The following is a 72,089-nucleotide window of genomic DNA, read 5'->3' on the forward strand; positions in this document are numbered from 1 at the left end:
AACTGGCCAAAGGGGTATTCCATACCATATGATGTCATGCCCAGTATATAAACTGGGGGAGTTGGCCTGAGGTGGATCGCTGCTCAGGAAATAACTGGGCATCGGTTGGCGAGTGGCGAACAACTGCATTGTGCATCACTTATTTTGTATATTCCAATCCTTTTTATTATTATTGTCATTATTATTATTATTATTATTATTATTTTCTTCCTTTCTGTTCTATTAAACTGTTCTTATCTCAACCCATGAGTTTTACTTGTTTTTTTGCGATTCTTTCCCCCATCCCACTGGGTGGGGGGGAGTGAGTGAGTGGCTGTGTGGTGCTTAGGTGCTGGCTGGGGTTAAACCACAACAACAGGTAAGCATTATTTGTTTCCCAGCCAGGTATTTCCCATTGCTGACAAGAATGCACTGACTTCCATCATGTGTACTACTGCCTGTTGGCTACAGCACATATCTCCACTAGCTGTGCAAGTGCTGGTGCCCCACAAATCACGATTTCGTGAGGTACTTTTTTAAAATTTACTTATAATATTTCTCATTGCTTATGTTATGTATTCTTCTAGGCCTGTTTACACAAAAGCTGTTTACATTTACAACAAACAATCCTCTACCCAATTCCATGTAAGCTTTTCCCCTATGGGTACAGTCTTCTTATTTTCCACTCAACTCCAAGCCTGGAATTGTCAATTTCTCACTGCTCTGAGGCCTTCATCTATCAGCTAGAATTTGGGATGATCAGCTTTATTCTTCTGTGTAGACATAAATTTCTATCTAGTTACCAGCACTAGCTGAATTTAGGTTCATGCCCAAACAGCCACAGATGACTACACAAGAGTGTCAGAGCGCCACAAAAATTTAAAAAAACTGTCTTGATTTGGCATTTTACATATATATTTTAACCTAAAGCCCATTGCACATATATAAAGTATCCTCAGATGTTTTCAGAAAAATGCATTTTCAGTTTCTTCTGTCTTTATGACTTTTTATAGGAGTGAATAATTCTAATTTTATAGTAATTACAGCAAACTATAGTCCCACAATAACGTAAGGGATCCTTACTGTAAGAACCAGAACATGTATTTTGTCAAATCATTCTAAGAACAGATTATTCAAAGAACAAAGAAGCCTAAGCAAATATTTCCCTAAAAACAACTCCCAAATTTTAAATGGCCGTTGCTCTCCCCCCTTCACCCTCGGCTCCCGCTTCCTCCCCCGCCCCCAGGAAGGGGTCCCGGGCCGTCAGTCGCGGGGAGAGGGGCAGCGGCAGGGGCAGCGGCAGGGACAGGGCCCGCAGCCGCCCAGCCCCGCACCGGGCAGGGAGAGGCGGGCGGCGCCGCCCGGAACGCTGCCGCCGCCGGAACGGACGGGCGGGGCGAGCAGTCGCTTCCGGGGGAGCGGGATCAGGGACGGAGCTTCCGGCGGGGGAGAGGGGCGCCGCGCCGCGCTGCGCCGCGCCGTCGTCGTCTCCGTCTCCGTCTCCGTCTCCGTCTCCGCCTGACAGAGGGCCCGGTGGGGGCCGCCGCTCGGCCTGTGGGCCCGGCCCGGCATCATGGCGATCCCCATGGTGCCTATGGAGACGCAGCTACAGAGCATCTTCGAGGAGGTGGTGGTGAGTCCGTCCCCGGAGCGCCTCCGCGGGGGCGGGGGGGAGCGTTGTGAGCGGGCCGGCCCGGGGCCGGGGCTTGTCGGGGGCCCCGCGGCCTTCCGCGCTCCCCCGGGGAGGGGTCGGGGGAGGCGTCCTGAAGAAGATAAAAGACAGCGGAGAAAGAAGTTTTTGATTTTCCTGGCGCACTTTGTGCGTTGAACCCCCGGGGGTGTGAAACGTCGCCGTCCGCCTCGGCGGTAGTTCGTTCGTGCTGTCACCCCCGACCCTGGAGGTCGGTGGAGGGGAGGAGGCTTCTCAGGGCTGAAATCCTTCCTCTGCTGAGTTTCAGTAAGGAGGCTGACAGAGAGGAGGACTGGGCGTAAAACGGGGAGGCAGATTGCTTACCCCAAACCGAATTATAGTGTGCTGAGTTCACTGTGGAAGCAGTTTAAGGAGACATTTCAAAGGAGACTATGAGAAGAGGAATGTCTTGAGGAGACATTCTTCTTCAGCCAACATAACAGCGTGAGCGAATCGTGGAAATACACCAGCACAGTGATACCTGCAAAATGAAGCATAGTTCGGTAGGTCATTAGACTAAAATAGACTAGAATAGACTATTTCAGTTGGAAAGGACCTATGACGACCATCTAGTTCAACTGCTGGGCCACTTCAGGGCCAAAAGTTAAAGCATGTTCATTAAGGGCATTGTCCAAACACCTCTTAAACACTGACAGGCCTGGGGCATCTACCACCTCTCTAGGAAGCCTGTTCCAGTGTTTGACCACCCTCTCGGTAAAGAAATGCTTCCTAATATCCAGTCGGAACCTCCCCTGCTGCAGCTGTGAACCATTCCCATGTTTCCTATCTCTGGATCCCAGGGAGAAGAGATCAGCACCTCCCCCTCCACTTCCCCCCCTCAGGAAGCTGTAGAGAACAATGAGGTCGCCCCTCAGCCTCCCTGTCTCCAAACTAGACAAACCCAGAGACCTCAGCCACCCCTCATAGGACATTCCTTCCAGCCCTTTTACCAGCTTTGTTGCCCTCCTCTGGACACATTCAAGGACCTTCACATCCTTCTTAAATTGTGGGGCCCAGAACTGCACACAGTACTCGAGGTGAGGCCGCACCAATGCTGAATACAGTTGGATAATCACCTCTTCTGACCAGCTGGTTATACTGTGTTTGATGCAGGATGCAGTTTGGTCCCTTGGCTTCCAGGGCACACTGCTGGCTCATATTGAGCCTACTGCTGACCAGCACCACCAGATCCCTTTTTGCAGGCCTGCTCTCTAGCCACTCCTCTCCCAGTTTATACTTGTGCCTGGCGTTACTCCATGTTAGGTGCAGGATCCAACTTGTTAAATTTCATCCCATTAATCATTGCCCAGTGTTGCAATCTGGATCCCTCTGCAAGGTATCTTGTCCGTCAAGAGAGTCAACAGCACCTCCCAGTTTGGTGTCATCAGCGAACTTGCTAACGGTGCATTCAACTCCTGCATCCAGGTCGTTGATAAATATATTGAACAGGACTGGTCCTAGAATTGAACCCTGAGGAGCACTCCTGGTGACTGGTCGCCAGCCAGATGCAGCCCCATTCACTGCAACCCTTTGAGCTCTGCCCTTCAGCCAGTTCTTCACCTAGCACACTGTGAACCCACTCATCCCACAGTTGGACAACTTGTCCAGAAGGATGGTGTGAGGGACAGTATCAAAAGCCTTATAAAATCCAGAAAAACTATATCCACTGCCTTCCCTTTGTCTACTAGCCAGGTGACCTTATTGTAGAAGGATATCAGATTAGTTAAACAGGACTTTCCCTTTGTGAACCCAAGTCATTGGGTCATTAAGTCATTGTTTTGTAGAGCACAAATGAATGAGTTTCTTGGTTGATATGAGCACTTCATGGTCAGGAACATGGGGGTGACAGTAGCTGATAGGGGCCTGAACAGGAGCCTGACTGATGTTTCTGACAGAAGAGGCTGGTCAAATTGTCTGAACTGGAAAGAATATGTAGGTCTCACAGAAAAGTGTAATTGAAAATGATGTCTGTATGATGAATTTCAGTAGAGGGAAGGTTGGGTTTTTCTTTCTGTTTTAAGTTTGCATTATAAAATGCATGATGTACTTTTCTTGGAATGATGTTAAGTTGCTCATAGCATATTAATTGTCCATACCCAATTGATTTCTCATTTTGGCACTGTCAATTCATATTATGTTTTCACCTGTTTAACATTGTGATTTGACTGTGTTGTCACATTGCCTGTTTTTAAGCAATGTTATTTGCTTGAAATTTTTATGGAACAAAATAAAAGGCCCTTACAAAATTTCATTGCATTTTTGAAGCCATAACTGAGAAAATAGCAAGTTGTTACTTTCACTGCTGCTGTTACCGACTTGGAGGACAGCAGCAAAACTTACCTAAGTTTCTGTGCAGAACAGATGAGTATCGGTTTCTCTTTTGCTTCTTGAGAAAGCTATGAATGGCATTGATAGGCTGTATGATTCTAGGCTGTATGATTGAAAAGGATCACCAGAAAGTTTATTTTGTTACATGCTCTTATTTCTACAATATAAAAATACATAGTGGTCAGTTATAGATCACATCTGAGTATAATATGAAATTCTTAGAGAAGGTAGAAAAAGTCGTAAGATAGTATTTTCCAGAATCTCTTTGCTGATGTATTAGAATAATGATGTAGAAACATTTCAGCAAAAGGGAGTTTAAAAAAAAAAGGGGGGGGATGTTTTAGAGGAGATAAATTGGATATTCATAGATAGTCTTGCACCTAGTACAAGACCGTATAATCATTCAATGGAATTTAAAAAGCAATGAATCTAAACTCAGATGAGAAAGTAACTGTATATAATTGATTTGTGTAACTGAGTGTCATGGAACATAAGTGGGACAAAAGTTTAATGGGATTCAAAAATACTATTTTTTTGAAAGTATGAAGAAAGAGCTGCAATAACAGAATTGAACAATTTCTGCAACTTTGGGAAGTAAATTAATCTCTAGGTGTTTAGAAGAAAAAAAAAAAACATAACAAAGAGCCTTAATCTGGATCTACAAGTTATGTTGTTTATATGAAAACAAAGCAATCTCAACTTTGAAAGAGTCTAGTATAGCAGAAGAAATACATCTTTCTCTGATACAGTCCCATAACAGTAGGATTTACTCTTTTCTTCAGAAAAAGAGTAAAAAGAGCTTCATCCTGGTGGTGTGATACTCATAGAAAACCTTTTCACAATAGCTCACTTAGGGTTTTTCTCTTACAGAAAACAGAAGTAATTGAAGAAGCTTTTCCTGGGTAAGTGTAATGTTAGTTTATTTGTGCAAGTCTTTCCATATAAATGTATTTTTCTCTTTGTGCTCTTTCATTGGGTACTGCTAATAACTAACATTCTTGTTTGCATTAGTATGTTTATGGACACTCCTGAAGATGAGAGGACCAAACTGATCAGCTGCCTGGGTGCTTTTAGGCAGTTCTGGAGCAGTCTTTCTCAGGTTAGCATTTAATTTGTTGCTTACATGTACTTTATGTAGTTTTTAATATAGTGATACCTTGTCTAGTAGACAAACAGTTAAGCTATAAGGTCTGTGTCCAGTCATTCAGAATCTGCTTTCAGATACAGTGCGGTAAAGAGTATAAGAAGACTTTGCAAGAAAAAAGATTAGTTTTGACATTTATAAGATGATATACTTGTTCAGCAGAGGTTGGCATGCAGTGCAAGTGAAGATAAGCAAATGGAAGTATAACAGTAAAGAAACAAAAAAAGGTAATTTGTTACAGGATTTCTGGTAGAAATCAATAAGTAGGAAAAAAAAAAAGAGATAGATGTTTATGTTCAAAAATTACCTTCCAAAAGTTAGATACCTCTAGGCACTCTTCTGTAATTGGAGACCTGGTCATCTTTGTTTTCACTGAATTTTATTATAAATGTGAAAAGGGAAGAATAATACAGAACAGTTCTATTTTAGTCTATTCTGTGCTAACTTACATGTGAAAAACAAAGTTGACTATAGAAATCAGTGTTTCAGCTAGGAGGTGTTTCTAGTACTGGACAACTGGAGAACTTCTGTTAGGCAACTGGACTTCTTCAAAATAAGATCAAAAGACTTGTAGGAGAAACTATATGTTGGACAACTGGACAACTTCTACCATTTATAATCTTGTTTTTGTGTTAGTTTCATTTCTTCATGGTAGGATACTATATGAATTTTACAGTTTGTTTCACTACCTGTAAATATATTCTTTCTCCCCTCTACTGCTTTTTCAGGAATCCCATGAGCAGTGTGTCCAGTGGATTGTAAGATTCATTCATAGCCAACATAGTCCTAAAAGAATTTCTTTTCTTTATGACTGTTTAGCAATGGCAGTAGAAACTGGACTTTTGCCACCCAGGTAAGCTATGTCGGAATGAATCCTTAAATAGGATACATGGAAGTTGTAATATTGGAGGGTATTTTATGATGATGTTTTAAACTAATTAATTGCTGGAGAACACGAGCTTATTATCTGTCATTCATTCTTGCATTGTCTCCTTCTGCTAGGATGGTTTGTGAATCTCTGATCAACTCTGATACACTTGAATGGGAAAGGACACAGTTGTGGGCATTAACATTTAAATTGGTCCGGAAGATTATTGGAGGTGTAGACTACAAGGTATCTTCCACCCATTCCTTTCTTTGTGCTATGACACGTTATTTTCTGGCTTTGTTTTTATGATTTATGTCAGAGACATCCAGTGTTTCAAAGTCTTCTTTGATTATGAAAGAAAAAAAATAATTCAGTGTGACCACTTTTAATGCTTTTTTCATAGTTGAGCTTTACCTTAATAGATAATTCTGTATGGACAATGTAGGTCTTCCTGCTCTTTTCTCTTTTACACAGTCATCTTTCATCCCTCTTTCAGTTACAAGCTAAATAACGCTAATGCAGTTGCAGAAGTGGTACACATGGGAAAGTAATGCTATCAAGCATTAAGGCTGAAGTTCTGTCATCTGCTCTGACCCTTGTTGCTACGTAGGAAAGAGGTCCTGAAAGCTGAGTCTTTGGCAGGGTACGCTCTAACAGAAGGAGTAGGAAACCATGCATCTCTTGCAGAGAATCACCTCACCAGCGTTGGTGAGCATGTTAGAGCAAAAACCACAAAATACAACAGTGTACTTTGGTCAGCCTGCACAAGCCATTGTAGGTTGGATGCCTCTGGATGCACATCAAAATTTCAACAGTTACTTTCTCGTCTGGGGTATCCTAAGTTTGAGAAGTTCCATAAGGAGTTTAATGTCATTAGCATTCACATTCTTAGTAGTGGTATCCCTTCTGACACTTAGCATCAAACAACTAGTTTGTCTGTCAAAATATTGTCTGACCATATTGATTGTGTCATCTTTCTGCCAGAAATAAAGAATATCTGGGAATTTTAATTTTGTGTGGTTTCTTTTAGGGTGTGCGCGACCTATTGAAAGTGATCCTAGAGAAAATCTTAACAGTTCCGAACACTGTGAGCTCAGCTGTTGTACAGCAGCTTTTAGCAGCAAGAGAGGTAACTATCTGAATTCTATATGCTATCACTATAGAGCAAGATAGGCCTCATTCTTTTGTTATTAGTGAGTTTCTAATAGCTGGGATGGCTCTCTTTGACAGTTGGTACAGTTCAACAGCAAAGACTTACTCTGTGCTCTAATCCTTTTCTGTGATTGCATTTTACACGGTATACAAAGAGCTTTTGGGGATAGTGCTTATTGTAGATAAGCACTAAAATCTCTAACAGGAGAGTCAGGCCCATGTTTGACTTGCCTAAGGTAAGATGTATGAGATATAATATTGAGATTAATTTATTTATTTTTTTGTTAGTGAATAAAAATAATAATTATTTTCAGTACTTTGGAGGCAGACATAGAGGCATAGTTTTACTTAGGCTTAAACAGTCAAGTTAGACTTGTACAATTAAAAACAGGTTTTAAACTAATATAGTAGTATCAGAATACAACTTCAGAAAAAGTATTTTAATTCTTCTGTCTATTTTCATGGGCTGCCTCAGACTAGCAGACAGACTACACCTTTGTTTACCTTATCCAAAGTCTTTTACACTGATGTATTTTTTTATTTATAGGTGGTAGCCTACATTTTGGAAAGAAATGCATGTTTGTTACCTGCCTACTTTGCAGTTACAGAAATCAGAAAACTATATCCTGAAGGAAAACTTCCCCATTGGGTAATGATATGATATCAAATCATGTAATCTGGAGTTTTGTTCCACACAAAACAAAACTACTTTTATTTTTCAAAAACAAAGTTTAAATGAAGATTTAAAATCTTCTATTCAACAGTAAGCTCTGTGTTTAGGCATGTAAATTAAGATACAGGCTTGTTGTGATTGCAGCAGCAGCTCCCTGCTTTTTTGCATGAAATTGATGACATAGTTTGACCTATGGCCTGATGTTCGAAACTCTCGAAGCACTGAATGGGTTTTGTTGAATACATTTGGAAATGCAGGTCATGCTTATCTACCAGTTTGTGCTTTCTCTGTGGCTTCAAGATAAGAAAAATCACTTTAAATAGCTGACCAGTGTTTTCTTTCTGTTTAAATTCAGTTATGCAAATATATTTGGGGCTGTGGTACAATGAAAATGGTCACTGTTTCCAATCAGAATATAATGTTGATCCAGTTTTTAATTTTGTATTCTGTTAAAATAACTAGGTGTCAAGAAAAGGATAAAATCCTTACTCCCTTGAATTAATGGGAAAACTGTTCCTGACTTCTTTTGAGCCAAGATTTAATCCAGAGTGTACTAATCTAGGTCTTTTGTCTTTGAGGAATTGTTATTCAGAGGCAGACAGATTTGTTAAGAACAGGAATTCTAAAGCTTGTCTTAAATCATCTGTTACTAAATGGTGTGCACTGAAATAATATAGCATACATAGGAGAAAGAGTTACTATGTAAACTCTTACTTGAGTGCAAACTGAGTGCTTCCTGCCCCTTCTTTATAAGGTCACGTTTTTCCTTTTGTGGTTTTAGGTTCTCAATGATTTTTCCTACTCACTGAAATGTGTATGAAGCTAGTTATTTTAGTAGATTCCTGTATATTTTATTAAAATGTATAAACTATTTTTAAGTCTTAAATATTCCTTATCAGTATGTGGAACTTAAACCCTTAACTTATTTTTTTTCTCCTCTTCTCACCCAGTTACTAGGTAACTTAGTATCGGATTTTGTGGATACTTTCAGACCTACAGCAAGAATAAATTCTATTTGTGGTAAGAGAACGACTTCATGAATGACTTCAAAATAAATTAATTTATTTTGAACTGTTTTGTTTCTTATAACCTTTTGGGGCATATATTCATGTAAGCAAAATGATTCAGAGCTTATGTTTCATGTAGTATCTTTCCTCTTGTCAGTTTGTTCTTAGACTTGCTTCTCTTCAGTTTTTGCTTTGAAGGGGAAAATTCATATTGATGAGATCAAAATAATTTTTTGCTACAAGCTGGTAGTGGAAGCGTACTACTTGTTACATGGCCATATAGTTTCTAACTACAGTAGACATTTAGAAAATCATAGGTTTTCTATGCTCAAGGATTTTGAGTTAATACAGATCCACTGGTTTGTTAGTCATGGAGTGTTTCTTGGCTTCAATTTCCATTGGGGTTTTTGTAGCTGCTCAGCCGTATCCCTATTGTTGCAGGCTTCTGTGTGAACATTTCCTAGCTTAGGTGAGCACTGGCTGTCCCTTTCTGTGAAAGAAAAACTCACCTTCATTTATTGCTAGAAATATGAAGATTAAAATTTGGCTGTTTTAATTGTGATGCCTGTTGCATTTTTCTTCAAAAAGATAAAATGTCTTCTGTTTGCTTTGAGAATTAAGTAGCTTAATAACAACTGCATTATTTCTTAGGTTTGAGCAAGGTTTATTGCAACTGAGCTTCTTCAGTGCAAAGATTAAGAATGCAAATTCTTCTGTACCGCTCCAAAGCATTTTGTGTTTCAGAAGTGTGTAGTTATTCTATTGAAAGTGTGGTATAGCTTTTATGCATGTAACTCACAGGGATCATACACAAATTTTTACAAGTCTTGTATGGGTAAATGACATATAGATATGGTTGAAGGGAAGAAATAAATATTTATTTACTTCCTATTTTATCTGATAGCAGTATGGCCAATCTGGACAATAGAAGTCATGGAATTTGAACCGACAGTGAGATCTAGGTCAAAGTTGAGGCACCTAAATTTACATGCTGGTATACAGGTGCGCTAGGGGCTCAGTTCAGAAGCCCATGTTTAAGCAACTGAAATAAATCCCAGGCATCTAATCTACACTGACTAACAAGTGTAAATTTACCCTACAAAAAACTCTTCATGTGTGATCAGCTGAATCACATTGGCCTACACTGACTGTAATTGGAGTACAGATGCTTGTAATTGACTAGTTTACTGAACAGAAGCCTGTCCACAGTTTGTCTTGCAGGGTGAATGAAGGAAAAATCAAAGGACTAGATTATATACTTACATTAGTAATACCATTTTCTACGTGAAAAGGGTCAGCGTACCAACATTAAATCCCTAGGTTAAGCAATGGCAATGGAACAGTCTTTTGGTAACCTAAAAGGGCACTTTTAGATTAATATTTGCAAATACTTTTATTTTTGGGGTACCTAATCTGAATAAATGGGGATTTTACTCCTTAGATATTTTAGTAGTTGAAAATTAGTTGGAAAAATAAAATCAGCCTGAAGCAATCCTATGGTTTAAAGCTTTAAAAAGCTTTAAACAGTGGAAATTTAAGGAGAGTATAAATGTGGCTGAGGCCAGTTTTTGCATCAGAATGATTAAACAGTAGGCCAGTTTCGCTGCTTTAGAATTTATGTTTCATTGCATGTAGGTCGCTGTAGTCTTCTTCCTGTGGTAAATAACTCAGGTGCCATGTGTAACTCATGGAAGCTGGATCCTACAACCCTTCGTTTTCCTTTGAAAGGTCTCTTACCATATGATAAGGTATGCCTTATTAAGTTTCTTAAACATGTTATATTCAATACATACGAAGCTTTTATATCATTGGGGGAAAAAAATAATTTCAACTGTGAATGTTCGATTGTTCCCGCTAGGTTAACATAGAAGACGTAGATATTTTCACCGTGTTATATATTTCAGTGATTTCAAGCTATATGCGGAGGACCTTTAAAGTAGTGTGTGGTATAACTGCTGCCCAGGATGCAGAAGGATGTGAGATGTTTAATGTGCTTTGTGGGTGTGTGCCTGTGAGAGAGCAAGTGAGAGCAGAGAGTTGATGGAAAATTAGTTTAGCAGTGGGGAGATGAAAGAGAATGGGAAGGTAGTTTCTTCTCTTTCTGTGCTCTTTGTTATTCCATAGGATAGATAATTTTACAATTCAAGCTTAAATATAGGTAGTTTATTTAAACTTAAAACTCTGAGTGTGAAATAGTGGTGTACTGAAAGAATTTATAAACTGTAAAGGATCAGGACAAAAATCCAGGTTGTCCGGCATCCCATTCCCTGTATCCTAGGTGTCTAAGGAAGGATATAAAGATAATATATCTAATGACATATATGGTGTTCATACTCTACATCCATTATCATTTTGGGTATTTCCTGAGACAGACTTGGTTTCTGTATGTTTAGTAAACCTGCCTCTTCCAAATATTTGTTCAGTCTCCTCTTGTGCCTGTGTAAGCTTTCAGCATCCTCAACATCCCTTTGTCAAGGAGTTCCACTTTTCAACTTCATGTTACATGAGTTAATTGGCTCCTTCTGTTTGTTTTGAACCTAGCTTCAGATAACATTTTTCTTTAAAGTGGTTCAGCTATCGGAAGATACAGTGAGCAGTTGTTCCATATCTGCTTTCTTCACACTACTTATGATTTTTATGGATCTTGGTCATGTGGTTCCTCAGTTGTCTTACCTGGCTTCCTTTAAGTTTTCGACAGTCTTTCAGTATTTCAAGGCTGTTTCAAAAAGTGTGCCATCCTTTTATTAGATGAAGAATGTTCTTCTACTTGTTCCCCTTAAAATCTGTTACTGCTTAAGAGCTGTGATTATTTCCTCCTTTCTTTTGGGTATCACAGAGCAAACAGATTTGCCAGATAATACATATCTGCATAAATTAAACATTCCTTCTTACATTGTTTAACTCGGTTAAATGTAAACTCGATATTAAACATAATCTTGAGGCAATACATGTTTGTGTGTGATTGCTTTTCTTTTTTTCAAGGATCTGTTTGAGCCACAGACTGCTTTGTTGAGATATGTGCTGGAACAACCGTATTCAAGGGATATGGTCTGCAATATGCTAGGTCTGAATAAGCAGGTACTGTACTATGCTGTAACACGTGATTTAATTCTGCATAGAATCTGCACTATTCTTTTTCTCTTTTCTTTGCTATAGCTAACTAAGCAAAACAGTTTAGGTCCAGAGAGTGATTTTTTTTTTTTTTTTTTTTTCTTATGAGATCATATTAGGTTAATTGGACACTGTTGCTCCTATCATTTGTATATTGCTTTACGAATGTTAAATTGAAAAGTAGAGATTTAAAATATGATTTTTTTTTTGCATTGCTTTTTTTTCCTATAAGGCCAGCCTCAAGTACACCTTTGACAGACAGTAGGAGACTGCTAGCTCAAACAATAAAAATGTTTTTTTTTTTCATTAGTTTTTAAAGCATTGTTGTACTCTGTTATATTGGCATGTTACAGTACTAGAATAGTGAAAAGCTGGGTTTTGTTTTGTTACATTTTTTCTTTTTATACCTTAGAATGGGAGGGCTTAGTCTGACTTGGGGATCCTTGAGGCTGGCCTCATAGTCACTGTTTTGTCTTTTCTTTTTTTCTTCCTTTATTTTTGTTCTGTCCTGTCTTGTCCTGCCCATCCTCCAATGCTCTAGACCTTGAACATTGCTCAGGTATGTTCACAACCTTACTGTTGTATTGTGACTAACGATACGCTGGCCGCTTTGTAGCCACTGATTCCAGTTAGAGAATACATGTACAGTCAGGGCTTGAAATTGGCAGGACCATTAGTTGAGGGCAAATTCTCACTACAAATCTCTAGAGATATGAGAGATGTAGCATAAAGCTGACAGTCAGTGGTCCTTTGGTCCTAAAATTTTCGTTGGAATGGACTGCTACCATTGCCATTACCAGTTATAAGAACTTTTGCTTTGTCTGCTGGAATTTTCAGATGAGGAGAGATTCTTAGTTCAAAATTTCTTTCCTTATGCAGGTGGAAAAACATCCGCTGCACTTGATTGTAAAATTATAAAGCTGTAAATAAATCATTGTTTAAAAAAAAAAAAAAAAAAAGCTTTACTAGTGGAATATTCTTATCATTAGGAAGTCTCTGTAACAAACTTCCCAACAGACAATTATAATATTCTCCAAGCTAGGTGAAAGAAAGGTAGTGCAGAATGCCATGTGAAAAGTAGTTCCTTAAAATTTGACTACTTGTTTAAATAAATAAATAAACGCCTGAGCAAATCAACCAAGTGGACTTCTGCTTGAAATTTGAAGTTATGGGTATTATATTTACAGTTGATCCCTTGTTACAATAATCAATTCCACACCTACTTTAAAAACCATTGTTTAAGATTTATAAAATAGCGTTGCTGTTTGCAATACTATAGTGAAGGTTGTGTCAGTGTTTCCATTTAAGAAACTTTTTTTAGATTTGTAACTTGACTATAAAATTTACATGATCCTGAAACCTTGTGTATATTTCCCATTGTAAGTGAAATACACCAGTGCTCTTTCTGGATTTGGACAATGTTTTTGAATGCGCAGATTCCTACATCTTGGCAAACAGTACTCTGTGTTGTATATGACAATCTTCTGTATCGGAGACTTGAAGCAGCCGAAATGTTAAACCTTGGAAATGAGCTGCTAGGTTTAGTGTTGAAATGAGTAGTATTTGTATTCTGTGTCTATTTCTGTGTCTACATTCAGTTAATAAATCAAACTATTCCTCTGTGCATCTTGTAGCTGGTAAATAATACAAGATCTAGACAAAAAAAACATACTGAACCCATTTTATTCTTCTAACTATGGATAGTCTGTGCCTTCAGTTCAAAAACCATTGAAGTTAAAAATGCTGGTTTTAACTCCTACTTTACTGTCCTCTAAAAGTAATCAAAGAAAATTTAAATGAAGTAATGAAATATATTGAACTATACTTCTTAAAATTTGTTCACTAGTATAGGAATTCCTACACAAAGTTTCAACCTGGCGTGAATTTTTATGGCCAAGGAACAAACTTGAAGAAGGTAGCTTATAAAGGAAATGCTGACAGAACATGAACTATAGCTGTGCTACTAATATTACACCAGCATAAAGATGTTTGGGCTATTGAAAATTTGTGAGTTAAAATTACAAATATAGAGTAGGCTGGTGTAGTGGTGTAGAACAGGAAATAATGTTCCATTTAAACATGAATGTGCTTTTGTTTAAAACTGTGGAAAACATTAAAATTTTACTCACTTTTAGGTACAAATTAACTTCATGTTATAGCTGAATTTCTTAATGTAGCCACCTGACAAGAAATAGTAGCATGCTTTTCAGAAGTTGTATAACTATATCGATGCTTTCAGTAAAATGGCTGATAATTTTGTATTTTATTATTAGAACTGAACTAACCTGCAGAAATGAATGGTCAGTATAATAGAAGACACTTAGAAATGCAAATAGTGCCAAGTTTGTTTCAAAATAAATACAGAAACACCTCAAAGCAATGATCATTATTTATTTATGATCATTAATTATTTATGTGAAGCTGCTTGTATGCCCTGTCAACTATTTACACAGATCCAGTTGCAGGATTGGAGCCTTCATTTGAATCTTTTGGCATCACAAACTAGGTATGGTTCAGCCAAATTTGTCCTAGTTCTCAAATATTCTTGAAGATGAACAATGAAATTTTCTGGTTCAATCTTAACTAAGCAGATCTATATTAGAAAACTGTTCACTCAAGCCATCTCTGAATTGTGTAAAAAAAGTACAAATCCAGCAGTCCTGTTAACCTTGCAGAGAGAAAAATGAAGGTAAAATTTGATATGTTTATAGATTCATATGTTCCTTTCAGGATTTTAAGTTTTGCTGTGGATTTTGTTGTGGGATGAGGTTTTCTAATACCTTTATCAAGTATATTGCTTTAAGTCCAAATGTAATAATATGGACTTCAAAATGTTCCTTCTGTTGGAATCTGGGGATTTTTTTTTTTTTTTTGCTACTGTGTACTTCTGTGTGGGACAGTACCTTCTCTTGTATACCTGTTTGAACTGGTCTATAGGAAGTGGAGATTTAAATTGTACTTTATCATGTATGTTATCATGGTTTATGGTTGGACTCAGTGACCTTAAGGGTCTTTTCCAACCTAAATGATTCTATGATTCTATGTCAATTTATATTCTGCTGTTAGCTGGGGTGATGCTCCCCATACTTAATTATCTTTTAAATAATTAGTTGAGGTATGTAACAATCCGTTTTTTGGAAAATGATAAACAGTTCAAAGTGTCCTAATACACTGATGCCAAATTAAGGTTCAGTTTAGGGATCCTACAGTTGGTTCTTAAAATCGAACTTTAGTAATGTCTTAAGGACATTAAGTCACTTTGAACGTTTCGGTTTATATCTTTACCTTCACTGTATGTACAAACTTGTGTGAAGAATAAAATGCCATTTTTGCTTGCATAATTGCAGTCAGGATTGTATTACAGTCCTATAAACCACAAAAAATTTTGTTAAGCTTTGATTTCTCTGGTTTGGGGAATATTTGAAAGAGGAGGTAATTTTCAGGTGTCTTGCTTCTGTAATGTTATACAAACTTTTAATAAGCAGCTGTTGTATTAATGATTTTGCTCTTCAAATAGTATATTTGACTGGTCACCTTTTAAACCAGCTGTGGTGATCTACAGCTTTGAATAGGAAATTATCTATGCCATTCTCTGTTCAGGTGAATGTGTAGTTACTCTCTCCTAGCTACAAACCAAGATAGTTTGCTTGGGGAAGATGTTGTTTATTTCATGTCTGTCCATGCATTGTGTAAGCAGAATCATCAAGTGAAAGGAATGACATAATGCAATATTATAAAATTTACTTTCCTTTCCCTTTTATTTTTAAAATATTGTAGGTTGATGCTGGGAACTTCCTATCCAATGTTACTAGTGTTAACGTGACAAAGTAATTAAATCAAGGGGTGTGATTATTTTTTATATATTTCTGATAGTAAGAGTGTGTGTTGAGAACACTTGAGTGCAATTTCTGTGTTGAAACCTACTCAGTTTTTTAATGAGGAAAACGAGAATGCCCACCAAACTTAGTAGAAACAAAATCAGACGTAATATAAACAACAAGCTTTAAGGTTTTGTGTCTTGATAGCATACAGTTTTGGAAAATAAAAGTGAGAGGGAGTCTATAGTTCTGTCTTGTATTAACTACTTCAGGCATTTAACTTACACATTTTGAATTGGACTTCTGGAGACACTACTCTTGCAGGGATCTTGGGCTCTGTGGTTTGGTCTTCTGAATCCATTTATTAAGTGCAGACATTTATTAAATATTTTTGAGCCAAATGTTGTTTGCTTAAAATATTCAAGAACTATAATAGCTTGCAGCTAGCCTTACTGACTTCTTAAAATACTTTTCTTTTAGGGAACACTTTTAACGCTACCTGCCCCCCAAAAAACCCCCCAGCCAACTGAAAAAAAAAAAAAAAAAACCAAAAAAACCCAAACCCAAACGAAGCTTTGATCCACTTAAAAAAGTACCACTAGTCCATTAGAGGGCTGGTCTCAAGAAATTCTAGTATCAAGTTGTCATGGTAGTGCTTTTTTCCCCCCCTGTATTTCTTTATGGTTTAATAATGTCTTCAATGAGATTATGTATTTGTCAGATCTTTAAATATTATTTTCAGGGCAAAACGGAGAATACATATTTATATAACCAGATTACAAAAATTTGAATAATGTTCTCTTTAGGAAAAAAGCATGGTGGTTTTGAATGCTATATTTTTCTATATAATATCCAAAACAGTGTTTGGGGTTTTTTTGTTGTTTGTTTTTATTTTCTTTAAGCCATACCAAAACATGAATTCGTACTTACTTGTGAGGGGAATCAGCTCTCACCTATATTTTTATTCGTCTCAGTATATACTGAGGTGTTCTTTCAGTTATGAGCAATTAATAAAACAAGGCCTCAATCCTGCAAATTCTTATGCAGCATAGTATTTTATTTCTGAGTGCTCCAAAACTATAGGTACAAAATCTGTGCAAAAATATATGTTCACTGAAAATACAGAAAAAAAATGCCAGAAAATTAAATTAATGAAGATTGAATGTGAAGTACTGCTATATTTCTTACTGAAAACTTTCTTAAAGCAATAAAAGCATGATTTTCAGAATAAAAGAGTGAATTTATTTTTTTAATTTCCTGGCTCCTAAACTTTTCCCAATCTTAGAATTATTCAGAATAGTGAAAATTCCTACTGGAAATTCTGGCTTTCTTTTTAACAGTAATATTTTCCTGTTGTATTCTTTGAATAACTTTATTCTAAATTAATGTAGCCTAACGTGATTAGGCTTTTGGACATTAACCCAGTGCTTAGCAAACTATTAAATTTCAAGCCCTGTACATAGTAGTTTTGCATGCTGGATTATAAACTAGTCTGTAGTGTTGTCTGTTGCACCCTGCTCTGCTTCATAATTAGTTGCTTTGGGAGGGGGAAAAAAAAAACGAACCACAAAAAACCCAAAGTATTCTCAACTGGTGGTGTTAATACTGCTCTCTGTAAACCTGTAATGTGGTTGATCCGTGATAATGGCATTGCGTACTGGAAGAGAAGGTGAAACTGTAATCGATGCTTTCTGTTTTAGTTAGAGGATTGTGTTAAGCATGCTTCAGGAAAGCACAGCTGGAATTGTAGCTTTCTGCAGTTTTGAGCTGGCGAAGAGCATGTAGCAGGGGATGCTGTTCACTATATTTTGTCAACTTTTCCCATTCTTGCATTTTGTTTTTAATTGAAGAGAATCTCTTTTTTTCATGGCAAAAGACTACCATCGATGAAGGTAGAGCAAGCATCTCCTTTCAGCATCTCTCTTTCCTTTTATATTTCTTTCTTTATTACTTAAAAGGGTTTTTTTTAGGCTGCCTGGCTAGTAAGTCAAAGAACTCATCTAAGGCATCCCTAAAATGTTTTATGAGTATTTGGGTGATCTTTTAAAACTTTTTTATGTATACCTTTTTGCCTCTAGAAAGGGATACTGCATTTTCATGATTAGTGTTTGAGCAGCTCAGTTCCTTTTCTTTTGTGTCATTAAAGTAATGTTTTCTTTAAGGCTGCATTATGTTACAGGCACCTGGTGTCAAAAAAAAAAAATTACCATTCCTGCATAGAGATTGTAATGAAACAGAGGTTAGATTATTTCCAAAGTGCTAGCACTGTCTGAAATGAGTTACATGCCACACAGCTTTTTGTTCTTAGTAATAGTACTTTGTGTGAGTGTAACTATACAAGTGCAGGGTAATAAAAGTTGTTGCGCTGAAGAACTTGTGATATGTGACATTATACTTGATGGTCTTAAACTGAAGATCTATAATCCGAGTTCCAAATCGCTGGTATCAGGCCTGCTTTACATACATCTGTACTAACATACGTATCTTGAATATATAATGCATTCCTTACTTGATCATTAAAAGTCATCAGGGAAGGTGTGTATTTTAAATGATTTCTGTGTTTGCATAGCTCACTGTGGAGATTGTGGCAGTCTAAATCTAACATCTAAAGAGCTCATCACTATAATATGGAATTTCTGTTCTATTCACAGTATGTAAAATATACCACTTCTATTTGATTAATTTTCAAGTCTCTTTGGTCTTGTCTTGTACTAGGTGGTGCTGTGTCAGTAGAACAGCACCTAATTATACAGGTATTAACCAGATGTTAGTTCTGCTGCTAGTTGTAGGTTGTAGGTGAGCCTAAAATGAGAGTGAAAAAGAGAATAGTCATTAAAGACCTATATTGTGTATTGAGATGTTTCCTCTGGGTTTGGTGGTATAATTGATATATCTTTTTCTTTATGGTGATCCCTACTTTTGAAATGGACTTAAAGGAGAAAAGAAGGAAGAAAGAAAAAGCAAACAACAGAAAAACCCAAAACAAACAAAAGAACACTCACCAGAGCGTTAAAAGAATGGACTGTGTTTCCCATGAATGCAAGATCAGAGAAATAACATTCTGTGTGAATTTATTAAAAAACATAAACAAAAACTCCAGATGTTATTTGTGCATTGATGATCTGTGTTTTAGAACTGGGTAGGGAATTATGTAATGTGTGATAAAATGTAAAAATCATTGTGACCTGTAACATAGTGCAGCTTTAATACACTGGCTTATCCTTAACTTAAGTTCAGACTTCATTTCATGCTTCCCAGCCTTCTGTCAAAATACTGTACTGTAACTGCAACTGTACAAGTTCTGAAGTTAATGGCAAGGCTTTTGGAATACTGTATCTGATCTCTGCCTTACAGCACAAGCAGCGCTGCCCTGTGCTGGAGGACCAGCTGGTGGATCTGGTGGTGTATGCCATGGAACGGTCTGAGACTGAAGAGAAGTTTGATGATGGTGGAACCAGTCAGCTTCTGTGGCAGCATCTCTCCAGCCAGCTCATTTTCTTTGTGCTCTTTCAGTTTGCAAGTTTTCCTCATATGGTCCTCTCACTCCATCAAAAGGTAAATTGTTTGTATCGCTCCCACATGGTAAGAGATTTTAAAAACAAAACAAGTTGAAAAGAAAAAAAGGTCACTCACCCCTGCAAGAAATACCTTATGTGTAAGAATTAGATTTTTGATTGTTGTGCTCTGTAGAAGTCAGTCAAATTCAAGTTACATTGCTGTGAGCTAGGTCTGTTTCTAGTGTATTCAGTTAGGATGTTGCATTATATTTGGATTCAAAATGTGCTAGTAACTAGAATAAGGAGATAAAGTGGCATAATTCAGAAGATCCGAGTACTGTGCTGTTGCATCCAATTTACTTCCTAATAATAACTCCATTAAAACTGGTACACTTTCTAGTATTTACCCTTTTCTCTGGTGCTCAATGCCTCTCTGAATTCTAAGGGTGGTGGTGCCAGTCCTCCATAAGAAAGGAGAGGATGGGTTACAGTAAGTCAGCAACATCCTGAGCTCTTTGCCGAGAGAAAGTATGGTGTCGATGGTAGGAAGGGGGTGTTCTTTCTCCTCACTATAGGTTTAGCTTGTGGCTATTTAGATACAGTTTCTAACATGCACTACGCATTGCTCCATCTTCATTTGTCCACAGTTCCATGTTACATCAAAATTTACTATGTATGTTATGTTTTACTTGTGATGGATTCTAGTTCTCTGTTCTCTTTGATATCCCTGAAATTAGTTTTACCAGGGTTGCATTCCTTTAATTACTGTTAATGAACCATTGAAACAATAGGCACTATGCAACAGATTGCACAAATCTAATCTAAAACTAAAGCAAGCTAGAAAAGAGTAGACATTAAGAGTACTGGTTATTAGAGAATTGCTTTTACAGATAAAGAAGTTAAATAATAAAAAAACAAATCCAGATGGGTCCAGATGAAGCAAGCCCAAGTTGTTCTGGTTCAGAGACTTGCTTTATAGATAGAGTTAATATAAAACCTGTGGCCTGCTGCTAGCAATGGCAATCCTGTACTTGGCTACAGGGCTACAAGGTGACAATTTAAGTCCAGTATTTAAGAGTTGCTAATTTTTCAAAACAGTGATCCTCAAGAGCTAAATACATTTTAAATCTTACCATTAATTATTGTGGGCCTCCTAGAGTCTGTTTCTGTGTTACAACTAGTGTAACTGTTTGCCATCTTTCTGAAAGCATGATGTACATTTGTGCCTAAGTCCTGCTATAAAACTCCTAGTAATCTCTGCTGGAACTGTTTTAGTCTTCCCTTCTACTTTTATAGGAATCTTTGCAGTGATTTTACTTCTGCATGCAGTATTTGTCTGTTACTGAGTGTTTTTGACAGTTGGCAGGACGTGGTCTCATTAAAGGAAGAGACCATCTGATGTGGGTGCTACTCCAGTTCATCTCTGGCAGCATCCAGAAGAATGCACTGGCTGACTTCCTCCCAGTTATGAAGCTTTTTGACCTCCTGTATCCTGAGAAGGAAGTAAGTCTTCTCTCTGAAATTAAAAGTTTTATTTTTAATTCAGCTTGAGACCTTCATATGTCAATATTACTGTCACTCTTGAGTCACTGTTACAGCAGTGTGCTGCATAGTTGGAGAGAGATGTTTCATAATTAAATGAAAATTTTCAGGATTTCCTCGCTATGTTTTTCCAGCAACCATGTTTGTGCAGTGTTTTTAGGGGTGAGAAAGACTTCTGTTAACTCTTCTCTTCCTTTTGACTAAGGTTTTGAGGACTTTGTTAAAGTACTGAGGATACTATTAAGGAATAATGTGGAATTTTGTTGTTACATCTGGGCTGTAACAGAATAATACACTGAGAGATGCTTTCAGGTGCGAAGAACTGAACATGACAATTTAAATTTGTTTTGTATTAATGATTACTTAAAATTGATTCTGTGGTAGCAAATCAAATCCTAGTCATGCCCTGTACATTCCTCTAGAATGAAGGTTCCTGAGGAAGGGGGAGTTACGCAAAGTTCTTAAAACTTCCATCGTGACAGCCTTGTCAGCATGAAGTCCTCACTGCTTCCTCTTATCATAGTGCCTTCTATTTTGGGCTAGTAGATATGTTAACACAAATGTGTGGTGTACTAAACTGATATGTAGCAGTTTTTCACCCTCTTAAGTTAATGTGACCCACAGAAATTCTTCAGTACAATTTGTTTCATGAGCTTGCAATTGTTTTTGTCAGCCCAAAATATGGGAAGAATGACGGGACTATTTACTTTAACTGTAGTGATGGGCTCTGAGTTACACTTGTTTAAAGTGTTTGTGGGACTACGGCATTTCTGAGGATTCAATTTCACAAGCAGTTTAAATGTTTTCTATGGCTGTTGCTCTTAAGAGGATGTGTCTTACTATCCCCTTGATTATGCATTGCTGCTGTCTCCCTTGCGCTTGCTATCGGTGGTGCTTGTCCAGTAGTAACTGTACCAAAGGGAAAGAAATGCGTATGTTGGCAAAAGGAGAGAACCAGGGTGCCTTTTCCAACGGCATTAATATACCTGAGTCTGTAGCCAAAACCTTTCGAATTTTGGTGTGTATCTGTTCCTTTTTGTAGGAAGTGTATTAATCTTTAAGTATAATGGTTGGTGAGCCACTGAGTACCTACTATGGAAGCGCATACCATAACTGATTTCTGAATAATGTAGAAGTGTGAGGCTGAGAGTAAAAGTATATGCTTTGTAACTGTATGTGTCTTGAATTTGTATACTCTAAGCATCAACTTCCATTTGCTGAGGTTTTAGATTATTTGTTTGTTTGGGTTTTTGTTTATTCTGAAAAAAAAAAAAAAAAAAAATTACTGAGGTCCAGGTCTTTTCCACAGCTCTTGACTTAAAATTGCATATACAGATGAGGGTGGAATCTGTTCTTTAAAAATGTTGCGTTTGATGTTGCAAGTCAGAAGAAGAAAAACTTGACCTTGTGAATGCTGGCTGCCTGAGTTGGTTTTCTGTACATTAATACATGCAATATGTCACATTCATGTGTTCTTTCTTTAGTGTATTCCCGTACCTGATATTAACAAACCCCAGTCAACTCATGCTTTTGCAATGACCTGTATTTGGATTCATCTGAATCGGAAGGCCCATAGTGACAACTCCAAGTTACAGATTCCCATTCCTCATTCTCTTAAACTTCACCATGAGTGAGTTTTGGGGGGTTTGTTATGTTTTGATTTGTCTAGACATAAGAGAATAGGAAGCTCCAAGTCTGTATTCAGAATGTATTGTGTGATGGGATGCTGTATAAGGGTTACCAAAGGAATGAAGCAGAACTAAGAAAGAGCTCAAAGTCAAAATATGCTGTTATCATGCAGCTAACAGAAATAATATATTACATCTAAGATTAATAAATCTTTTTTACTGATGGAGAATCTGAAAGAAAATTGACTATTTTGTTTTATTATGCTGTGGTTTGGAAAGTGTGCGTAAGCAGTACATTGGGTTAAGTTTTGTTCAGAAAGGTGATTTTTAAAGTATTTTTTCCTGAGGTATTTTTCTGATACAGGAAAATTGTAACACAGTGAAACTGCAGCATAAGATGTAGTCGTTTTGATGTGGTGCAATTAATAAATATTTCACTTTTTCTATTTTGCAATGGATTTTTTACTGGGGTTATTGTGGGTGTAATCCTGGAATGCATGTGTATGCGGCTTGTTTCTTTCTACTTAATGTTTAATCTCTTTGGCACACAGGTTTTTGCAACAGAGTTTAAGAAATAAAAGCTTACAGATGAATGACTACAAGATTGCCTTGTTGTGCAATGCTTATTCAACCAATTCAGAGTGTTTCACTTTGCCAATGGGTGTGCTAGTAGAGACTATTTATGGAAATGGCAACATGAGGATACCTCTTCCAGGGACTAACTGCATGGCATCAGGGTCTATTACCCCATTGCCAATGAACCTCTTGGACTCACTCACAGTTCATGCCAAAATGAGGTACAGTATGCAGCTAGCATTTTTTTAACCTGTAAATCTGTGTGTAACTAATTATCATCAGGAAAGCTTTCCTATGTCTGTGCATGTCATGTGTAGATCTGTTTGTTTACTTAATAAATTTCTTAACTTTCAAGTCCTTGTTTTTGATTGAAAAATACTTTCTGTCTTTCCTTCAGTCTGATTCATAGCATAGCTACAAGGGTAATTAAGTTGGCTCATGCAAAATCTAGTGTGGCCTTGGCTCCTGCTCTTGTGGAAACCTATAGTCGCCTGTTGGTTTATATGGAAATAGAGTCCTTGGGCATCAAAGGCTTTATCAGTAAGAAAGAAAACCTTTTTTTTCTTTCCCCCCTTCCTTTTGTTCAGCAGCATTTTCTTTTAATGGAAACTAGAGACCGTAGTAAAAAATGAAAATCTAATGATGCAGCATGTTGAATACATGTATAAATTATTTTAATATAAAGGAAATTGTAATGGTTATCCTAGTGCTGCATTAAATTTCAGATGAGTGTACTGCTCTCCCTTTATGCCATCACTTGTATGGTCAGGACCTTCCTAGTTACACTGCGTTGTGCAAAAATATGCTTAACGGAAAATCGTAAGCAAAGTTACTTAATTAGATGCAAATGATACTTAATTGCACTTGTTAAAATAATTTGCATGTCTGCTGTATATGTTCATTCAAAAGGTTATTGAGTTCTACACTTTCACAGCATCTTCAGACAGTGCTTGCACACGCACTCTTTGGAGATAATACAGTTTTCAAATCAAATATCTGACTTGCAGCCTAATATAACTGTCTATCCACAGTGTACTCTGTAGTTGTATTTTGAAGTGCAATCACTTGGAAAACTTACTTTACAAAATCTTTTTCATAAGGTCAGCTCCTGCCAACAGTGTTCAAATCTCATGCATGGGGAATCTTGCACACTCTGCTAGAAATGTTTAGCTATCGGATGCATCACATCCAGCCTCATTACAGAGTCCAGCTGCTCAGCCATCTTCATTCCTTGGCTGCTGTGCCGCAGACTAATCAGAACCAGCTTCATCTGTGGTGAGTGATGGTTACCATATTTAACTGTAATCTCATATTCCTCCTTCATCATAAGTTGAAAGCTGTGTGAGAACTATGTTTAAATGGGACATAAGTACTTCCCAGTCTTAGTTCTGTGGCTGAATTGTTTTGTGGTATCTCAGCAGGTCATGTTTCAAAAATAGATTTAGTTATTAGTAGTAGTACTCTGCAGAGTTGCACGAGGCAGCGTCTTGCACAGATGTGGCAGCAGTGTCATGGCTCAAAACACGGGAACGCGCACCAGAACTGTCATGTCAGGAAGCGTCGGAAAACTGTTGAGCTTCTTGCACTGGAGATAAAGGGCAATGCCTGCTACTTTTAGTTACAGTGATTGGCTTATCTGCCAGTGAGACTGTGCTTGCTTACTCCTGTAGCAGATGTTTAACTCCATTACAAGAGTTAAGTTGGTTCCACTTAATTCTTTAGTGATGTTAATTTTCAGTCAGATCAGAGAAATAATCTGATTCATCCTGCAGCTGTAAAGGAGTTGGCGCAAGGCTATGGTGACTTTATGTGAACCTGAGTGGAGAAAAAAGTGTCGCTTCCATCGTATAGTGTATGTCTTATATCAGCATAAACCATGCATAAAACAATGGCTAATTTAGATACAAGAAAGATGGAAGAGCTGGTTAAAGAAGCTCTAGAGTTGATATGCAGATAATGCTAGGGAAAAGCTTTGAGTTTAACTTACTGTTAACAAAGTTGAAGGGTATGAGATTCAGTTTGTATGTAGAATCTGGGGTTTGTTGCAGAAAAGTTGGGGAAAAGAGTGTCCATTCACTCTTAGAGTAGAATAGTTCTTGTGGGGGTACGTCAGGGTGACAGAGCAACCTCATTATTATCAGTTCATATCAAGGAAGTCTAGTTACACAGTAATTTCTTAGTCCAAATTCAAATTGCTCAGTTGCTTATCCTTTATCAAGAATAAAGAGAACAAGTAAAGACAAGTTTCTCCTTAAAAGTCTTGCTCTTTTTATTCACCTAAATCTTGTTTTGTCATCTTAGTCTGTGAAATGTGGATGTTAATCAGTCACTTTTGATAAGCACTGCATGCAACTAGATTGGAGTAAACTAACCTATGGCTTTGGCATTTCAAAGACACAGTGTTATAAAAAAGCCTTTTAAATTACTTCAAACTACCTGGTGTGAGAAGTGCTTCCAACTAGAGCACTGGAAAATAAAGTGCTTTTAATCAAAAGCAGTACTTCCTAATTTCTTTAATAAGGACAATTTAGTGCTGTCTGCTTTAAGGTGATAGTTAGCTTTGAAACTTCCCATGCATTATGCATGCCTTTTTATTCTGTTTTTGCATATATTTATTTATCTGTGTATCCTTTTTCAGACGAAAACGTTCAAAAGATAACCAAAGTTGGGGGGGCTCTAAATTGAAGATACTTGCGGCTCTTTTTCCTGGAATTTTCACTAAATCAACTTTTGAGAGCTTTATTTGAAAATAAAGTACTTTAATAGAATTGTTATCAACTATTTAAAAGTGGGAAAAGCAAACTTTTCCAAAAGGTTAAGATCACTTTCAAAATAAAAGTTTTTGTATTATCTGAAGCAGAAAATGGAGGAAAAATAGGTATTTTGGGAATCTTAGAAGCTGCAGTATAAGCATTATTTGCTAACTGGACTGTTTCCTTCTTTCAGTGTTGAGAGTACTGCTCTAAGACTAATCACAGCTTTGGGCAGCTCGGAAGTCCAACCACAGTTTACACGATTCCTCAGTGATCCCAAAACAGTTCTTTCAGCAGAATCAGAAGAACTCAACAGGGCTTTGATCTTAACTCTAGCAAGGGCAACACATGTGACAGGTAATAGCAGTACTGTGAGATAACATCTAAGTGAAAGCTGTAGTCAAGCCATTTTGCTAAAATACTGTTTAATAGAGTATCTTTGAAATGACCCAGTCATAAAACATACCCCATACACTTCTGGTTTTGAAACAAAGTCTGATTTTAATTTCTAACTTCTTGTTTTTAGGCAAAAAGCTATTATTAAAGCAGTAGTGAAATCAGACATTGTTTAAAAGTTTATTTTTATGCAGAGATACAGCGTGACTAGTTATTTTTTACTCTTATTTTCAATTTCATTATTTTAAATTTAAATGTTTGGATTGATTACGGATACATGCCATTTAAAAAAAAAACATGGAATGTTCATGGCAAGTATGTTGCTCATGTGAAAGCCACCCCCGCTACAGCTTACCTTTAAGAAAAAGTAGTGTGTGGTTTGGGTTTGCTTTCTTGGGGAAGGGAGAGGGGGGAAGCTTTTATTGTGTGTTTTGTTTTAACAATGTGCAATGACATGGGTCAGGTTTTTGTTAGTTTTGACAAGGGAGATGTCTTCTCTATTTCCTTTTTTTATGGTTCTAGTCTGCAGAGTCGAAGCAGAGTTAGAACAACTGATTTTACAAAAACTGGTAGAGGTGATTAGAAAGAGAAAGGGCTTCTTTGTGTTAGTTTATTTTTTAACCTTTGCTCAACCTTTAATGTTAAATCAACACTGGGTTTGGGGGGATGAGGCTTGTGTTTTATTTCTACAGCTTAATTGGGAAAGGTACTGCTGAGCAGCCTTTTTAAAGAAATATAAAATGGCATCTGGCAATTTCATCATCATTATCTTCCTCAGGAATTTTTTTTTTAAGTCTAATCAGGTTATCAGCAAAAGCTTGTCTTACCTTCATTACAGGAAATTAAGTATAAAATCTTAAAATCATGATTGCTTTATTTCTAGCTCAAAACCTAAGAATAATTTTGTTATTGTTAATAGCATAAAAAAAATAATATCCAGCTTGTTCTATAGAGTAAATAAGATTCAGAGAAAAAGGATGGGAGAAGTTGGCCAAAAAGGAAGCCCCGTTGAACTAGCAAAGCCTTGATGCATGTGACTGCAAAAGGAATACCAATAAGAAATGTTTTTTTGTGTGAGATTCTAATATCATCAATCCATTTTCTAGACTTTTTCACAGGCTCTGATTCAATTCAGGGAACTTGGTGCAAGGATATATTGCAGACTATCATGAGTTTTACTCCACATAACTGGGCATCACATACACTAAGCTGTTTTCCAGCTCCTCTGCAGGTAATAGTTTCAAACTGATGATTTTCTAATTGGAAATACAGAGAATTTAGTCACTTAACAAGATCCTTTGCCTTTTGCTAGTTGGTGAGATTCTTCCCCTCTCCAGACTACATTAATCTCAAGTCCCTAAAGAATGCAGCATGATTGTAACGTTGCTATTTCTTCAGAAATGCATTAGCTTCTCCTAGAGTATTCTAAGGCCAAGTTTGGCCAACTGATACTTCTAGTGGAAGGTAAATCAGATCTTTTAAAAAATTTAAAGAAAAAAAAAAAAAGGAAAAAAAAGTTGAAGCCTTTTTTCTTGTGGCAATTTGTCATGTAGCTTTGTTAGTGACAAAACAGTCACTGTGGTGTCAGGGTGAAGCAACAATCCTACCTAGTAGGTTTGTGTTGTACAAGGAAGTAGGAGCTCATAAGGTGCTAAGTCAGGCAAAAGTTTGCCTGTTCAGATGTTTTATTCTAGGCTCTCATTCACAGCAAAGCCTACTTTATTTCAGGTGTTCTTCAAGCAGAATAATGTACCTCAGGAAAGCCGTTTTAACTTGAAGAAGAATGTGGAAGAAGAATACCGAAAGTGGAAGTCTATGACCAATGAGAATGATATAATCACACACTTTTCTATGCAAGGTTCACCCCCACTTTTCCTTTGTCTCCTATGGAAGATGTTGTTAGAAACTGATCACATTAATCAAATTGGCTACAGGTGAGCTTAAAAGATGTGCTACTTCAAAGTTATTACAGTAGCATTCTCAGTTCTGAGGACATAGGCCTTGTGCATTAACAGCTTGATTTGTACTTTATTAATTCAGAGCATGCAGAGCATGGAAAAAAGCAGTGGAGCGAGGTATTAGCAAGCATATCATAATAATTGTGCAGTGTTTAAGATTGGTTACACCACACAGTGGTCTGCAATGCATATTCTTCCTGGTAGGAGACAAGGATGTGAGGTGTGTGGATTAAGCAGTTTACTTGTAATGGCAGTGTTTCAGGCAATCTGAAATAGTAAACAGGAAATATAAAGCATTTATTTACTTTGCCTTTATACATGAATAAAGGCCAAATATTTTTTTCAAAAAGCAAATGTTGGATTCAGATGAAAATTTTTTGTAGTAGTCCTACAGTTTTTTTACTTGTTCTCAGTAGTAACAGCATCAGCTCTAGCTGTGAAAAATAAATTCTTTCTTTTCAGTCCTTGTTAGATCTGTTGAAACAATTAATATTTATGATAGCATTTGGTACTCTTCTGTGCAATGAGGAAATACCAGTATTTTAATGTTATGGTTATATTAAAACGCATCCTGCAGGAAGATAAAGTTGAGTTGCAGAAGATTGTCCTAAAAGTTGTATAACTAAAAATGCGTAAGGCAGGCGTGGATTCAGGGCAGAATACTATACATAAGAATTGGTGAACTTCAAGCATTTCTTCTGATTCGTATCCAGACTTTGGAAATCCGTTGCTCTAAGGCTTTTTTTGCTTTGCTTTGGGGTTTTCTTCAGTTCATTTAATAAAGACAATTGTATTAAAACCTACTAACTCTTATAAAATAGACCAGTTAAAAATGTATTAAGAACATAACAATTGCTTGTTGTTTTTTTTCTTTTCTTCTTTCCTGCTAGAGTGTTAGAAAGAATTGGGGCCAGAGCTCTGGTGGCACATGTCAGGACATTTGCAGATTTCCTGGTGTATGAATTCTCTACCTCTGCAGGAGGTCAGCAGCTCAATAAGTGTATTGAGATTCTCAATGACATGGTGTGGAAATACAACATTGTAACACTGGATAGGTTGATACTGTGTTTGGTAAGTATTGCCTTAAAAGATAAGGCACCAGTTCTTCACACAGTCTGCTTTCTGAGTCACTTTTGTAGGAGCAATCTTTTTAAAAATGCATTGGTTTTAAATAGCGACTATTTGCGAACCCAATAATCAAGTAAAATAATAGATTACTTCTGTAAGCAATGTAAAACTCAGATTCTTATAGTTCTCTGAACCTTCAGGGGAAGCTTTTCTTGGTTATTTAATGGCAACCATTGAATTGGTATTATTAAATGTTGTTATTAGTGCTTTGGGTCTCTGATCTCAGAGCTATGCAGTTATTTCTGCAGCCTGAAAAGGTAGAAGGGGTGTGGCATGCCATGATTCAGAAGCAAATGAAAAATCTTGTACCCATTAGAGTATGCTTTCTTTGCTTAGAATTCAACCTGTTTCATCAGAAAAGTTAGAGAGAAATGGCATTCTCTGTCTTTCCAGGTTATCCTACAAAATAAAGAAGAACTCACCTAGAGAGAATTAAATTTTCCTTCAGTAATTATCCTTTACTTATATTTTAAAATCTCATCTTAATGTAAAGCTGGTTGTTTGGATTTTAGTTTGGTTTTCAAACTGAAGTCCAAACATGTCAGAGCGGCCAGAAGTTTGAAGCAATCTTAACTTCATTATCATCACTTGGTTATTTTCAATAAGAGAACTGACAGCTAAAAGAGAGCTAGAATTCTTGGAGAACATGCTGTCACTGGGGAGTTTGTAAGGCTTTCTGCCAATGGAATAAAAAATGCGATGCATACTTTTCACAGGAGGTGATTGAACCTGCCTCTGTTCTATGTCTTCACTTGAAAAAATAGAGTTGAAAGACGATGTGCTCAGTGTGAATTTGTGTGCAGATGTACCTAATGTGCAGCCAAATCTGCTAGCCAATGTTTAGGGGTTATAAAGCAGACAGCAGTGTCAACTGTAATTCCATGTTTTCTGATCCATTTTGTTTAAGGCTATGCGTAGTCATGAAGGAAATGAAGCTCAAGTCTGTTACTTCATAATTCAGTTACTCTTACTCAAGCCTAATGATTTCAGAAACAGAGTGAGTGATTTTGTGAAGGAGAATTCTCCGGAGCACTGGCTGCAGAATGACTGGCATACTAAGCATATGAGTTATCACAAGGTATCAAAGCTAATAAAATTCTTTTATTGTAATACTTTCTGTGGAGTAGTTATCAGCCAGAGAGTCTTTTGTCCTGTAAATGACAGGACAGCGCTGTCAATTTTTGGAGTTACTAAATAAGTAATTTATTTGGACTAGTATAAGAAAAATTAATCACTATATTTATGTAATAATGTTAAAATTATAATGCAGTGATATTCAAAGATAGAAGCAGCTGAAGAGTTGGTTGGAGATTCATTCCTGCTCATCTAAATCCCATCATTTTAAAATCTTGGTTTTACTGAAATTCATTTAGAACAGTTTTTGTGCATCAGAGAGAAGGTATTTCCTTCTGGTGTTCTATGACTATAACAATATGCTTTCTCCTAATTATTAAAGCTTCTTCCATCTCCTCTGTGGCAAGAACATGATATCCTGATATGTTAGGGAAAAGAATTGCTGAGATTTTAATGCTGCTGTAAACATAGTGGCTTCTGCTGGCTAGAAAAGGATGTACCAATGGAGTGTTCTGTCAAATGATAAATCAACACTGAGATTAAATAGATACAAGCAAACTCTCATGTAGCTAAACACATACAACCTAGTTCTGATCCAGAAGCTATTTGGTCTGTATTAGCACTCTGCTTTAGCCATACAGTGTCTTTTAACAGTGCCTAAAAGCATAAGGGTAGCAGGGAAGCAAATTGTATTAGCCTAGGATGTGCTCTGACATGGCTGCACAGATACTAGACCCAATCTGCAATGTAGACATTTCAGTCACAGGTAAAACACTATAAGCTCAACCTTCAGCTGTACTCACCTGGTATTTGAGTACACTCCGGTTCTTTCCCAGGGAGTTATTACATGCATATTATTTCTAGTGTTCTGATTCAGTATATGATGCAGAAACTTTCAGTAGTGCTGATTTTCCCTAGGTTTTCTCTTAAAATACTTGACAAGGGACACATAAGTGCTAGCTGCTTTTAGCAGCCTTGGGATGCTTAATGTTCTCTTATGCCCATTTAGAATGGTGGTGAAACTTTGTTTTGTTTTGTTTTTTCTGAAGAAGTTGTTATCTACTAGTCTAATAAGTAAATAATTTCACTCAGAGTTGAATTTTCTTCAGTAAGCTTTACAGTGAAATCATCTCACTGCATTCATATCTGATAATGAGGGCTATGAAGTGTCTTTTTAAAGCAATGTAGATGCTGAATATTTAATGGACTGCTTTTAAGGAAAGAGCTTTTGATTTTGTTGGATTTCTTTCCCTCCAGAAATATCCTGAAAAGCTGTATTTTGAAGGCTTGGCAGAACAAGTCAATCCCCCAGTTCAGATCCAACCCCAGTACCTACCAATTTATTTTGGAAATGTATGCCTGCGCTTTCTGCCAGTGTTTGACATTGTAATCCATAGATTTCTGGAATTACTTCCAGTGTCCAAATCACTAGAAACTTTATTGGATCATCTGGGAGGTTTATACAAATTCCATGGTAAGTTGTCTGTGAATACAGTTTTATTCCTGTTGCAATCATTCTATTCTCCTTCGTCTCCTTCGTTCATAATTTTCATCTACTAACACAGCAGTGTTTTAATCCATCCCTATTCTGTAAGTCCTGTGTACATTTCCACAGAGAGGTACAATCCCTATTTAGTGAACTTCAGCCTACTAACAGTGAACTTGCTTTTATTCAGGTAGCTCTTGCTAATTCATGTTTCCTTCACACCTTTCCCTTTTGTTCCCTTCTAGTAGTAACTGCTTGGACCTAACAATGCAGTTCCTCCATCTATCCTTGTTTAAGATTCAAATAACTTAACCTGATTTTTTTTTTTTAACACTTTTTTAACAGCACTTTTATAATAAGTTTTTGTATAGATGTCATTGCTATGTTATGCCCAGACAATTTACAATATTCTTTCTTTACTGTGACTTCATACCTGGATTCTTTCTATTTAATACCTTTTATATGAAGAGATGATCTAGACACTTTACTTACAAATATATTAGTATTATCATTAATATATGAACTGTTAGTAATAGTGATTTTCTTTGCTCGATTTCTACCCTTCTGCACACATGTTAAAGTGTATGTACAAGACAAAGGCAAATCAGTGTTGTAGAGCATAGTGAAATAAAGAATGTCAATCAATTCCATATGTGCTGTTTTTAAATACATACAGCTTAGTCTTGTAGAGGTCTTGATTTTAATTTCCTGTTTGCCACCATAAACATAATAGTGATGCTAGGAGTTATTTCTGGGTTTTGTTGTTTTCCTTTTCTTCTTGGCAGACCGTCCAGTGACTTACCTGTACAACACTCTTCACTATTATGAGGGGCATCTCAGAGAGCGCACAAACCTCAAGAGAAAACTTGTTCATGCCATAATTGGCTCTCTCAAAGATAATCGCCCACTAGGCTGGTGTCTAAGTGACACTTATCTCAAATGTGCTATGAATGCCCGAGAAGAAAATCCATGGTTTCCTGATGACACTTACTATTGCAAGCTCATCGGAAGACTAGTAGACAATATCCTTCTTAAAGTTTGCATTAAGTAGGCTGTGCCAATGTCTTAGAGCTTCACTTCATCAAAATATAAAGTTCAATTTCTGTCTATCCTGATACGAAATAAAGCTTGGAGTCTTTATTTAGCTGCATATATCAGTCTAAATTCATATTAGATTACTTCAATGTACTTTTTTTTTTTTTTTAATTATTATTCCACACAGGGACTGTGCTGCCCTAGTAAAAACATCTTGAAGAATATGGTGAAAAAAAAGTACAGTCTTTGTATAAATACTTCACTGTTTAATGCATCACTTATAAATACAAATACTCATATTTATGCATTCTGAATGGAATTCTAATTGCCACATAAAATCAGCTTGATACAAAGCATGAGTATTTTAAAAAAAGTGTAGAAAATGAGGTTACTTTTTTCTAATGCCATTATCAGTATTACTAAAAATAACATATTGTAAGCACTGCCAGATTTAAGATAGTATATAACTAGCTGTGTCTAGTTGAAGATCGGTATATGTGCTGTTAGCAACTGCTGAGAATCTTGGTTTTTAGAAGGGAAAAACTGGAAGTTATATTTTTAACACAAACCTACATTTTCTTAATTGCTGCCTTTTATTAGTTTTTACAGTTATGACTACAGCTGATTTAAATTTCTATGGAAATAGCTGGTGAACCCATGCAGCTATGTTTTTAGAGAACAGCGCTAGTGGAATCTCCCTGGGTATTCTGGGTCGGCTTTCTGGGTCACCTTTATGGAAGTTGACCAATTTTCCGGATGTTATGTGCCTCCTTTATTCCTCTTCCCAAACTTGCCTTTCTTTTATGTGTAACTTGAAAGAAGTTTATTAGGTCTCTCTAAAGGAAGCTAAAATTATATAAAACCCTTCTTTTATGCAAATGTTAACAGTGTGTTCGGAGATCTTTTCTATATGTAGCTCAGATGAGTTAGTCTTGGTTGGGAAAGTAGAATATTTTCAGAGACTAAGCAGGTGCTCATTTTGCATAAACTGTCACCCTAGAAATCCGCTAGAAGATCATATACTGAACCAAATTAATGGTTTCAGATTATGCAGAGTAGAAAATTCTTGTTATTTTCATTTTCTTGTCTTGGAAGCAGATGGTAAATGAGATGGTTGGTGTTGGTTTGTTCTACCTCTTAATCGGGGAAATTTATCCTCTGTGTGACCTTGTGTGTGTAGTGTGTTTATAGCTATGTATTCATGCAGTCCTTCAGTGATTGAGCGTCATGGCCTTATATTCATACTTTTGTCCATATGTCTTATTTTTGTGAAATGCCATTGTTTTATTTGTTCTCAGTAACTTATCTTTCAATTCAATTCAAATTAGTATGTGTGGTGTGTATATATATTTTTAAGCAGTGTGCTGCTTACACTAGTCTGTGTTGGGGCAGCTTTTTTTTCCTTAATCACTGTCACCTATGGCAGGCAAATCACCCGGTCCATTTCCAAATTGTGACTGGAGATTCAACGAGTTCCCTAACCCAGCTGCCCATGCCCTCCATGTTACCTGTGTTGAGCTCATGGCTCTGGCTGTTCCGGGGAAGGATGTGGGCAATGCGCTACTGAATGTTGTGCTGAAGAGGTACGTTAGCTCTCTGAAACTGTTTTCTACAATAATTAGAGATTGCTAAGGTAGTCTGTGGTACTCATTTTCTTAGGTTTTTATAATTTTTTAATTAATTATAAATACTTGAAGTTTTATAGATAAAGTATTTTTGGAGGACAAACAAGGCTATAGGGATCACGCAGTGTTATGTGTGTTATATTTCTGTGCTGTAGTGGATTGTGTGTGCTTCAGGAACAGTTGATTCAGCATGATCCCCTTAAAAGGCAGAAGGATGACCCCACACAGGCAAAGAACTTATCCAGTGGGTTCAGTGGCAGAGAGGCTGGAAAAAGTCTGGAGTTCTTTTAGCTGTGCTGGGAGGAGGACATTTTATCAGTTAATATCACAGGATCTTTGAACACAAAGAAAGGGGCAGGAAGCATTGTCAGGACTGAATCCTCCTGATGCTAATGTAAAATCAGAGGTACTTTGAAACAAGTGGTATGCCAAGTCTAGCCTTTTGTCATGATGCATTAAGTTTGACCCATAGCTGTTTCTTGCTCAGCCACTGTGAAAAGAACAGAAGTGAAAGAAAGGACCTAGTATTCTTGCAGCGATTCACATGTCATCTTGGAGCAATGACAAACTGAAATGATTTGTTTTCAGCCTCATTCAGCTTAGTAATGTATTGTTGTTAGCTCTGTTTGGGGCACATGGAAGAGTCAATAAAACCTATTTGTTAGGAAGAACAGTGTGATAACAGCCTTTGAAGCTACTAACACAAAATCATGCCTGAAGGAAGTTTTGCAAGCAGCATCACAATGGCATTCATACTGTCTGTTGGCTCTTCTAAATACCTGTATGTGTGTAGTTCTCTCAACTTGAGAAGTATTCTTTGCCTAAGTATACCTTGTCTTTAGGTGCACCAGAAGCTCAAATTGCAATTGTGAATTTCAGAGCTTCAGTTTTCTTTTTCTCTGTTTCTAGTCAGCCCCTGGTGCCAAGAGAGAATATCACAGCTTGGATGAATGCGATTGGACTAATTATCACAGCCTTACCAGTGAGTCAATATCTTGTATTTTTAAATAAAAAAAATCTCTTCTTCCATGTAAGGTTTATCATCTTTCTAGAGTATGTTGTGAAAGCTTCTGCAGTTTGCAGTGTGATAGCCAACATCTGTAGATTCCACAGAGAGCTATTCAGAAGGCTACTTGTATGTTTGAGAAACATCTGCTCCTCCAGCATGGAAAAAATGACCAGGTTTTCTGTCTTTCTTTTATGTTTTGAGGCTAGGGTGAAAAGAAGTAAATCACTCCTATATAAAAACATAGTTAAATGTCACATGTGTAGTAATAATTGAGAACTGGAACTATGAAATAAGAAGGTCTGTAAGGATTCTGATGCAAATCTAATTTTCTATTAAAGCTTGCACTTGCATATCCTGTATCTCTTAAACCATATAAGTGACATATGCCTACAACTGCAAAAGCAAATGTATGCAGTATTAGAGTTTGTGTATCGGTAGAAACTTGATCTTCTGAATATGACTCTTGTAACCTGACCAGGACTGCCTGAATAATTTTGATCTTGCTTACCTGTTTCTTGTATGTGCAACAGATAGCCTTTCCTTTCACTTCTTTTCCCCACAAAATGGTTCCTTTTCTTGGAAGAAAGCCAACATGGATTTAATCCTTATTATTTTTATAAAGCTTCTTATGCTTCCTGTTCCCTCTCCTTGCATCTTCATCTATATTCTTTGACTTTTCTACTGGTTTTTGTTTCCTGTTTCCTTCTTGGATTTTTGGTCTGTTTGTGCCAGAAAACTCAGAAAACTCTCAGTCTCCTTCCATTAAGGCTTTTTGCTTCTGCTCTGCTTCTCTGGAGACCTTTGTATTAGCTGACTAAATAATTAAATTCATGAAATACGTCTTGACAACGCCACACCCTCGAGCATGCCATATCCACTAACATGGACGCTTTCTGTATTGTGCTGCTTAACTGTCATGTTTGTCAGACAGGGTTGTAAACTACTATGTAGTCAAAACCTTTTTAGAAATGCAATAATAGTAGAAAGAGTTGAGGAAGCATTGTCTTACATGGTGTTCTTTTCAGAAGCAATCCTGACTTTTTTGTCTTTTCTAGGAGCCATACTGGATTGTTCTCCATGATCGCATTGTAAGCGTTATCAACAGTCCCAGCTTGACATCAGAGACAGAGTGGGTTGGTTACCCATTCCAGCTGTTTGATTTCACAGCATGTCACCAGTCTTATTCCGAGATGAGTTGTAGCTACACTTTGGCTTTGGCACATGCTGTCTGGCATCATTCTAGCATTGGACAGCTTTCTCTCATTCCTAAGTAGGTGTAAAGATATTTGATGATTTAATTTGTCTTTTAAATTCCATGCATATTTTAAATAACAAAGCTGTACCTGTAGCACTTACACCAGCAAATACATCCAGGGGAGCTCCAAAACTCGCCAGATAGATCACAACTTTTTTTCCAGCTCCCTCTTCCGGTGACATGACGCTTGTTATCTGTAAGCTTCAGGTCTTTTGTCTAGATTGTGGCTGCCTTTAATGAGACTTTTTTTATCTTGGTTAGCTTTCATGCTTTTATTCATTTACATTTTTGTTCAACCATTGACTGTAGCATATTCCTAAAGCATCAACTGTAATCAGTAAATGTATACTTAATTCTAGCAAGTACCCTCTACTGCATGTTGAGATGCTTTGCTAACTGAAGGATGTGGTAGTGGTCCACTTAATCATTAAAGCAAGTAAAAAATACCACTGCATTACAAAATTGATTAGACTTTCCTGAGTGCCATGTTAATGAGAGAATTAACAGACTTCACTTACTAAGTCTTAAAATATTGAACAAAAATGAAGGTGGTATGATGTATTCCTCTCAGTTAAACCTGAACCTTGATTTAAGGCTAGTGTTAAAACGTCAGAGGACAGTGTAGCTTTCTGCTGAGCTTAGAATCGTTGCCTGTTCTAGTCCAGTAATAATAGCTGGAAGTGTTCTAGCACTTCACTGGAATAACTAATATTTGAAATAACTAATATTTGCAGAGCTACTGTATTTTCTGAAATGAAGGCCCCAATCTGTGAGAGAGAATGTGATGTTTTGGCTAGAATTTGGGGTAGGGGAAAGAAGGAAAAAAAAAATCCGGTTGAAGTAGTGTCTTGAAATACTACAGGTTCCTCACAGAAGTATTGATACCCATAGTGAAAACAGAGTTCCAGTTACTCTACGTTTACCATCTTGTTGGTCCTTTTCTACAACGGTTCCAGCAAGAGAGGACACGATGCATGATAGAGGTAAAGTGTAGCTCTTGGTCTAATTTATACAGTATATATTATTGTAGCTTTGCTATTATATTACAAAGCAGAATCTGATAGAGATCTTTGGGAAACATTCAGAATTAAATTCTATACAAATTAAATAGTATTTTCAAAGATCTGAATTGCTGAGTTGGTATTCAGCTACCCAGTTAACTGTCAGCTTGGTTCAGGATAAAACACTTAGCTCTTTTTATTTTTTTTAAACAAACAAACAAACAAACAAAACCCAAAACCAAAGAAAGAAATACAACCTCCAAAATAACAAGCAATACATGCTTTCTTTGGCTTTCAAGCTGCATGCAAAATATGCATCAGATTTGCTGCCTGTTTTAAAAGCTTCTATGCAGGGGAAGGAAGCGTGCAAGAGCTGAATTGTGAGGATGGAGGAGCACAACCTGTTTCTTACCTTCATCTCAATGTGGATAAGGGTAGGGGAGGGGGAAAGAGATGGAGCTGACCAGTAGGCAAATGAGCTGAAAAACGGCAGGTAGCAGAGACCCTTTTAGAAATAAGAGCTTAATTTGGGAATCCAAAGTCTTTAAATATCTGTGCTGTCAGTATATATACACTAAGTCTCTATGTCAAGTCTGCATCTTGTCTCCCTGTAGAGTCTGACCAACATAACATACAGGTCCGCTACCACTACTCATTACTTTTTCATCCCCAGTTACCAATGTCTGTGCTGGGGACTTCACTCTTAACCTTCTTAGGTCCCCATTAGTTCCTGAGCTGCAACTCTCCCCACCCTAACCCCCCGCCCCCAGTTCTTTCTAAAATACTTAGTTTGCATACATTGTCCTGTGAAGAAGTCAAAAACTGTAGGGATGCATACACAGTGGGAGAAGAGTTTTGTAACTTTTGTTCCCATGTTTTTGGATATATCATGAACACAGGATACTGTAAGAAACTGTATCAGGTAGTTAAATAATCATATGGCAGTGTTTCTGTATATTTGTTTACATATTTCCTTCAGTTTTACCCCTGAGTTACGGCCTGTTCTGGTTCTTTTTAAGTATACTTTGGAATTATGGAACAAAACCTACATATATAATTCTTTAGGAATGCTTTTTTTTTTTCTTTTTTTTTTTTTTTCGGTCTTAAAGCTACAATAGAAGTAACTCCATAAAGCAGTGCTTAAGTAAAAGTACTGAAGAGCAACAGAAAGTACTGTTTAGGCATGGAGCAGTATCATTTTATAGATTTTGGTATAATGCTATAAATTGCTAGTAAGTATTGCTTTGACTGGTTTCTTCCTTCTTCTGTCAGGAAGAAAATTTTCTCTGTGCCTGCATTCTCTGTATTGAACCAAAAATATAAGAAAAGTTAAAAAGCTGTCATCTTCCCATGCTTTTAACATTCCCATACCACTCCTTTTTCTTTGCAAAGAGTTGATTTCAGTGTGAGGAAATCGTGAGGAGTTGCTACCCTCAGAGTATGCAGCAACTATCATAAGACTTAAATGACCAAGCACAAAGTTCAGGTTTCACATTGCCATCTTTAAATGGTCCTAGGCACACATATGTCTGCACACAGCACTTCCTTAATAAGTATATTGAAACACTGTAGTTGTAAACTCTTTGTAGAGAATGCTTGAACCATTAAAATGCACTGTATGCATTTGCTAAAGACCTTGCTGGAGTCTATATACAAGCTGAATGCAATAAACTGTAATATCTTCTCTCCAGAAGACTCAAATCTTGTGCTAAACTTTTCCTAGTTATTTACTAAGGTCTACTTTTGCAAATTTTGTAGGCACTTACTCAAACCATATTGCAGTCAATGATGTTTAAGCACTGATTATGTAGCATGTACCAAAACACCATCATTGGGCTCGCTGGAAGTTAACTTGGGAAAATGGGATAATTTAGTTAAGCATAATGGGATGAGCTAGACCTGCCCATTTGCCCTTGTAAGAAAGTAAATAGTTAGGAATCACAGATACTTAAAAAGTAGTACATATATTTATTACACTGTTTAACTGTATTTCTACTCTAAAGCATTTTAAAACCTGTGTTCATTTGGGGTGCTTTTTGTGTCTGTGGAAACAGATTGGAGTGGCATTTTATGAAATGCTCCTGAATGCAGATCGGTACAGCTCACATCTGAACTACATGGATCCTATATGTGACTTCTTGTATCATATGAAGTATATGTTTACAGGTGACAGTGTGAAAGACCAAGTAAGTAAACAGTAGATATTGATACTTCAGTTATCTTTCCTCCCATATAGCAATTTAATCTTTTTATTAGTTATTTTCATAGGTAGCAGTACAACAAAATGCCTAACAGTTGTCTAGTGTCTGTGTGCAAACTAGGAAGTTGGTGCATTTCTACACATTTAAAAGTTTTAGATGCAGAAGACTAGGTATCTCAGATTTCATGATTAATTTCTGTAGTCTAAAATTTAAGATATAGTTTGAGGGTGCTTTAAGTACTATTATTAAAGCAATCACTAAAAAATAAAGCTGTTGGATGTTTCATAGCTTTTCCTCATTTCAATCTATACCTTTTAAGTTTTTACCTAATTTCTGATTCATTGATATAACTTGACATGTGATGAAAGCAAGAATGCATCCATGTTCAGTGAAAAATCGTTCACCCGACTTAAGTTTAGTTTATAACAGTATGCACTTTTAAAACTGTCAGTTGTATGAATTGTTTTGCAAAGCTTTCATGTACAACTGTTACACCAGGGAGGGTTTTTTTCAAGGTTAGTTATCAGAAGAGGTCCAAAAGTTAACATGGTAAATAAAATATTAACATAAATACCACTATTTACTATATCTTTTTCCTTTATTTGTTGTGCTAATGTGATGTTTGTGTACAGTAGTGACATATGTCAAAATACTCCTGTTTTACCCATGCATTTGTGTCGTCTTTTTTTTTTTTTTGTAACAGGTTGAGAAAATAATTTGTAATCTAAGACCAGCTTTGAAACTGCGGTTACGCTTCATAACACACATCAGCAAAATGGAACCAGCTGCTGTTCCACAACAACCTCTCAATAATGGGTCACCAGCACAACAGCCTAGCCAAGTGCCTGTTAATGTTGCTTTGCCAGTAACACAGTGAAATGAAGTGTTCGGTTGGCCTTGATGTGAAGGCTTCCTTCTGTTACTGATCAAGGTGTAACATCATCTGATCTGAAATCTGGTATGCTGTATGAAAGAGAACCATGTACAGATTTCTGCTTCGTTTTCTTTTGCATAATGAAGCTGTCTAACTCTATGCCACAGTCTTCTTACCTGTTTATATCAGACACTAGATGAGGTATATGTTGCCTTTCTCTGAAAGCACTGAGTAAAGATTCTTTACAAGCAAATACATGGATTTCTGAAGAGTTTACAATATCCTGCTCCCTATACTCATTTGAGTCACCTGGATTTTTCCTTTCTGTCTGTCTGTGATATGAAAGGACACTCAATTTATGTAGCATAGTAGAAAATGGCCTTTTTAAATTTAGGTTCCGTGTTATTAAAAACTTCTATTCTTTTTGTCCAACAGAAGAATTTAAATTCTTTTTGTCTTTTGGGCAGACAAGTTAAGCCCTTACACAGAAATGCTCCTAGACAGAGAGATTGCATCAATTGTATTGAGTTAATTATAACATCTTTCCAAAGACTAAGAATGAGCCTTTGAAAATATTTGTAAATTTTGTATGTACAGTTTACATTCAACACATGAGCAGTGGGTTTGATCTAGCATCAATTACCAGACTGTTAGATTACTACCCAGAGGCTGTCTCTAATGAATCTATTGGAAGTCTGCATATTCAGTTCAAGCTGTGCTGGTTCATATTTTATCTTTCTGATTTGGGAAATGGTGTAGTTTTTATTAAGTAAGTCACGTGAATTTTATTGATATCTTATTATATTTTAGATTTGTATAATATTTTACCTTGGTTTATGTGTACTGTGTTCAGCAGGCTTTGATAACAGAATTGAAAGGCTCAGTGTTTTGTAAATACTCATCTTGTTTGACAAATGTTTTTAATTAAAAAAAAAAAACCACTTTAAAAGACTGTATTAGTATTGTTAAGCTTGTTTATTTTCCATACCCATTACCTTAAAAATAAAAATTGACCATAGCAAATATACTTACATGTCCCAAGTTCTCTATCAGCTTTACAATAATGCCAATTTTAACTTCTTACAAACGGAGTCCAGATTAGTAAGGTCAGGTCTGATTTATATCTCTCTGTAAAAATTTAACAGCTATGAAAAGGAGTTGTTGATTGAATGGGTGGAAGTTTTTTTGTCTGTTTGTTTCTGAAGGACAGCAAACCTAGATTGCTGGAAACTGCTGTCATTTGTACTTGGATCCTAAATTCTGCCAAGTGTAATTTGAGTAACAGAGAACTGTGACTGCTCTTCAGTGAATTTGTAGTCTGATAGAAAAACATGTTTGCCTATCATATGCTGTTATGTTTGGTTTAAAAGGTCTTGTATTCCATTCTAGAGTCAGGTGACTCCAATACCATTGGGCTCGATTTTGATAACAAGATGAATATAGTTGGTCTCCAAAAATCCAGTGGACCTTTACAGACCTTTCCATAGGCTTTCTGGGGCAGACCTGCAAAGCAAAATTCTGGTCTGCAGACTTCAGTCAGCAGCAAAACTGTGTTAAGACTTCTCTTCCTAAACGGTTTTTGGAGCCCATGAAACAGCTATTCTGCATGCATGTTCTAACTGAGCTAATGCTAACACCACAGGCAACTTTCTGAATTGTCTTATTTCATGTTTAAATAGTTTTGATCCTTGATGTGGAACCCAGAGTGTCCCTTTTAATATTTAAAGTAGCACCTGTTTTCAGTCACTGGGATTTCACAGATAGTATCAAGGAAGTTGGATAGCTCTTCAGAAGCAAATCATGAGAGCTGTTGGAATTCTTTAAAGCTTTGTGTGTTTTCAATTTTGCGTTGTTTTTTTCCTTTCTCTTGTAGGTCTGGAAAATTAAATTCTTTAGTGTTATGGCAGGCAACAGTGGTGTACAGAAACAGCTCCCTCATTCAGCTTTGTGTCTTTACAACACGTGCAGTTATGTTAAGAGGCTGACTGCAATGCGCTGGCCTGGTGCTATGTGGCGGTGATTGCCGCAGCTGGGCTGGTACTAGCAAATCATTGAAAAACTTGTGTTTCATCAGTACTGGACTACATTTGAACTTTTGACTTAGAGCTTAAAGACTGTATATCCCACTAACAGTGCTACGAATCAGGACCCTGAGCCCTTGGTTACCTAGTAGAATTAGTGATTTACACGGTTCACATATTATGAAATGCAAAGGGAAGACTCCTCTTCCTCTGAGCATGCACACTCGTTCTCTGCAAAACTCACCAGGTTTCTGAAGGCGCTAAACCCTCACTAGTTGGAATAAGGTGTCTCTTCTGCTAAAACCTACACTTGGCATCTTCAGCAGTACAGGTCTAAAAATTAATTCTTACCAATGCTTTCTTCGAGTTAAATAACTTACCCGTTAAAACCCAGCTAACCAAATTCACTTTCTAAAGTACTAGCACAGCAAGACAAAATTCCACTGTAATTTCAGACATACATTTGTAATTGGTTATGACTGTCATATGGCTGGTTTATAAAATTCAAAAAACTGCATTTGGCCCTCTGCTGGAACTTACAGCAGTTGTGAGTAGTGAAGGGAAACTTAAGTCTGAAGTTTTGGTTTTGGCTTTGGCTTTTGGGATTTTTGTATTCCAAACTACAGGTAGCCAGTATGGAACGGACACAATAGTTCGAGGCTTCCACCACCTCATCTGACTTTGTATTTATTTAGTAAGATTTGAACAGTCTATTATAATATGGCTGGCTGAGTCAACAGATGGCTAGAAAAAATTGAATTCCCTCTTTAACCACCAGAGGGAGATTTCTTCAAAAAATTTTATCTGCTCTTCAGCTGATAGTGTGTATAATGCAACATCCTGAACAGTCAGATCTTCCTTGGATATACCAACATTTTGATCCAAGATTTAACAGCTTAGAAGCCATATTACACTGTTGTCCTTGATGTTTAAAATATGCTTTGTTATTTCTCTTCCTCATAAACAAGTTTGCTGGAGGACTCCCCAGAGCTATGGGATTTGCAAAATCTTCCAAACAAATACAAAGATTTTTAATCTTTCAAAATTGTCACAGTTTTTGTTTTTGTTTTTTTAAAGCCAGTCACTTGATGCATGCAACAGTTGCCAGAGTTGATGAGAGATTTTTGTGCTTAATCACCTCAAAAAATAAGCAATAGATAAGAACAGTGTATCTGACTTTGATTTTTAGCACTAAGACTTTTTAGGACATAAATGAATACTTTTGGCTTGGCAGACTATACCTGAAATCATGCAGCCTTTTCTGAAGGTGCACCAAACAAGGATAATGTAGTTGTAAATGGCTCCTTTGACTGTTGAATTCGCTTATTCCTGTGACTCTCCACAAGATGGGCTTACCCCCACCATGTCTACTGCTGAAAGTAATCTTACAATAGTGAATGAATATTTGAATGAAACGATCACGCAATATTTAACTTGCAGTACCCTCTGCAAGTCCAAAAGGTGGAGAATGTTCAGCAGATACAAGCGTAGTAAGGCACAAACTTCTTTTTTTGGTTTAGGATCCAGAAACCCCGGATGGAGGGGTTCCCATCCAACCCCTCTGTTTCTTCACTTACATACCTGCTATTAGCAGCGGTCAGAGAGACACCACTGTGTTTCTGCATCCTTCCTTCTAACCATTTGAATTGAAAGAATGGTCTTTTTTTTGGTGGTGGTGGTGGTTTTGGTTTGTGGTTTTTTTTCCTTTTTCCTGCCCTCCCCTGTATGTCTCTTCTGTATAAGCTCTTGTGAATTGTAGTGCTGTTCACGTCCGGTCCTTCACCTTATTAGTGTTTCACACAGAGACAGCTCCATGACTTGGTTGTGTGCATCTGATGTCAGATTTAATAGGAGTGAGTTGTTTTAAAGGTAAGCGGGCACCTTCTAATATTTTTCTCCAGAAAAGTGGGGGAATCCTGTCTGTGTCCTGGTGCGAGGAACGCGTGGGTTCCTGTCAGCCATCAAAGACAGAGGATCTGTAGTTCTGCCCTAACCCTGTTTCAGCACTGAGTGGGCCCAGGCTGCTTTATAGTTTAACTTTTAATTAAAAATCTGAAATGCCCGCACACCTGATTGCCCCCACATCAGTGCTGCATGGGAAATTTTTAAAGCAACACAGATGCCTTTGAAGCAAAAGGCTGAGCTGCATGAAGAAGGAGAGACTGAGGGAGGCCATGCAGGCACATAGTTCCTAGGTATATAACTTCATCCACATTGTGCAGGGCTCTGATCCTTTCATATCTTTATTCTATAAATAAATTGGAAGTTTGACATTCCAGATTTAAGGCGGGACTCCATTAATGATTTTTGCTCATGAGAAGAGCTACATAGACTAATGTAAAGCTTTGTTTGGGTCAGAATTGTTTATTGTGTTGAAGACTTGAGGGAGATGAGATTTATGTTTGGAAAGTGAAAGCAGAAAATGTTGATGTGATAGCAAATTGCAGTTGGGTGACATTAGGATTCAAGAAAGAAATTTGAAAAGAAAAAAAAAATCATTTCACTGTAGTAAAGCTGCTGCTTTTTATGAGTTGCATCTGTAAGCCCTACCTGGGGATTTTAAACACAGCTGTGGTGCTGTAAGCCCACAACTACAAAGTGATCCTTTTTCACTGTAGGCTGAGCCGAGCCAAATCAGCCTGCACATCAGCAAGAGCCATTCTCAGTTACTGCCTCTCAGATGCAATTTCTTCATCACATGTAACAACCAAGATTCGTGTGCTTTATATTTTTATAGTCCCTACCAGTATGGATTTTGGACACCTCCACCTCTTTAATGCAGGTCTCTGTAATGGGGGGGGGGGGGGGCGGGGAGGGAATATTGTTCTGTCTGTGGTGCTGGGAGGAGATAGGCTAAGGCTTGCATTGCATTCCCTGGAAAATATGTCATAAAACAAGGCTGCAGATGACCTTGCTCTTGAATTACCCATAAGAGCATCCATTCATCCTCTCCAGCACCAGACATAAGGTGCAAGGCAGATGAATGAGAATGAATTGGTTAGTTGATTGGTATTCTTTTAAAAAGGCAATCAGGAAGGTGAGTAATGTTGGGGTCCCTCTGGAGCCGGTGGAGAGATGGTTGCAAGCCTCTGCAGTTTGGTTCTTGCTCTGAACTGGCCTCTGGGAAGGAGCCTGCCACTTTCCATTACTGCTCTTTGAGTCAAGGGAGACTGGCTGGCCAAGCTAGGCGCTGGATGCTGGATTGTATGAATACCATCCAGTCTATTGCTGATAGGGTATAATACCTAGCAATCTCTCGGACATGTTAAATACAGCAAAACAAGCAAGGAGAGGACATACAAGTGTTGGTGAGTTCCCTGATTCACATCATTACAAATAGATGACTGATGGCTACAAACAGTGAAAAATGAGCAGACAGAGAACAGTCTGACAGTCCTTCTGTATAATACTTGTACTGAGATACAAGACTTGCAGGGGCCTGTTCCACACTGATGTGAAGAATGTATCTGTCATGACACTTCCTTTTTTCTTTTTTTTTTTTTTTTTGGATGAAGCACATTTTCCTAATGCTGCTCTTGAAGGCAACGGCAGGTACATTTAAAATTAGTGAAGTTCTACTGAAAGTTGTATAAAATACAATTAGCATGTTCAGTGTGAAATGACAACATAGCATTATCGGTATGATTGCAGTGGAGTTGAGAAACTCAGTGTTGATTCCCACTGCAGCTGTAACTCAGACATGCCATTGATTAAATACTGTCAAAGTGAAGAGCACAAAACAAGGTCCTGAATGAGCCAGTCCTTGCACTAAAGAACTTACAACCTATAAATGAAGGTGTGCAGAAAGAGAAAAACTGCATAGTTGAGAAAAAAAAAAACCAGAACCAAACTTGTTGCATTTTCTTATTAGCATATCAATTTTCCTGCAAGTGCTGCAAAAGCAGGATGCATGTGTGATATCTTTGAATGACTTTATGGAGGTGTTTGGCAAATAGAGAAGGGCCTTAAGAGGTGAGGATGAGATAAGGAGATGGGAACGGAAACTGTTGATCTTCTCAGAAGGGTTGTGAGGTTGCATTCTCTAAGAAAAGCTCCATAGGCTCCTTCCTTCCTTCCTTGATGCTGTTTCTGCTAAGACATAATTTAGCAGAAAAGAGACCTGGCTGTAGCTTATAACATCAGTATCTTTTCTGTTGTTTTTTTGTATTATCAAGCCCCAGATGAACCAGCCTTTAAGGGCCCTTACAGGAGTAAATTCCCTCTTTTTTTACTTGCTTTCTTTAAAAGGGTAGATGAAATGATTAAAGGAGTGTAGATTGACTCCACGCACGGCAGTAGAGACAGATTGTCATCTGCCTTCAGCTGGCATGTAGCCTCTTTTAAATCAACAGCAGTGCTCTGACTGTGGATAAAAAGGGGAAAGACAGAGAATGTATCCCCTCTAGCACTGCAGAATTAGCATTGCTCTGGGACCAAAAGCCATGTTAAAATACATGATAAAAAGAATTCAGCAGTAGTACTGGCTTCCACTTCTCCCTTCCCACCTATTCTATTCATTCTTGTGCCCACCGGCTCCCCTCCTCCCTGATTGCAGAACTGCCCTATGAAAATAAAAATGACTTTTCCCCTACAGGAGCAGATCCTGACTAGGAGACGGTGTAGGAGAGGCTGGGCGGGCACTGGAGCCCGGGGGCAATTCAGCATCGTGAGCATCTCCCAGCCTCCGTGCTGCAGGTGCAACTGGTGGTGAATGTGCTAGCGGAGGGCCGTCGGCATGAAATGAAGTCCTAAGTGTTGAACGGGTACATTTGGGCTGCTTAGTAGCTTTAGAAATAGATCAGTGATGGGGGAAGTTCTGTGAAGTTGGAAAGAAAGATTTGGGGTGCAGTTCTCACCTAACGAAGCCACAGCACAGGCTGTTGTTGCTGGTTGAATTGCAAAGGACCGAGCCCACGCTGGTAACCGCTCTCTAGGCCTGGATGCGCCCACGCTTTGGAAGTGCAGGTCACACAGCAGCTGTGTCACCTCCTCTTCTTGGGTGGCTTTGTGCCCACTTTCCTCACGAAAGCTTGGCTGGAGAATCACATTCTTCCAGAGAAACGCCTTTTTCAGAGACGTTGAGTGCAAATGCTTAGAGCAGCTGAAACAGGGCCCTTACAGTCTCTTTCCTACCTGTGATCTCAGATTAAGACCTGTGGTGCCTTGGGAGTATCCTGGCCCTCCTGCGGACAAGACGGGGAGGATTTCACCTCTCCTGCGACGGGCTGTTGGCCTTCCTCGGCTTGTCCCTCAGAGGGCCCTCGCTGTAGGTGCAGGGAGAAGGGCGCTGAGGGCTCACACGTCGCGGGGTCAAGCTGAGTTTTGGAGAGCGTGCACATCAACAAGTGCAATAAAGGCTTTCCGAGCCTTCCACCTCTATAATTAAAGGAACAACTGAGAGAAGTCTGAACAGCACCCAGATGTTGGCATTATGGTCTGGAGTCCTGTAGCCCTCAAATTTAACACGTCAGAAGCACTGTAGGTGCTGTATCTAGTTGAAGAAGTAGCCTTAAGTAAGTTTATTTTATTATGTTAAGGCAGCTGCCTGCCAGACTGTCCACTCTTCAAGATAGCATTAGGATGAGTAAAGCTCCCATGCTACAGATGCAAGAGAGCAACCACCATAGCTGTTTCGTTTTAACTCCCCCCTTTTTCTTAATAAAAAGGCACCTTTTAATATTTAGACTCAGTTTTACACATTTTAATATCTGGGTTTGAGCTCTGCAAAGGTCGGGGTTTGGAAAAATAGGCCAAAAGAGGGGCCTGAGATGAGACACTGCTGAGAGGCCTAATCACTCTGAACACCGGACAAAATTAACTTCTGATTTTCCCCAAAAAACTTCTGTGTTAAGTTCAAAACAAAGATGACAAATGTCAATCCTGAAAGCAATATTTATGAAAACTCCTTCTCCCCCTCAGTAGAAAACTGTGGCTAAGTTTTCCATGTTTTCCATGAAGCTCCTTTTTTCACACAAAAGGAATGAACAGCCTTGGAGAAAGGTCACAGTCAGTGGCAACTTCATCATTCGCAGCCTTGGACGCTCTGAGCAAAAATGTTTCTAGATTGGTCTGACAAAATCCAGAGATGCTGCTTGCCTGTCCCTTTGAGAGAGGAGCTCCAATTATTGCAGCTCATGGCTTCAACTTGATACTCATTATGACACCTGCAGTAGAGGTGAAGTTACTGTAAGGAGGAGATTTGTTTTTCTTTCCATCCACAGGAAAAAAACAAATGGACGAACCCAGCAGCAGCAATTACTGCTTTCTTGTCCTTGAGCCTCTTTTGACGCAGTACTTTTTTTACTGTTTTCTTAGACTGTTAATTTGCAGTCTTTCACATGACTAAAATGCCACTTTAGCAGTTTTGAAGAAATACATGTTTCCATGATGTACAATGCTGGGCAGCACCTCTTGGGTATCTCTGAAGGACAAAGCTTTCATAGAATACATCCTATCTCATGTTGCTATTTATAATTTAGGTCAATTCTCTTTGTTGGTGGTGGTTTTTTTCCCCCAACAGCTTCATTTTACTGTAGACAAAGGCATTTGCTTTAAAAGGATGGATAACCCTTGACCGATAATAAATCTGTCATCTCTGCACTCTGGCAACTATTTCAAATTCCCTTTGAGATTTCCTGGGGTTTTTTTCTATCATCTTTCTTTTACTCAGCATTTTCTGAAGGAAAAGACAGACAAATCAAGGCCAGAGAATTTTCATGATTCTCCACAGGGTACTACCACACTTCAGAGAAAAAACCCTGTGCTTCAGTATTTGTGAGAAACTCTACCCCAGGTGCAGGGCACAACTGGGCAAGCACATACAGGGAGGGCTGTGCAAAGCAGGGACACACAGCACCTTTCCACGCCTGCCTTCCCAGGCTCCACCGCGTTTGTCTCCTGCACCCCTGAGCTTTCTCCTCTCTCACCCAGTGAGCAAATGGACATGTTTCAGATCAGCCCATGAAGGGTGGGCCCATCATGAACCACTACAACGCAGTTTCTTGATTTTCCACAGTCTCCATGCTGTTGTTATCCCATTTCTGTCACTTTTCCACGCTCCTGCTCTCATTGTTGTCATCACAGCTTTCTTCAGAACTTCAATGGCCATGTCCCATGACTTCCACTGGATTCAGCCTCCCCCCAGTTGTGAGCTCCATACCCCTGTGAGCATGTGAAGAAGCCAAGAGCTGAGCATTCATATCACAAAGAGAAGTAACAATTTGGTGGAGACACAGGACTTTTTGTCTTTAGAAGACAAGAGAAATCATAATAATCAAGAAAATAATAAGCACAGTCACTATAATTTCTCATTATTAATTGCAGAGGAAATCTAAAAAAGCCCTTGAGAATTCTGGAAAATGCAATGAACCATATTTGCCATGCAGCTTTGATAGAAAATTATTTAGCAATTTTTTTTTGCTCCATCACCCTAACATGTAGGCATGATTAGGATATTTGCCACCTGAAAAGGAATGTCACTATGTAATTTTATTTTCTGTAGCTTTGTAAGAGATGGGCTATCACATCAGCTGTGGCAACAGTCCAACCTCCCAGTCCACAAAGAGTTTTATTGAGCTTGTTGATGGTGCTTTTGCCTCTCTCAGAGGCAGTTTGGGCCACTACTTTCTTCTCTTCAAAATGAGTACTCTAGCCAAAATGAAAATAACAGGGTGCTATAATCATATTCTCTTTTTCTCTTGGTTCATGAAATCAACACTCAAGAAGATGTTGGCTTGATAACATTTCCAGCCAGGAAGCAGAACCTGCAATACTAGAAGCTGTGAAACAGATTTTTATATACACATTCCTCCTCTGGGCCTTATTTACATTAGAAACTGTATGTAGTGCATTCAAGCTGTTACACACAGGAGGCTTTTCTAGTGTTGTATCCCAAAATACCAGTACAGCCCTTAGGATAGTCCCCGCTCTACACACCTTCCCAATGTTCTGGCTCATGTAAGAAAGCCTTAAAATGGAGAGGTTGCTCAGACATGTTCCTTCAGGTCCTCTGCCAAAACTTGGTGAAGCCCAGGGAAACCTTGTCATCACTTCTCTGGGATTTGAATCTGGGATTTGGCTGCCTTCTGGGACTGGCACACACACCCCAGCCACAAGGTTTCCCCAGTGGGGTTGTTCAGCAGCCAGCTGCAAGCGAGCGATGGCCCAAAGCAGGTTACGTGACACGAATGCTCCATTTAAAACTTTTCAGATGTGCATCATGTCAGCCCTAAATATTCGACTTGTGCGTGTGTTTGTGTATACCTATTTTTTCATATTAAGACGTTGGAACATACGGTGTTCAGCTAACTTGAGGAAGATGCAGGATGGATAGTGGTATGAATTAAAAACAGAGGTAGTCCTCTGGAGCACGTGCAATGCTTCTGAAGTGGCATCCTGTGTCAGCTCTGTCAGAGAAAAGGAAGCCCTTCGAAATGGATGGGACACCATAAAAATCCAATTTCTGTGATCCGTCAGCAAAGTACTTCTTCTGCTCCAGTAGATGACAAGCTGACAAAGCTTGTTTTAAAGAACATTTTCAACTTGCTTAATAAATTATAAAAGGCAGCTTGCAAATGGCATATTTCATTTGCAGTGACATAAATCCCAAACAGATTTTTCAGTAGCGTTAAAAATTAAATAAAGTGATTTATAGGTTTCCTTGGCATCAGTTGTCTGTCTTTCTCTCTGAAATTAGACAAGCTAAAAGAAAAGTAGGACAGCATTAAAAAAGCATTAGGATGAAACATTACAGAGTGGGAGTATTTGGGAAATTAAAATATAAAATGCTGAGAAACCACCAAGGAATGATGGGCTCACGGCTGAGGTACAAGAAGGGACTGCAAGAACCTAGATTCGTTCTTCTCTGACACAGTCTTCCCAAATGACCTTAGACAAAGCTCTGAGATTCACTGTGCCTTTATTGTCCATCAGTAAAATGTGGCACAAAAGGCTCCCCTACCTCCTGGTTGGGCCATAGAGACTGTAAAGTACTCATATATATGTAGCAACAGTCAGGGCCACATGATGGCCATAGGGAAATAACAGGAAAAATCATGAACTAAACTGCTAACAGCATCCTTTCCCTTGAGCCTGGTACTGTCCACTTCATCTTCTGCAGAGGTTCCCAAACTTGTTGTGCTCCTGTGCTGTTACCATTGTCACTGTCACCAGCTGCTGCCCTGGTTTGTGTGTTACAGAAAACTTTTGGTTGTTTGGTCAGCGTCTGTAGGATCCAAAATAATAGCTTATGTGCCCCATACCAAATCTGACACAATTCAGGAATCCCAGGTCAAAATACAGAATGATCATTAAGGTGGAGGTGGATTTTGTTTTCCCCAGAGAAAGAAGAGTAGAAAAGGAAGTTTCAGGTAGACATAAGCATTCAAGGGACAGGATCATATTTATTCTATAGATTTTTTTTTTTACAAGCTGTTCTGCACACCCCTTGTTTATCTGAGTGGGTGACTGCTGAAATCACTGTCCACAATCCTAGTCATCACCCCAGGACATGTGCCACCCTCCCTGGACTCAGGCCGTGACAAGGAGCCTCCCTCAGCAAGAGGAGCTGCATGATGGCTCTTTTACTCTGGTGTTCTTCATCCTTCAGGCAAGTGACAGAAGGAGGACAAAAAAACCATTAACAAAGGTATGGGAAGACTGTTGACAAGCCCCCTACAGCCAAACAATTAAATTCATCCTTGTAATAACTTAGTCAAGCCCCTCAATTTGAAACTGTCAGAAGGTATCAGTCCAGAAGAGAGCTAAGAGCTTGTTTATAGCCGAGCTTGTATCGTTCAGCCAGGCTCGTGTGTTAGAGTGGTGTAACTACACAGTATATGTGGTGGCTGATATATGGTGCTCCCATTAAGCTCTTCCACCTCACAGCGAGGTTTCTGTGCTTGTCCTTCCATGTGTTGTGCCAAGGCGTTTTTAAGCTTCTTTCACCTCCTTGTTTACGAAGTGGTGAAGCAACATCGAGGAAAAATTTGGACTTTTGTCATTTGCTCAGCTGTATATCAAGCTGGTTTTTTTGTAAACAGCACCCCTGTGGTACTACCAGGAGCCTGGTGAATAGGACAGACAGGTGAGCAGATATGAACTGTGAGCACAGACAGGCTGTGACTTAACACCGCTCCATAATCCCTGCATGGTGTCAGGCATGGGGACGGTGTGACTGCTCCTGCTGCCGCCGAACCAGGCACAACTGGGCAACATGGACAGCTAGTTTTCTTTCAACAGGAAAACTCACTTTTATGAATAATAATAGTTCTTCTTTTTTTGTCATTTTAAATACATGATGTGGAAGAAGCTATGCAGGGGAGGATTCTCCACCTGAACCTAAGAGGTAGCAGGGATCACTCTTTAGGTTGCACTGTCCCTATTTCTCAAACCGGTGTTTTTTCTGGGCAAGTATTTCCCAGCTGAGCCCTGGAAAAAGAGAAGGCAAACTTAGGCACTTAGTTACGCCTTCAAGTGAAAGGTGGGATGGGAGGTCTTCCCTTTCCCTTTCCCTTTCCCTTTTTCCCTTTCCCTTTCCCTTTCCCTTGCCCCACTGCCCCATACAGGGCATCAGGCCCTGGGCTGAACACCGATCACTCCATCATGGTCCCCAGGCAACCAAGGATGGCCACTGCAGTGCTACTTGCACTCGATGCACTGAATTTTGGAACACCCCTCCACGTCACCGTCATGGCCCTTGCCAGTCTGACAGGTCTCACACTGGGTCAGTGCGGGTGCGAGGAGGAGGGCAGGACAGTGGTGTCCATGCCCGCTGCCCCCCACAATGGCAGAGCCCTGAGATTTTCTCTCAGGAGCCTGATACTCTGAGGACAAGGCAATCCAGATAAATAGGTGACAGCGGGAATAGAGCCCTGACTTTTGTGGTCACAAGGAGGTTTTCGTGGGATAAAACAAAAGTTGAGATGTTCTTCCATCCCTGCGAGGTCCCTGCTGCTGAAAGCAGCACCCTGCTGAGGCATGGGGAACGTGGGCTTTTACTCAGAAGTGTGTATAAATCCAATTACTGTGGGTTTGTACATCCAGATCCTAAGCTTGCAATAGTGTGCCTAACTTCATGCACTGCAGCTATTCTCATTGCTTCAGCACTTCAGGTTAATATATTGAGTTTATGCAGGAATAACCGAGAACTAGAAGCGACAGTCATATCAGTGACAGCAAACTTCAAATCCTTCAGGCAGCTAGAGCTTGTGTTTTTCCCATATGGAAATATGCAAGAACACAGTGACCTGAAAAACTTCTCTTCTGATCACATGAAGAGATGGGACTTGATTTCCCTAGTGTTTACAAATTGCCTTCTCATCTCGCTGTTACCCGTTGTTCAGAAACAGGTATCAATGGGAATTTTTTGTGTCAGAAACTCTGGTGCAAAGAAACTTTCTCTCCTATCATTTTAGCTCTCCTCCTCCTTTTTTCCTCCTCTCCCTTTTGTAACAAAGACATTTCCATTATTTTTCTGAACATTCAGAAGCAGAGCTCGTTCTCTGAGTGCAGCAGAGCCTTGCCAAAGTTACTGCTTCCAAACCAGCAGCTGCTTGTATCAGCAGGCAGTGAAGGGAAAAAAGGTTTGGGTTGTGTCATGCAAACACCGTGTGGAGGTTCAGGAGTGTGTGAAGGAAGACAAATAATGCACCGATGCTTTAGAAGTCCCAGCAGTCACACAGGAAAATTACACTCAGCTTTGCTATTCCCCTCGGTTTTCAAGTGAGATATTAAACTATCTTTCAACTTCAACTGGTGCTCATACTAAACGTGATCATTTTACACTGGCCAAATTCCCTACATATTTAGTGTGTTTGTCTATTGTGTCTCATAACATACAAGGGCTAAAGTTCCCTGGGACAGAAACTCTTTTTCTTATTGCATCTGTTCTCAGTAACTTATAAAATAGAGCTTTAATTCCCCTCAGCAGGGCTTTTAGGCACAGCTATGCTGCAGCATTAGGTGCTCTGAAGCCCCAGACCTTCAAAGATGTAGAAATCTGCAGATTCTGACATTTACTTTTCCTTGTGATGTCTGCACAGTGCCTCCTAAGAGCTTTGCTTATCCTGCTGGGAATGCTGTGAAATGTCCTCTGCTGTTCATATTTTTGGCTAAGATCCTTGAAACCAAATCAATAAATCGCAATTTAGAAGAATCTTTTACAACTTCCTGAAGAGGGGGAACTAAATGCAGGTATTTATACTAGTATTACAACCTTCATCATAATTATAATGCTGCTACTTCAATAAAAATTCCTGACTTCCAGGGGAACTGGATTTTGCCTCACTAAGAATATTTTAAAAGAATGAAACGGGGTACATGCTCCATTTCAGAATGCAGGCTCTTTCAAAGTGTTGTACCCTTGTCATATAAACGCCCAACAGATTATAGATGGCAATTTAGTCATGTTTTCATTTTATATATTCCAAAGATCACTCTTCCAGGCTTGGGTGTTCACCTTCACATTGAGTAGTGCTGTAGCCATAATGAACCTTGATGTGACAGTGGTCCAAAACCACATGGAGTTGATTTTAGCAAAGCAGAAGTGTTGCAAGATATTCAGTAATATGGATAATTGCAATTTTGTGCATTAGAGTAAGTGAGAGAATAAAAAAACCCCACAAAAGTAACAAACACAAACCTGGAGTTTGTTCAAACAACCCAATGACAAAGGAAGAAAGTCAGACACATGTATTGAACAGTAGTCAAACTGTGACACAAATGCAAATCCTACATTAAAGATAACAAAGTGTATCACATGCAAGATTTTATACTCATTGGCTGTTTTTCTTGGTTTTATTTTAGTAATAAACATCAGTGCTGTTCCTCCATTATTTGTCAGCTGGGGAAAGACTATTATAATTTTTCCAACTCCTAAAATGCTGCGATAGAACAGTGGGGGATTCACAAGTGCCTTGATTAGGACATAAAATAGCAAGGAAATAAAAAAAAAAAAAAAGAGAAGCAGAAGGTGGCTTTTTGTAAGTGTGGTTTAAAATGAAACAGAAAGGAAGGTAAGATGCACTCCAGTGTTTTCTCGCTGCACAGATACTTTCCCTGTGGTGGCCGGGGGTCAGGAGAGCGAGGTGACTAGAGCAGAGCTTGCAGTGCGCTGGAGATGCAGTAGGTTAGTCCGCAGCCCATCTAAACAATGTCTGGTCCACATAACCGAAATAATTTCTTAGGCCCAATGGGCTGTTAGTAGGTAGAAACCTGTCTTCAGGCGGCACAGGCAGAGGGACAGGTAGTGCCTACCAGTTTCCCCAACCTCAGACAAGCACCAGGGAGGCTTAAAAAGAGCTGAGTGCTCGCTGCCCCCGCTGCTGTTCCCTGCAGACCTAACCTGCCCCTGAGAGGCAGACTGAAACACCGGGTCACGCGTGGAAGTGCGGGACAGGCAGCGTGCGCTGCAGCAAATGCAGAGGCAGTGTCTGTTCTTGTGCCCTTGACCCACCACACTTAGGGTCGCTCAACAGCCACGCGGCACGTTGCCCGGTCCTGCCGAGCAGCGTAGCCGTAGTGCTGCGCTCAGCCTACACTGTGTGAGTTTAACCTAGCGCATCTTCCCTGCAATATCCCCTATATGAAGCAAGGAGCTTTTACCTTTTGCTCTGACAAATGCAATATGGCTTTACCAGGAGCCTTTTCTGCTACAGCGCCGCTGCAACCTTTCCCATTTCTGCAAATGCTTCAATTCCCTGTCAACATAATACGGAAAGCTTTTGGAGGGCAAGAGAAATTTCTGGATTTTGAAGATCTTGTGGTAATATAGCAGGCCACAAGACGATGCCAGAACAGCAAAAGCCGTCTCTGGAAGGGTTGTTTTTTTCCCTACCAACAGATGGACTAAAGTCAGAGTTTTTAATGTAGGCTTCTATCAGGGGGAAGAAAAATCATAATCTTAGCAGAATTGAAATCCTATTTAAATATCGTATACTTGTATTTAAATAATTTAATAATCACATATTAAAAATGCAATATGTAATAATTCAATGCATATCAATAATTTAATATATAAATATAAAATCCTTTTAAAATATATTTTCTACGGTGTTGCTGTGCAGAATGGCAGTATGAATAGATAAAAACACATGTTTAGGTTTTATTTATATTTTTGAATATATTAATACTGGACTTGTGAGGGTTAAGCATTTCTCTGTGTCCTCTTGTCCAGGACTGCTGCTGGCTCATCATAGAAACAGATACTTAGAGCCAGACTCTAAGAAACAGTAAAACAAAACATGCTCCTTTCCTTAGCATATCCTCCCAGCATTCATAATCTGCAGCTTAAGAATTTTATGAAAGTTGTGTTCACAGGTCCTGCGTTATCATTAATGAGTAATGAGTAATGAATCTTGTCCAGTTCCTCTCTAAATCTATTTGTACATCATATATACACATTTATATAGCCCTCAGAGCTATAGTATACTAGCATCTCAGAAACAGCCTCAGCTGGACCTCAGAAAACTCACGTATAAATGGATCAGTTCTGCTTCTACTCTCTCCACGCGCAACATAGATCTGTAAAATGCCTCAACAGTAAAAAAAAAAAAAAAAAAAAAAAGGGACATGGAAACAGTCGTGGTCTGAACATGTCAAAATGCTTCATGTTAATGCTGTTGGATTAGAATGGTTTGATATTTCATCCAAAACAACAGGTTCTGGTATAGAAAGGAAGCAGAATTAGAAAACAAAATCGAAAGGAGTTTAATTACACACAAAATATTTTGTTTTAGTAGAATGAATCATCAAATTGTTTAGGTTGTTTTCATCTGAGAGGATATTTGTTTTGGCTTCATTAAAGCTGTTTGTTTCCCAGAGTGGGGGAAGACAGGGTAGTTCCTACACAGGACTTAAAAACCTGCATTTATACACCTGGTCCACTCTCACTCTGTGCCCTTTCTGAAACCCTTCAAAAAAGCCTGGGTTTGGCCTCCTCTGAATCCCAATACTTCCCTGTGGATCCCTCCCTTTGCTTTGACTTTGCCACACTTCCCATGAGTCTGGCATCTCACCAGCATGTTCCCACAGCCCTCGCCTTTGGCTAATGGGCAACTGCAAATGTGGCAAGTGTCCTTGGACTAACCCAAGGTCACTATCTATGCAGCTCAAGAGCATACTGAAGAGTTCATTTTAGCAAGTTTGTTTGCACAGAACTAATTCTTTAACAATGGTTTCTGTGCATTTCCCTCATCTGAGCAAGGTCAACCCCTCTTAAACCTGCCTAGAGAGGTCATTTTACCATGCAACATTCTCCATGATGCAACATTTTTTCAGTAGGGGCCTTTTTTTGGCTTTTGGCAAGGAGGAGTAGGTCAACAAAAGCACTGGTACCAATTCGGCTTTAAAAAAATGTGAGTAGGAAACTGCCTTATTTTTATCCTTGAATAATTTAGATCACAAACAGAGAAAATAATGTCAACAAGCAGCTACCTAGTGAGTTAATTAGCTGTGAGTTTTCTAGTTTGAATTCATCAGCACTCATACCACCATAAGCCAAAGATGGGAATGAACCTTTTATGTTATTGTCCTAATATTCACAGCTTTTGCCTTAAATGAGAGAGAGATTGATTGACTGACTGACTGACTGACTGACTGCACCACAGTCTGGTGGTGAAGAAAAGCTATGAGGCTTTTATCACTGCTTGAGAGTTGGCACCAAATGCTGATGGTGTCATTCCCATTTGAGCTGGAAAACCCAACCACTTCATACACACAGGTACAGACGAGGAAAATTTCACTATTTGTTCATAAGGTCCAGCAAAGGCAGATGACACTGGAGCTCTGAGTGTGAAAACATGTAACATGCTAGGGAAATAAAACTTTAGTGACTCAAATGCTCCTATAAATACTGCATCTGAAAAAAGAAAACAGGAATTGATGAGGAATATATCCCACACAATCCTCATAATGGCTCTTTTAAATAGACTTTTTTTTAAAATAGTCTTTAAATAGACTTTTTTTTAAACTATTCTAAAGTGACCCAATAATGTATAAGACGTGCTTTATTGCAGGAGGCATATATATGTATTTTTAAAGACCACTGAAAAGGCTCTGCTTGTTCAAGAGGCCGGTCTGCCAACAAGCCCCTCAGTGGTGGGTTTTTTTCAAGATTCAGTAAGACCGAAGGCTAGTTATGAAAAAGATTTTCTATGGAAGTTCAGGCAGAACTGAGTGATAAAAAGTGATTTACTCTTTCCTACAAACAATAACTATATATATATTTGTTTACTCAGTACCCTTGAGATAGGTGAGATCAGGTGTAAATTGCCTTCTTTCCTGAAAAACTTTAATTCTCTAATGTCTTCTGTTGAAAATATCACAGAAGTTGGGACCTTTTATTGCATTAACCTGCTTGCATCAAATGCTAAAGGTCTCCTTCAATACCTGGGTGGTAAGACTATTTCTTACTATTTCTTACAAAGACTATGGTTTGTGAGTGGTGTGCACCTAAATGTCATCAAGTCTGATAGGAAGACGATAGCTTCACTGTGAAAGCTTTTGTGGATTGGAAGAGGTGGATCATCTTGCATTAAGGCACTAGATCAAAACTCAGAGGAGATAGCTTACATTGTTTGATTTTTCTCTGAAGCTGTGATCTTGCCTTATACACCTCTGTTCTGCAAGGGTGTTGTCAGGAGGGATGCTTTGCATGTTTGATCAGATACTGTATAAGGACTATAAATTAAACAGAGTAAAAATCATAACTTTAGCTAATTGTCCTAGAAAATTCCTTGCACCTTCTACTCCAGGCCAACCAGAAATAATGAAAACAGAGGAATTCTAGTTGATGTGCTGATATTCTTCCTAAGCTGAGAGGCTGAACTACCTTTTTTCACTCCTTGCAGGAGAAACATTAAACAGTGTTGAACTTGATTTATTTCCAGTACATTTCTTTAACCCTTATGTTAGCTAAATAGAGCGCTTCTGTCTTCATCATTGTCAAGGTAGGTGTTCAGTAAAGACCCAGTCTGATAACCAATGAAGTTCATGGGAGTCTTTCCACTGACTCTGATAGGAGATAGTAATTGAAATGAAAAAACATCCTCAAAAGTTTCTGTATCCTCCAGCCCAATGTCCTTACTCATGGGTAATCTGTCTTGCTGCCTCAGCTTGGGGTAGAAAGAAGGAGATTTCAATGGGAGAAGACACGTATGAGAAGTCCAGCACAAAGTGTCCAAAACACAGCAGCAGAAGGTAAAACCAAAAATAAAATCTGAAATAAGCAACCAGTAATGAACAGTACTCAGAATGGCAAATTTATGGGGGGCAAAGTAAACAGAGTCTGAAATCAATCCAGCCTGTTATAAGATGCAGGAATTACTTTTCACCTACATTTACTTTTTTACTTTACGGTTCGATTTTAAATGACTCAGAAAACACAAGAAAAGGAAAGCAAAGCACCACAACAATCAGCATTTATACGCGGTGTGCTTTGTGAGTACACTGGAGACGCACTTCTCTGAAATTCTTGTGAATGCCTTACAAAGAGAAAAAGATGATGAGTGTATTTCTCAAATTGTTGTGTTTATGCCCTCCATCCAGAGGAACAGCAACTTGCAGTCCTCCCTCTTAGGCACATCTCAGATCTGGGGTTGCAAATGCAATGATTCCTTCCCTTCCCTGAACCTCCCAAGCATCCCACTTCCTTCTCCTCCAGCTACTCCTTTCCCTTGCAGGGTGTGGCACAGACCTTGGGGAACAGCAGAGCAGTGCTATGGCTACCACTTATTTTCGTTTTCTCCTTGATGATGGGTGTCTCTGGACTTTCAGTGTTGAATGTGAGTCCCCTTTTGCTCTCTGCTATCAATGATTTCTTGCCAATCTACCTATAGAAATAATAACAAGCAAGCCAAATGGTAAAAGTTCAGTCAACTCTTTACTGATTCATGATTTAGTTTCACATCCTCTACCTTGACAGTAAGACAAGGTGTCAGTACCTGCCAGTTATCCTCATCACATTCTTCCAGAGGAAGAAAACTTCAAAATTGACAGGAGGGTTATCTGGGCATCTTGCAATCTGAAACCAATATTCTTCTTACCTTTACAAAAGATAAATTATTGTAAAAATGGATATCATCTAAACTGTAGTAAAAAACTGAGAGTATCAAGATCAGGATCCCTAGTTCCAGCTGTCAAAGTCTGACAACACCGATATGTAAATGCGTAATTCCTCAAAAGTTTCTACTGTAGCCTATTTCCTTGCATGCCCTATATAATCTTTAGATAAATTATTCAACTTTTTCTTTCCATTTTATAGAGGGTTACACTCCTTTCCAATTGTGTAACTGTTCCCCTCTGCAGATGAGAAGAAAATGCAGAGGAATTTATTATTTATGGAGAACAAATATTAATAGTTCAGGATGAATTTGGTATGATGGTTGCAATAGAGAGGTATCTGGGTGAAAGCTACCTTATGACACACCTTTTGTTGTAAATGCTTTCACTGCTTAACATTCACTGTGTGAATTATACTCTATGGGAGACGAGGAGGTTGGTTTCATTTTGACACCAGCAGTGACTGCTAACGCACTGATTAACTAAAAGCAACGGCATCATTACTGAGTGAGTCATTAGCATCCTCAGAGAAAAAGCATTAATGAGGAGGGAAAAAACCCAGTTGCTTAGAAAAAAGTGCAAAGTACATGATGGAGTATTTTAATTTGTTCAAAAACAATTACTGCTCCCCTGCTCCTATAATTAAGGTTTTATTAATTTAAGATGGGAACAGATGAGAGCATGAAGGTTTGTATGTCTGCATCAGCTTGGCCGTGGCTCATAACCCTGAAGAGAGACCCCAGTGAATCACAAGCACCACAGCCACTTTCAGGGGCAGAGGTTCCTTCATGGTACAGGCTGTGGCAGAAATGATTACCAGCCTTCTCTGTATTGATGCCTACTTTTATATCAGCTTTTTGCGGCATGCCCATATGGACAATGAGCAGACCTCAAAAGTCTGACAGTTTAATCATGTTCAGTATAATCCATTTTCTGTAGGCTCCTAACAACAACCTTCAAGTTGCAAAAGAGGCAAAATCCTATGCCTCTGCATGTAAATGGGAATGGACATCGGAGTATAAGCAGGAATTCACCCATAATGTAATGATCTCCCAACACCATTTTGAGTATATCTGTGTTGAAATCAACTCCAGAAAGTCCTCAGGCAAAAAGCCACTGAAATTAAGGATGAACCCAAGGTACTGCAATTAATGAGGTCTGTATCAGTCTCCAAGTCTGGGTCTGGCAAAGGGAATTTTTTTTTCTTTTTTTCTTTTTTCTCAAAAAGTCTGGATTGACATCCTGAGGTTCTCTGCAGGACCACTGTACAGAAGTTCAGAAATACAAATTTTCCTGGTTAATTCCACTGAGCATATTTAAAGGAAATAAAGCATGACCTTGTTCAGATTGTCCACTTGTATGTGTGGACACTGAAAATTACTTGCGTGTTCAGCATATCCAGAGAGGGATCGTAACAGTGAGTGAGCAAAGATTGAAGGCTCATCCCTGCCAGGTTCTCTGTGTGTCTTGAATCACAGATTCGGAAAATCATAATAATTTAGGTGGGAAGGGATCTCATGAGGTCCCATCTACTCTGACCTCCTGCTCAGAGCAGGTCTAGTCAGATCACCTTTCTCAGGGCTGTGTCCAATCAGGCCTCCAAGGATGGAGGTTCCCCAACCTCCCTGGGCCCTGTTCTAGTATTGGGCCACCCTCATGGCAAAAAAGGTTTTACTAATGTCTAACAGGAATTTCTCATGTCTTCTCAGATCCTCTGATCAGGCAACTGCAGGTAGCCATGACATCTCCCTTGAGCCTTCTCTTCTTCATAGGCTTTGAAAGAAAAGTAGAGTGCATTCAACTCCTACAGATTCAGGGTCCTCACTGCTGCCTAATATCAGGCAGCAATCCTTGTTGTGGGTAGCCAGACTGTGACATTTCTCATTTCTACCCACTTTTCTCCTCTGTTTGTACCAGGTACCTTGTCTTTTTCAGAAATACTATTTTAGGGAATCATGACTTTTAATCTAGTCGCTTGCATACTGTCGTGGTTTAACCCCAGCTGGCAACTAAGCACCACACAGCTGCTCACTCACTCCCCCCATGTCAGGATGGGGGAGAGAATCAGAAGAGTAAAAGTGAGAAAACTCGTGGGCTGAGATAAAGGCAGTTTAATAGGTAAAGCAAAAGTCACATGTGCAAGCAAAGCAAAACAAAACAAGGAATTCATTCAGCACTTCCCATGGGCAGGCAGGTGTTCAGCCATCTCCAGGAAAGCAGGGCTCCATCATGCCTAACAGTTACTTGGGAAGACAAAACACCATCACTCTGAACATCTCCCCTTCCTTCTTCTTCCCCCAGCTTTAAATGCTGAGCATGACGTCATATGGTCTGGGATATCCCTTTGGTCAGTTGGGGTCAGCTGTCCCAGCTGTGTCCCCTCCCAGCTTCTTGTGCTCCCCCAGCCTCCTTGCTGGTGGGGTGGGGTGAGAGGCAGAAAAGCCCTTGGCTCTCTGTAAGCGCTGCTCAGCAGTAACGAAAACATCCCTGAGTTATCAACACCGTTTCCAGCACAAATCCAAAGCATAGCCCTATACTAGCTACTGTGAAGAAAATTAACTCTATCCCAGCCAAAATCAGGAGACATACCTCCCTCTACCCACAGGAAAGCATAGCAGCAACTGAGACAAGCACAGAAAAGCTATGCCCGCTATTCTTGTCCAGTATTCCCCTGTGTGATGGTGGTCCACTCCTGTGCACATAGGGTTAACCTCCACAGAAAGACTCCTGTGAATCAAAGTGGGATTTGAGTCCAGCACTTTAGGACCAGATTTAAGAAACCTAAAATCCATGTAAATCCCCGGGTCAAGAGTTACCTATTGGCTCACTCTGCACTGTCAAGGCAAATACCAGGCATGGGGATTTGGCTGAAAATAAGATGTGATTTAGGATTTTGGTCTTTTTGTGGCTAGGGCTTGTTATGGGCTGCCCTGTTCTGCTTAGTTTTGGGCCATGCATTTCAGCAGCCAGAAATGGGAATGATTTGGGTAAAATCCCCAAATTCCTGCATATTAACTACCATGCTATGTGAATCCACATGTGTTGAAATCTCAGCACTGAGGATGTATTACAGTATTTTTTGAGGATGCAACACAAAACAAAAATGAGAGGAAAGTAGGAAGAACAACAGAATAGCTGGAGGCTTGCATCTGTCAAATCCACTCATTATTTTGTGTTCTCTTTACTGAACAACAGCTGGATAGCCCAACTATTTCCTCACTGATCTTTAATATAAATCAATTTTTACTCATTGTTATATTCCAGTTTAATACTTTAAAACCAATTTCAGGGTGATTTGCAGGTAAGTCCAGGCAGAGCTCTTTTTAAGGCCTGTGCAGACTTAGTTATCAAAGGTAGTAGAGTAATATGGCAAGTAGGATTCATGCAGACTACCCAGGTGGAGACTTAAAGCAGCATTACTGATGCCAGAGTGACACAGAATCCAAGCATCACTTCAATGCTTCAGGTCTGGGCTAACAAAGCTGAATTGGATGGCTGGTCCATGTGAGTACAGCAGCAACTGGGGGACTTCCAGGCTTCACTGTGTAGGATAGATATGCCTTAGGATCTTCTTCCTAGTGCTAGTGTTGCGATTACATGGCAAGTAGCTAAGCTTTGTGCAGGAGATTTGACTAGATGACCTCCAACCTAAATTTTTCTGTGATTCTGTGAATTGCCAGACTATATTTTGAGAATTTTCCCTGCCCTCTAGCTGAGGTTTTCCATAATGCAGCTTAGCAAGGGCTGATGATTCAAGGATGTTGAAGGAATGTTTTAGGTCAAACTGTTCCTGAAGTTCTTGGGGCTTTCATGTCTGATCCAACATCCAGATCCATGTGCTCTCATGAGCCTTTTGGAAAGCAGCAGTATCATACTTTAAAGAACAGCTCTGGGTAAGAACCCAGGTCGGTGGAGGTGGGCACCTACAAGTATTCCTGGACAACAGGACATTGCAATATCTAATTTTCAGTCATGGTTCTCTCTAGGCCATTAAATTCCTTATTAAATTCACAGGGATAATTAAATATCTGATACCTAGTTCAATAAAATACAGCAAGTAAGAAGGGAGCTATCTAGAATAGCTAATGAGTCGTACTTATCATTCCTTATCCCATGCAACATGAAGGCTTGAGGAACCTTACCCCAGAGTATCTCACAGCTACATTACCTATGAGTACATTGGAGATGTGGGTCTAACACCATGCAAACAGCAAAGAGAATAACCCTGGTCTTCCTGTCTCGGGTGAGACTTCTCGTAAGTGGTTAAGGCAGTAAATAGGACAGGATCCCAGCTGTGCCATCGCTTTTGTTTGCCAAATGTGACAGGGTGATGGGCACTCTGTACCAACCCCAGCAGGGCCCAGAGCAGGAGCGAGGAGGGAAGTGACCTCCCTGAGAAGGGGGCTGTGTGGGGCTTCAATGCCACAAGCAGGAATCCAAGGACCTTGTTAGAGGGAGCACCAAAACCCAGGAATGTGAGGTACTTTGAAGGTTGCAGTGATGAAGGCTTTTAAGCTATTATGCAGTCTGGGGACAAGTAGGTGGCTAAATCTATCTGTGAAGTCAGTCTCCGTGTTTGGAATGGGCCCTCTTTATCACCTAAATCAACAGATAAGTAAACAGAATATTATTCTTAAATTGTACCGCATAACACATAGGGCTTCAGGAGAGAAAAGAATAATCTCTCTCATAGTCTTCAAAACTTGCATAATTTTAGTTGAATCATATTTAAAATCCATTAATCATTTAATTGCATGTTTGTCTTTTAAACTGATGGATATTTTCCAACATGTTGTCATGTAGTACTTTTTTATATTTTTGATGTAAGAAAAAAACCCTTAAGTAGTAAAAGCAATGATTTTAGACAGTGAAAGAGAAAGAAAGAGAAAGTAAAAACATCTCATCATTTCTCTCCCTGAACAGGAAAGTAGTTCAAACTGATTATCATTTTTTCTGAAAGTGTTGCAGACTTCTGGTTACTGTGAACCCTGGAAAGCCTGTGCATTTGCACTTCAGTTTAGCAAACAGAAGCCTTGCTGTTCTCTTTGTTCAGAAAGGTTTAGTTCAGAATTAACAAGCTGATAAAATACTGTGCTATAAATTTTTATAAGATTCTATGATGGGTCACATCGCTACGTTGTCATGGTGATGAGAAGTGCAGATGTCAAATGCGAACTAGAAAGTGGTATATATGATGGTTTGATTTGAAAAAGATTTTATTAAAGCAGCTTTCAGGGGGCTCAGATGTTCTTTCTTCCAACAGATTACTCAGAGTTCAGTAGCTAGAGGCCCAATCCAGGGACCACCACACACAGTAACCCTCAGGCTGTTGGTTTCAGTGGACTGTGGACATGGCCATTAGGAAGGTATGATGTGAGACAAATGCATTAGTTTCCTCTTTGCACAGAGACAAATCCCTCCTACGGACTGAGGCCCTACAGCTGCTTGAAGTACATGTAAACTTAATAAGGATTATTTTTAGATGGTTGTGTTTGATGTATGGTAAATTGTGTGTTACTCTTGGTAAATCTTGCTGTTATCTGAAGGGTATTTTAGAATTAAATTAGAATTAAAATTCTAATTCACTTAACCCGAGTGTAGAGTGAAAATATAACTTCACATACAAACTGCCGACATATAGTACAAAATATGGTGAGCGGCAATTTAAAAAGCAGCATTGACTCTACTGAAGGCGAGGGAGACCTGCTGTAGGTAAGTAGTGGCATTGATCAGGGATGGAGTCCTTAACAATGATGACAATACCAAAGCCATTCCTTTCTTTCTGTTCTGCCTTTGTTCACATTTTTTTGTACCTTCTTGTTATTTTCTTTGTGAAAACACCACAGAGGGATGTTTTCATACATGCGTTTGATATATGTTCTTTGCATCCTTTGTTGTGACCTAAAATTTGTTCTGTTCAGCTCTCAAGGTTGTATCCCTTCCATGACCTGTACTTGTCTGATTGATTTATGTTTACATCACACAGCCCTCTGCTAAGATGCCTCTCAGGCCTCTCAAGGCCTCCACCGTCACCCTTTGCTTGTACCCTTGGGGACCAAGGCGTACAGGTCTCTTGGTGGCATTATGAGTTCACAGAGTGAGTTGTCCCTTCAGGGCCCTCTGAGCTGAACACCCAAAGCACTTGCCCCCAGCGCAAGCCCTCCCAGCTCTGGTGGACCTAAGGAGGAGCTTGGTCTGTATCAGCATCATGTGCATTGACACAGCATCTTACTGCCAGGTTGTCTTGACTCACCTTCTCAAGAACATCAGCTGATGACTAGATGTGGAAGAGTGCCAATCATGCCTACTACTAAAATCCAGATAGGGCATCACAGCCTTCAGTTACATTTAAGTACTGACTTTTTACCTTTTAGGACATGCTCAGCTTTAGAGAAGAAGCTGTAATATGCAAACAGTAGATGACCACCTTATTTATCCAAGTTTCCATCAGGAGGTCACATGCCTCTTATGCCTGGAATAATGGAGGAATAAATGCAAAGCTGAATTATTTCTTTACCTACTCTGCTCTTATGAAAATGTAACAAGCAGATTATTGAGAAGATATCCTTCATGTTTTTCCATCAAGCATTTTACCAGCTGAACTTCTACATCTGCCTCACCCTTCTCCTCTGTGCAAACACAGAAAATTATTAGTATTGCACCCAAAAATCCGATGGCAATTTTATGCAGGACTTCATCTTCCCACCATCTTTTTTTTGTCCAGACACGGGGTCCTGGGTCTGCTCCCAGTTCTTGTGAAGAGAAGCAGACATGGTGACTATTGGCTCTGAGGCCTAAGGTGGAGAGGAGAGGTGCCCAGCTGCTGCTCGCCTTGGTCCCAACAGTCAAGGGGAAAAGCTTGGGTGGGAGAAGGCACATACTGTGGGTCAGTACCTAGCTGAGCACTTAGTGTCTGTCCTGGTTTCAGCTGGGATAGAGTTAATTTTCTTCCTAGTAGCTGGTACAGTGTTGTGGTTTGGATTTAGTGTGAGAATAATGTTGATGACACACTGATATTTTCAGTTGTTGCTAAGTAGTGTTTGGACTAAGTCAAGGATTTTTCAGCTTCTCACGCCCAGCCAGCAAGAAGGCTGGAGGGGCACAAGAAGTTGGCACAGGACACAGCCAGGGCAGCTGACTCAGACTGGCCAAAGGGATATTCCATACCATGTGATGTCATGCCCAGTATATAAACTTGGGGGGGAACTAACTGGGCATCAGTCGGCAAGTGCTGAGCAATTGCATTGTGCATTGCTTGTTTTGTATATTCCAATCCTTTTATTATTGTTATTATTATCATTACTATTTTCTTCCTTTCTGTCCTATTAAACTCTCTTTATCTCAACCCACGAGTTTTACTTTTTTTTACCCTGTTTCTCTCCCCCATCCCACTGGGTGGGAGGGATTGAGTGAGTGGCTGCGTGGTGCTTATTTACCAGCTGGGGTTAAACCACAACAGTGTCACAGGAGGGCTTTGGTGTCTGTGCCCACTCTCTGATGAGAGCTCCTGAGTAGAGACAGGATCCACCTGACAAATCTTCTTTGCCAAGAGCCTTGCTAAGGTAGTGAGGACAACTTTAAACAAGGTTCACCGGGGAATGGAGACCAAAGGCAGCAAATACAAGGGGAAACTGAGTATGGGAGCAATGTGCTTGGGACAGGGCAATGGTCACTCCCCTTGGGAACGCAGGGTGCCAAGAGCCCAGCTAGGTGCCTATACCTGGACTCACACAACATAGGAAACACAGAAAGCGGGAAGCTGAAGCCAAACAAGAACCTGCTCTGCCCCCGTGTGAGATTTCCTCCTGAAACTTAGATGAAGATATTATTAACCAGAGCCAAAGGAGCAAGCTGATGGAAATGATTAATTTATGTCTAACTGGCATTTGTGAGTCTTCATCCAGACCACTGTGTTCAGCTTTGGACCCCCTATTACAGGAGAGATGTAGACACACTGGCCTCCAGAGAAGGACCACCAAGAAAGGTTTGGGACAGGAAAACACGAGCATGTTACGTAGAAAGAGAGGCTGAGGGAGATGCGTTTGTTTAGCCAGGAGAAGAGATGGCTTTGGGGGGAACTAACTACGACCTTCAACCAACTTATGGATAGTGTTAGAAAAGACAGAGCCGTACCGTTCTTAAAGGTGCACACTGAAAGGATAGAAGACAACAAACACAAGACACAACAAAAAAATTATGATTGGACATAAGGGGAAAAGAGTTTCACTGCAAGATTGGTCAGGCCCTGGGACAGGTGCCAGAGAGGCTGCGCATCCTTGGAGGTATTGAAATTCAGATGGATGCAGCCCTGAGAAAGCTGCTCTAACTTTTAAGATAGCCTTGCTCTGAGTGGCAATTAGGACCAAATTCCCAATCAGGAACAGGAGTCCCTTCCAACCTAAGTTATTTTATGATTCTGTGTTTTTCTGATTTAAATTGGAGATATAAAGCAATACTGTGATAAGAGAACTCAGGCTTCGCCTATGCAATGTAATTGCCCAATGAACTTCTTGCTTTGCTTTTCTATTTAGATTTAGCAACATTTTTAAGCCTCTTTATGTTGACTGGTCAGTAACTGTAAGACCACATTTCACAGAATTGTCAGTGCATTTAGCTTTAAATATTTCAGCCTGTTCCCCTCTTTAGGTCTGTGAAATGGTTGCTGCTCAGCTAGAAGCTACTTCAGTCAAGCAACATAGACATATCTGCTATAGATAAAGTCAGAGACTTCTGTGTGGGACCACTAGCCTAAAGCTAAATTCATTTGCATGGCTCAAAACCGGCAGTGGGCCAATGGTGGAAAAGTTTGGGACCAGCTGCCAAAAAGACCACCACCATCCCCCCCCCCGCCCCCCCCGCCCTGTTCTTGGCTACTTTGTTTTCCCAATGGGATCCACCCTGCCAAAAGGCCAAATCCTGGGGACAGCTCCAAGACCAGCAGCGGGTATATCTACATGGTACACCACTGCAATGAGACTTCAGGTGAGGGTACCAGTCTTCCCCACCCTGCAGCCTATATTCCCTGCCCAGACACCAGGTTCGCATCCCTTGGCATCAGCTGAAACATCTCCTACCCATAATGTTGACTGCAGCCACTATGAGCCTCCTCAAATTCTGCAGCACCTTTTCTGACTCTTGGATGTTATTTTCTAGGTACAAAAAAAAAATTCCTGGCAGCATCTGCCTCAAGTACAGCTGGGATTTTGGGCTACTCTCAGTGCAGCATGGTTACCACTTGCAGGCATCTTACAGGCAATGAGAAGGACATGGAGTCATGTCAGCGTGAGCTGGGCTTTTGAGCTCCAACCTGCTGAGATTTCACTGGGGGGTTTTTGCCCTGCCCAAAAGATGAGTCCACAGCTGTGACATAAGCAATTCAGCATGGTTGGTTGTGTGAACAGAGTGTGGGTTTTTCCATCATCAGATTTTACATATTGATGGGCATCTGTGTAGTGGTAAGAGAAGAAGCTCAGTCAAGAGCAGAGGGATTTAGTTGAAGTACTAGCAGTAAATGTCTAAATGTCTAATAATTTTAAAAGAGCTACAGTCCTCAAGGTTTTCCAGAGTTTCCAGGTCCAGTGCTCTTTGGCTGAGAATACATCTGATTAGATAGCAGTTCCAAATGGCGCATTCTGGCTGCAGACATTTCTTTCCCCCAGCAATGATACTATTTTATGTGGGCTGTATTATCCTGCGACAGCACATAACATGGAGATCTGAGTTTCTTATCCAGCATTGTGTTTCCAAAAAGTGTGATTATCACTGATAATGGAAGAAAGAGAGGGAAAGTGTATTTCTCAGCAGAAATCTCAGAGATAAAGAGTGTGGTTAAAAAACTCTTACAACAGACTATATGAACCAGAGGCACATGTTTTGCATTAACCTGTGCTGCTGTGAAAAAACAAGCGGCCCGAGCCTTCCCAGAAGCCCATGGAGATACCTGCAGGGGTAGCCCAGATCCAGCCAGGCTGATGTTTGGACAAAAAACCAGTGACTGAAAATAATCTGATCGGGCAGGTGCACCAAAAGGAACTGAAAAGGGCTCTAGAGGTCAGAGTCAATAAGTGGAAATCTCATACAGTAATTCAAGTATGTTGGCCTCTGCCACATTATTTCCAGATAAGTAGAAATCTGACTCATTTCCAAGATATAAAATTAATTTAGTAGAATGGCAAGGGGAGTTTTCAAAAAGCAACTTGACTCTAAGTGCTCTGAGGACATTATTAAAAACGTAGTTAGCTGACAACCTGAATGAACTTCTCTGTATACACAATGACATATTACTTCATCCAAACGCTACTGTTAGTAACCTGTTTTTTTGCCTAGCCCTTTCAGATGACATTTGGTCAAAAGCCTTAAATGAAAGAATGATCACAGGGATTTCAGTTTAAATCATTTCACCATGTAGGAGATAGTAGTAAGGCTGTAATTATTCGCTAGCTATTGGGTGATGATGAACTTCCAAAATGAAGGGAAACCTTTGGCTGAGAGTACAGGCACTGCAGTGGAATTAGCAATCATGCGATGTGGCCTCCATTTTGTGTAATTGTCACAGCTGCTACCACAATTATGATCATTATTCCATTAGAAGTTAATGCTCCTGATATGGAAGGAAAGGGGGAATGTTTGGCTAATCATTTGGTGATGGCTTAACTGTGGAAACTTGTTCAGAGGTCACAAATTCAGTTGCAGCTTTGATACTTCCACTGCTGGGTGAAAATTGTTGCTCAATCGCTCACGTCTGTTAACGGTTTGTGTGAAAGAGTTGGTGTTCAAAACCTCTTCTGCAATGGATTTTTGCATCCATATTCTAGGATTCAACACCTTTGTTTGTTAGAGGGATTAGCAGAAAGGAAAATGAAGACCTGCTAAGGGCCATACTCTGGAAGGTGCAAGAGACTTCCGCTGACGTCAGTGGAAATTTAAAGCAGCAAATCCTTTGACTTCTTGAAGACTTTTGTTCTTAAGAAACAGCTTGAGTTTTGCATTCAATGCAAACACAAGAAGAAGAAATCAATACTTAAAGCAAGTATTCTACGTTGAATAATAACATCAAGCTCACCCATAATAATGTGTTTCATGAATAATCAAAGATAGATCTGCAATACACTGTATTCACTGCATTAGAAAACAGATTAAGGTCAGGTTCCTGGGTAACTCTACTACCAACTTCAGTGTACACAATCTCATTTTGAAATACATA

The 72,089-nt window shown here is 39.1% G+C and overlaps 1 protein-coding gene across 6 annotated transcripts; it reads left to right on the top strand.

The window, feature by feature from the left end:
• The first annotated feature begins 1,415 nt into the window (after positions 1–1,415).
• Positions 1,416–41,835, top strand: MED23 (mediator complex subunit 23). Of its 6 annotated transcripts, none has more exons than XM_030022572.2 (31): positions 1,423–1,448; positions 1,480–1,612; positions 4,868–4,899; positions 5,009–5,096; positions 5,870–5,994; positions 6,144–6,255; positions 7,040–7,138; positions 7,709–7,810; positions 8,785–8,854; positions 10,477–10,589; positions 11,824–11,919; positions 12,494–12,511; positions 19,125–19,325; positions 20,627–20,770; positions 22,294–22,439; positions 22,989–23,234; positions 23,411–23,553; positions 24,114–24,288; positions 25,960–26,123; positions 27,269–27,393; positions 27,891–28,096; positions 29,011–29,191; positions 30,156–30,326; positions 31,580–31,796; positions 32,594–32,830; positions 34,261–34,426; positions 35,378–35,450; positions 36,533–36,747; positions 37,595–37,715; positions 39,788–39,919; positions 40,638–41,835. In XM_030022572.2, exons 2-31 carry the CDS (start codon positions 1,553–1,555, stop codon positions 40,809–40,811), a joined length of 4,152 nt encoding a protein of 1,383 aa, XP_029878432.1. In that variant the 5' UTR covers positions 1,423–1,448; positions 1,480–1,552; the 3' UTR covers positions 40,812–41,835. The 6 variants fall into 6 exon arrangements, with proteins under 6 accessions (XP_040981216.1, XP_040981215.1, XP_029878432.1 ...); XM_030022573.2 differs by having other exon boundaries at positions 1,431–1,448; positions 1,486–1,612; XM_041125281.1 differs by lacking the exon at positions 32,594–32,830 and having other exon boundaries at positions 1,420–1,448; positions 34,270–34,426.
• Positions 41,836–72,089: the final 30,254 nt, after the last annotated feature.

This window comes from Aquila chrysaetos, chromosome 8, assembly GCF_900496995.4.
Source record: "Aquila chrysaetos chrysaetos chromosome 8, bAquChr1.4, whole genome shotgun sequence".
NCBI lineage: Eukaryota > Metazoa > Chordata > Aves > Accipitriformes > Accipitridae > Aquila > Aquila chrysaetos.

Excerpts from the sequence above, each read along its gene's own strand:
- MED23 (XM_030022572.2), top strand. The coding sequence starts at position 1,553 with ATGGCGATCCCCATGGTGCCTATGGAGACGCAGCTACAGAGCATCTTC. Across the intron at positions 7,139-7,708 it reads AGCTTTTAGCAGCAAGAGAG|GTGGTAGCCTACATTTTGGA; the intron begins GTAACTATCTGA and ends TTTTATTTATAG. Across the intron at positions 26,124-27,268 it reads AAGGGCAACACATGTGACAG|ACTTTTTCACAGGCTCTGAT; the intron begins GTAATAGCAGTA and ends TCCATTTTCTAG.